At 37.5% G+C, this 72,089-nt stretch overlaps 2 protein-coding genes across 5 annotated transcripts; one reads left to right on the top strand and one right to left on the bottom strand.

Annotated features, from left to right (window-relative positions):
- The first annotated feature begins 15,259 nt into the window (after nucleotides 1–15,259).
- LOC107795862 (CBL-interacting serine/threonine-protein kinase 24) lies at nucleotides 15,260–26,450 on the top strand. 4 transcript variants are annotated; one of them, XM_016618567.2, is made up of 15 exons: nucleotides 15,260–15,420; nucleotides 16,193–16,414; nucleotides 17,243–17,305; nucleotides 17,427–17,498; nucleotides 18,536–18,643; nucleotides 18,725–18,799; nucleotides 18,917–18,970; nucleotides 20,284–20,409; nucleotides 21,453–21,542; nucleotides 23,827–23,949; nucleotides 24,126–24,245; nucleotides 24,748–24,864; nucleotides 25,650–25,706; nucleotides 25,778–25,852; nucleotides 26,039–26,450. In XM_016618567.2, exons 2-15 carry the CDS (start codon nucleotides 16,259–16,261, stop codon nucleotides 26,081–26,083), a joined length of 1,281 nt encoding a protein of 426 aa, XP_016474053.1. In that variant the 5' UTR covers nucleotides 15,260–15,420; nucleotides 16,193–16,258; the 3' UTR covers nucleotides 26,084–26,450. The 4 variants fall into 4 exon arrangements, with proteins under 4 accessions (XP_016474053.1, XP_016474051.1, XP_075097741.1 ...); XM_016618565.2 differs by having other exon boundaries at nucleotides 15,261–15,420; nucleotides 25,988–26,450; XM_075241640.1 differs by having other exon boundaries at nucleotides 15,290–15,420; nucleotides 16,216–16,414; nucleotides 25,988–26,450.
- Nucleotides 26,451–29,432: 2,982 nt separating this feature from the next.
- LOC107795861 (EIN3-binding F-box protein 2) lies at nucleotides 29,433–33,108 on the bottom strand. Its single transcript, XM_016618564.2, has 2 exons — nucleotides 32,796–33,108; nucleotides 29,433–32,012 (listed from the first exon to the last, which is right to left on the bottom strand). The coding sequence occupies exons 1-2, from the start codon at nucleotides 32,818–32,820 to the stop codon at nucleotides 30,124–30,126; spliced, it is 1,914 nt and encodes a 637-aa protein (XP_016474050.2). The 5' UTR covers nucleotides 32,821–33,108; the 3' UTR covers nucleotides 29,433–30,123.
- Nucleotides 33,109–72,089: the final 38,981 nt, after the last annotated feature.

Genomic DNA, 72,089 nt, shown 5'->3' with positions numbered 1-72,089 from the left:
TGAAACTGTTGTCCTAATCTCAGGCCGAACTGGGACAACTGGTTGCACTGGTATAACCTCTAGGGCATGGTCAACTTGGGCCCGTGGCTCTGGAGTACGGGCGGCGGGAGTCTATGCTCCTCCCCCGGCCTGAGATGTGGCAGGAGCAAGTGGAATTAGCCATGCCTGAGCTAGAGTGCCAAACATGCTCAAACACTGGGCAAGAGTCTCCTGAAGTGCAGGAGTAGTAACAGGCGTCTCAGGTGCCTTCTCTCCAACTGGAGTTACTGGTGGCTCTAGTGCAGCAGCTCGTGCAGGTGCTCTAGTTGCACCACATGGTCTTCCTCGGCCTCTTGCTCAACCTCTGCCCCAACCCCGGCCTCTTACGGCTCCAACAGGGGGCGCGAGTGTTTGATCATCAGATCACGTTGTGCGTGTCCTCACCATCTGTGAGAGAATAGAAAGACAATGGTTTAAAATTTTGAAGTCAACAAATACGCATGATAAGGAATCAAAGAAGTGAATATTTCCTAATAGTTTCATAGCCTCTCGAAGATAAGTACAGACGTCTCTGTATCGATCCGCAAGACTCTACTAAACCTGCTTGTGACTCATAACACCTATGAACCTAGAGCTCTGATACCAACTTCTCACGACCCCAAATTCCCTCCGTAGGATGTCGTGATGGAACTTAGTCTCAAAGACTAGGTAAGCCTATCAATGCGGAATAATAATAAATATCTGAAATAAATAAACTACAATTCAAACAATTTCAACTCCCAAAACTCGGTAGAAATAAGTCACAAGCTTCTAAGAATTTATTCCCTATGTCTCTATATATCAGAGTCTAAAGCAAATAAGGAAGACAACATAGTAAGATAGAAGGGGACTCCGGAGTCTGCAGACGCTGGTAGATATACCTCGAAGTCTCCTCGTACAACTAGTTTACTAATGCCTGGTCTGTAAGGTGTACCCGGATCTGCAAAGCCTAACCTCGCTAGAGTAGTGACGAGGTCAGGTCAGACCCTACTGGAAACTAATAATTGCATGGTAAAATGTTTAACAATATAATAAAATAAAATTACAATAAAAATGAATCAAGTAGCATGTCACCATTTAATTACACAAATTAATGGCAAATAATATCTCGTGGAATCAAAACAGAATTCCTTTCAACTTTAAGAAAATCACAACAAATAATCAAAGGCAATTGCGGCCATAAATCAATATCAAAAAGGAAACTCCCGAGGTACCGCCTCATAATCCCAAATCATAAATAAATTCACAATATCTCATTTTCTTATCTCACCGCGGGAGCCTTCACAATTTATTTTTAAAGAAAATATTTTTTCCGAAATAGCATCCCACGTCTTAGCCATCCTTATCACACCGCATGACTTCTAGTAGTTTTCCCTACTAGCCACGTGTATCAAGCCACCCTTATCTCACCACATGCATTTCAATACCCAGACCTTACACCACCGCATGTGTATCAATATCGCAATATATCACAATATGCACCTCAAGTGTTCAAATAATTAAACTTGCCAAAAATAATTTAACAACAATATTTTTCCACAATAAAGAGCTCACGGATCATGCAAAAATAAATCGTCAATAGTATTTTCCCACAATAAAGAGTTCACGGCTCCATCACAATGAGTACAAAAATCTTACAAAAATATTCAGGAATAAATAATTCAGCAAAATAATATTTCAAAGTCTTTATTACGTTGCTTCAATACCAAATATAAAAATATCAAATACTTTATATTAATAATATTTAATTTAAATAAAATAAACTTCAATTAATGCACAGAATAAAAAAAATCAAGTTCCAATTAAACAGGTAAAACAATTAGCAGGAAAAAGGTCAAGCAGATTTAAAGTATATAAATCAAATCAATGATGGATAATATAACAAGATTTAATAATTTAATTAATATGCAATAGTGATCTACACAATTTAAAAACATAATCCTTCATATTTAGCCCGTGTACACACTCGTCACCTCGTGTACACGACTTTTATCACATTACAATTAATACCAATCCTAGGGAAACTTTCCCCCACACAAGGTTAGATAAGTCACTTACCTCTACTTGCTCCAATTTAACCAAGTAGTATGTCTTTTCCTCAATTTTTAGACTCTGATCGACTCGTATCTAGTCATAATTAGTTCTATACAGTCAACAAAAACTATAGGAATCAATTTCATAAGAAAATACTATATTTTTCAATAAAATCCGAAATTAGCGAAACATTGCCCGCGGGGCCCACCTCTCGAAATCCGGCGAAACTTACAAAATCCGATAACCCATTCAATTACGAATCCAACCATACCACTTTCACTCAAATCTGACTCCGAATCGACACCGAAATCTCAAAAATTCATTTTTATGAGATTTCTAAAATTTTCCCAAATTTCCATCTCAATACACTAATTAAATGGTGAAAACAATGATATATTCGTGTATATTGACAAAATCCGAGTTAGAATCACTTACCCAAATGTTTCTCCTTAAAAATCTGCCAAAAATCGCTTCTGCTCAAGCTCAAGTTTGTTAAAAAAATGGTGAATGGGACGAATGCCCTCCTTTATAAATCTGCCCAGGCAGCCTTCGAAATTGGGCCTCGATCGTGGCTTTGATCATGGCCCTCGAGCCTAGGCCTCGATCGTGGCTTAGATCACAGGCTCGATCCTGGACTTCGATCATGGCATCGAGACTGGTCCTTCGATCATGGCCTAGATCCTGGCATCAAGCCTGGGCCTTCGATCATGACATCGAACATGGGCCTTCGATCATGGCCACGATCATGGCATCGAGCTTGGGCCTTCGATCATGGCCTCCATCATGGCATCGAGCTTGGGACTTTGATCATGGCCTCGTCTCTGGCTTCGACCCTGGCCGTCGACCCTGGGCTCGATCATCAAGCTGAAGAGAAAAATTGCAGCAACTTTTTAAGTCAAATGTTTTATCCGTTAACCATCCGAAACTCACCCGAGGCTTTTGGGACATCAATCAAATATACCAACAAGTCCTAAAACATCATATAAACTTATTTGAAACCTTAAGTCACATAAAACGACGCTAAAATCACGAATCATGCTCCAATTCAAGCTTAATGAAACTTAGAATTTTTAATTTCTACATTCGATGTCGGAACCCATCAAATCAAGGCCGATTGACTTCAAATTTTTCACACAGGTCATAAATGACATAACGGAGCTATAAAAATTTTCGGAACTGGATTCTGATTTCGATATAAAAAATTCAACTCCCCGGACAAACTTCCAAATATTAAATTCTTATTTTAGCAATTTCAAGCCTAATTTCACAACAGACTTCCAAATAAAATTTCGATCACGCTTTTAAGTCCAAAATCACCATACAGAGCTATTGGAATCATCAAAATTCTATTTCGGGGTCATTTACACATAATTCGATATCAGGTCACTATTTGACTTAAGCTTTTAAAACCTTTAATTTTTCATTAAAATTCCATATCTTGGGCTAGGGACCTCGGAATTTGATTCCGGGCATATGTCCAAGTCCCAAATCATGATATGGACTTACAGAAACTGTCAAAACACTGATCTGAATCTGTTTGCTCAAAATATTTACCAAAGTCAACTCAGTTGAGTTTTAAAACTCTAATTCACATTTTAATCCATTTTCACCTAAATACTTTCCGGAAATTTTTACGGACTGCGCACGCAAGTCGAGTAATGATAAATAGTTCTTTTCGAGGTCTTAGAACACTGAATTAATTATTAACTTTAAAGATGGCATTTTGGGTCATCACAAAAGGGATCAGACTCAAAAGGGGAACAAGATACCAAATAACAATCACAGACATCAACTTTAACCCAACTAGAAAACCAGAAGATCGATGAAGATGATGATCAAAGGATCCCTCGATCCTTCGCGATTCCCGATGATTTCGACGCTACCCAATCAACGATTGAGGAATTGGAGCAAGTCATACTAATCGAGCACTGGCCCGAACGAAAGGTATTCCTGGGAATGGGGTTAACCCACGAACTCAGGAAAAAACTTATTCAATTTCTTATCGATAACGTAGATTATTTTTCTTGGTCCCATAAAGATATAACAGGTATCTCACCGGATATAACGACGCATCGGCTAAGCTTGGACCCTAGGTTCAGACCGATGAAGCAAAAGAGAAGACCCCAGTCCGAGGTAAAGCACGCATTCATAAAGGATGAGGTAACCAAACTTCTCAAAATAGGGTCCATTCGGGAGGTGAAATATCCTGAATGGTTAGCAAATGTAGTTGTAGTGCCTAAAAAGGGAACAAACTTAGAATGTGTGTAGATTATAAAGATTTGAATAAAGCATTCCCCAAAGATTCCTTTCTGCGGCCCAACATCGATCGCATGATTGATGCCACGGCCGACCACAAGGTCCTTACTTTTTTCGATGCCTATTCCAGGTATAATCAAATCCAAATGAACCCGAAAGACCAGGAAAAGACTTCATTTGTCACCAAGTATGGAATATATTATTATAATGTGATGCCCTTCGGGCTAAAACCAACTCCTAGTAAATAAAATGTTCGAGGGACAAATAGGTAAATCAATAAAAGTTTATATTGATGACATGCTAGTTAAGTCCCTACGCACAGAGGACCATTTGACCCATTTGCAAGAAACATTTGAGATTTTAAGGAAATACAACATGAAGCTCAACCCCGAGAAATGTGCTTTCGGGGTCGGTTTGGGCAAGTTCCTCGGCTTCATGGTGTCAAATCGGGGGATCGAGATTAATCCCGATAAATCAAGGCCATCGAATACATCGCCATCGTGGACAGCGTGAAAGCCATGCAGAGGCTAACGGGACGGATTGCAGCCTTAGGCCGATTCATTTCAAGGTCGTCGGATCGAAGTCACAAATTTTTCTCTATACTCAAAAAGAAGAACGATTTTTCTTGGACCCCGGAATGCCAACATGTATTAGAGGAATTAAAACGATATCTATCGAGCCCACCACTACTTCATACTCAAAAAACAGACGAAAAACTTTGCTTGTACCTGGCAGTATCGGAAATCGCGGTAAGTGTGTCCTAGTTTCAAGAAGAGCAAGGTACGCAATTTCCCGTCTATTATGTAAGTCAAACCTCAGGAGAAGCAGAAACTAGATATCCACACTTAGAAAAATTGGCACTTGCACTGATAAGCGCTTCTAGAAAGTTAAGGCTGTACTTTCAATGTCACCCCATATGCGTATTGACCACTTACCCACTGCGTAATATTTTGTACAAGCTCGAACTATCAGGCTGATTGGCCAAATGGGTCGTCGAACTCAGTGGGTACGATACCGAATATCAATCCCGTACGACCATAAGTCTCAAATTTTAGAGGACTTTGTGGCCTATTTCACGCCGACCCTCGTATCCGAAGTTGAAAAAGAACTCTTATTGAAATCGGGTACGTCATCGGGGGTATGGACCCTTTTTACGGATGGGGCTTCGAACCTGAAGGGGTCCGGGCTAGGCATCGTTTTAAAGCCACCCACGGGTAACACTATTAGGCAATCTATCAAAACTACTAGGTTGACTAACAACAAAGCCGAGTATAAGGCCATGATTGCAGGTCTCGAGATAGTTAAAAGCTTGGGAGCATAAGTCATTGAAGCCAAGTGTGACTCTTTGCTGGTGGTAAATCAAGTAAACAAAACCTTCGAAGTTCGAGAAGATAGAACGCAAAGATATTTGGACAAATTGCAGGTCACTTTTCACCATTTCAAAGAATGAACTTTACAGCATGTTCCACGAGAGCAAAACAGTGAGGCCGATGCACTCGCAAATTTGGGATCATCGGTCGAGAAAGGCGAGATAAGCTCGGGGACTATCGTTCAACTCTCGAGATCCGTGATCGAAGAAGGTCATGCCGAGATAAATTCTACAAGCTTAACCTGGGATTGGAGGAATAAGTATATCGAATACTTAAAGAATGGAAAGCTCCCATCGGACCCTTAATGTTTGAGGGCTCTACGAACCAAGGCTGCTCGATTCACATTGACTGCAGATGGACCATTATACCGAAGGACATTCGATGGACTATTGGCAGTATGCTTAGGTCCAGGAGACACCGACTACATCTTACGTGAGATTCACGAGGGTACCTGTGGAAATCACTCTGGTGCCGATTCATTGGTCCAAAAAATAATCAGGGCAGGGTATTATTGGATCGATATGGACAAAGATGCAAAGGAGTTCGTTCGAAAATGTGACAAATGTCAAAGGTTTGCACCAATGATCCATCATCCCGGAGAGCAACTTCACTCAGTCCTATCTCCATGGCCATTCATGAAATGAGGAATGGATATCGCCGGCCCTCTGCCATCGGTCCCAAGTAAAGCTAAGTTTATTTTATTTATGACTGACTATTTTTATAAATGGGTTGAAGCACAGACGTTCGTGAAAATAAGAGAGAAAGAGGTTATATACTTTATCTGGGATCATATCGTATGTCGATTCGGGATACCCGCCAAAATAGTGTGTGACAATAGGAAACAGTTTATCGGAAGCAAAGTGACGAAATTCCTCAAAAACCACAAAATAAAAAGAATATTATCAACACCGTATCACCCTAGTGGGAACGGACAGGCCGAATCAACGAACAAAACTATAATTCAAAACCTAAAGAAAAGGTTGAACGACACTAAGGGAAAATGGAGAGAAATCATACCCGAAGTTTTTTGGGCATATCGAACCACATCAAAATCTAGTATGGGGGCAACCCCATTATCCTTAGTGTACGGTTCTGAAGCATTAATACCAGTCGGAGAACCGAGCGCAATGTTTCGACATGCATCAGAGGAATCAAACCACGAGTCAATGAGTACTAGCCTCGAATTATTAGATGAAAAACGAGAGGCGGCACGTATTCGAATGGCTGTGCAAAAGCAATGAATCGAAAGGTACTACAATAGAAGAACCAACCTCTGCCACTTCAGGATCGGGAACTTAGTCTTGAGGAAGGTCACCGCCAACACTCGAGATCCTAATTAAGGGAAGCTTGACCCAAATTGGGAAGGACCCTATCAAGTCCTCAATATAGTCGAAAAGGGGTCTTATAAACTCGGAACGATGAATGGCGAACCATTACCAAACAACTGGAACATATCACTTCTCAAACGATATTATTGTTAAGGTATGGTTTTCCCCCTTCTTTCGTCTATATATATATTCGGTGCTAATTCATTAAAGGAGTTCAACCAAAGGCATCGAGACCTCAGGGTTTAAAGTACGCATTGCACTCTTTTTCCCTTAGACCGGTTTTTATCCCAATCGGGTTTTTCCGGCAAGGTTTTTAACGAGACAACAACTACGTGCTACCTGAGGACAATTCAATAGTATCCAAGGCTTCTTTACAATCAACCTCGAATATTGGGGGGCTTTACCATCGAATAAATCGAGTTCGATACAAGAAAAGGTTCGATACAAGAAAGTTATTTCTTACCAAAGTCATGCCAAATAGGGTCCCGATAGGGAAAAGTGTAAGGGCCAAAAGGTCAAAACGAACCATGCTCGCATAGTTTTGCTTGAGCCCTGGAACAAAATGCGAACACATGTATAATGAGCTCTTTACTGAAAACTCATATTTTGAAAATTTTGTTCTGCTTCATGATTCAAATAGGCTTAAGAGCCAACCACTACTGAAGGAGTTTTGAAAAAACTTGCACTACTAAGCCTACGGGCTACATTACTTCGAGTTCGAATCATTCACTCGACTATTAAGCCTACGGGCTATACTTTGAGTTCGAATCACTCACTCGACTATTATACCTACGGGCTATATTACTTCGAGTTCGAATCACTCACTCGACTATTAAGCCTACGAGCTACATTACTTCGAGTTCGAAATCACTCACTCGACTATTAAGCCTATAGGCTACCTTACTTCGAGTTCGAATCACTCACTCGACTACTAAGCCTACGGGCTTCATTACTTCGAGTTCGAATCACTCGCTCGACTACTAAGCTACGGGCTTTATTACTTCGAGTTCGAAATCACTCACCCGACTACTAAGCCTACGGGCTACATTACTTCGAGTTCGAATCACTCACTCAACTATTAAGCCTGCTGGCTACATTACTTCGAGTTCGAATCACTCACTCGACTATTAAGCATACGGGCTACATTACTTCGAGTTCGAATCACTCATTCGACTACTAAGCCTACGGGCTACATTACTTCGAGTTCGAAATCACTCGCTCGACTATTAAGCCTATGGGATACATTACTTCGAGTTTGAATCACTCACTCGACTATTAAGTCTACGGGCTACATTACTTCGAGTTCGAAACCACTCACTCGACTATTAAGCCTACGGGCTACCTTACTTTGAGTTTGAGTAACTCACTCGACTACTAAGCCTACGGGCTTCATTACTTTGAGTTCAAATCACTAACTCGACTACTAAGTCTACGGGCTTCATTACTTCGAGTTCGAAATCACTCGCTCGACTACTAAGCCTACGGGCTATATTACTTCGAGTTCGAAATCACTCACTCGACTACTAAGCCTACGAGCTACATTACTTTGAGTTCGAATCACTCACTCGACTATTAAGCCTACTGGCTACATTACTACGGGCTCGAATCACTCACTCGACTGTTAATCCTACACGCTACATTACTTCGAGTTCGAATCACTCACTCGACTATTAAGCCTATGGGCTATACTTCGAGTTCGAATCACTCACTCGACTATTAAGCCAACGGGCTATATTACCTCGAGTTCGAATCACTCACTCGACTACTGAGCATACAGGTTACTCTTATTTCTAGTTCGAAGCAAAGCTCTCACTTGACCATTAAGCCTACGGGCTACGTTACTTCGAGTTCGAATCACTCACTCGACTAAATTGCCTAAAGCCTTACGAAAACCTTCATAAGGCGTAAATGAAACAAAATCTTCATAAGGCAGAAAATAAAGGCAAGTCGGGAAAAGAAAAGATATTTATATACACATACAAGATTGTTTACAACATCCAAAATGGAAACTAAGGGTTAAATTTCTTGGTTATCTCCGGGGGCGGTCTCTTCTCCATCGGGCTCCTCCCCACTCTGAGACTCGCTCTTGTTCCCATCACCGTCATCGTCATCATCATCATCGGAGGCCAAGGCCCCAGCATCGGCTTCAAGCTCTTTTGCCTTTATTATTTCTTCAGTAAGATCGAAGCCTCGAGTATGGATCTCCTCGAGGGTTTCCCTCTAAGACTGGAATTTGGCAAATTCAGCTATCCAATGTGCTCGAGTTCGAGCGGTCTCAGCTACTTCTCTCACATGTGACTGAGCGATCTCATCATCGGCCCGATAAACAACCACAAATGTGTCTGCATCAGCCTTTGTCTGTTCAGCATTGGCAAGTTCAGAAGCCAACCGAGACTCGAGCTCCTCTGTTTTCCTTGCTTGAACCAAGTTTTTTTATTTCACACTTTGAAGTTGATTTTAGGCCGATGATAATTGGGCTCGAGCAGCCTCTTTCTCAGCAGCAAAGCAGACCATATTACCTTTCCATTTCAATGACTCCGCCTTTATCACATCGACCTCCTCATAGAGCTTCTTGATCATCTCAAACTTCTGCTGCAGCTGTGAGACCGAAAGATTAGCCATCGTTCCAGTATCGAATCCATAGGCCTTTAATAGTGTCATCACCTACTCGGACAGATCGGTTTGATCTTGGTGAGCTTTGTCCAACTCAGCTCGGAGGTCCCTGATTTCTTTCCCCCTTTACCCTAAGAGGAGTTTAAGGGCCTTCCTCTCCTCTGTGGCCCATTGGAGATCGGCCTCGTATCGACGCAGCTCAGCTCTGGATCGAGAACATGCTTCTCGATGAGCTACCATGGCCTACGAAGAAAGAAGAAACAAAGTAAGAAAATAAAAACAGAATCGCCCCTGATTCAAAGAGATAATACCAACAAAATAATTTAAGGCTTACCTGATTCAAAGCCTGCTGCACTCCGTGAAAAAGATCTGATGCATCACTAGTACCGGCAGCATCCTCAACACCGGTAAACAGATCACTAAAAGGATCCTCTCCATCATGAGGCCCATCTAGTTTGAGGGCCCCCAAAGCTTGGACATCCCAAATCGCCCTTTAGGAAAAAGCAGGGAAGGTGGGCGAGTATTCGATTGCTACTGCCCCAAGTGAGTCACTTGGGGGATTCTCTTCGGTTCGAAGAGATTCGGGGAGAGCCCCTTCAGACATATCCCCCATCCGTTGGCTTCGATGGGAAACATCCTCGATTTTCAACAACTCAGGGACTCTGCCCGAATCTTTCTCCGATATATCCTCAGTTCGAGGCGGAGCCTTATAAACCACCATCGATCCAGCTGCATGTGGAGCGTCGGCGGTCTTCTTCGATCGGGCCACCAGTACGGACCCGTCGTCTTCCTCTTCCTCATCTCCATCCCTTAGACGCTAAACTGATTTTAAGGTCAAAGGGATGGATTCTTCCTCGACTTAAGAGTCGACCTTGCCTTCGGTTTTGGATTTTCGGAAGTAGAGGCCCATTTTCTCTTATTTCCATCCGTTGGTTTAGAAACCGGGTCCGAGGTTTCTTCCTCGTAGGGCTGGGGCCTAAAAAATGCATCTCTTCCCAGACCTAGAAAGAAACAAAGAGACAAGGCGATAGGGAATAAGCAGCAGAATTACACTTACGTTTCATATTCCATTCTTCGGGGAATGGCATCTTTTCGGTTGGGATTAGGTCTGAAGTCCTCACTCGAACAAACCTGCCCATCCAACCTCGATCATTGTCCTCGTTTATGCTCGAGAACAGTACCTTGGTAGCTCGGTGTTGAAGTTTTATTAATCCACCCCGAAAGAGGCGGGGACTATAAAATCTAATAAGATTATCGAGGTGAAAGGCATCCCCTCGATCTTGTTCGCAAAGAAACGGATGAGGATAACGATCCGCCAAAAGGAAGGATGAATCTGACCTAAAGTTATTCGGTATTGTCGACAAAAATCGATGATAACGTGGTCGAGAGGTCCTAACATAAAAGGGTAAGTATACACACTAAGGAACCCTTCCACGTGGGTGGTAATATCTTCATCGGAAGCCAGAATTACCACTTTTTTGCTATCCCAGTTGCAATCTGTCTTTAACTGAGCAAGTCACTTTTTGGTTATCTAGCACAAATACCTCGATACCGGCTCACACCGACCGGGAACCAACGAGCCCTTATTGACCTTAAAATCGGAGGTGAGAAGGCATGCTCCGGGAACAAACTTCTCAAGCCGTGGCTCCACCGGTGTTTTATCGGCGGCAGGATGTGAAGAAGAAGCCTCTTCTTTTTTAGGGACGACTTTTGATGTTTTCATCATATTTTGAATTTAGAAGAAAGAAATAAAGATGTGGTATTTCAAAGAAAGATTTTGCAGTAAAAACCACAGAAGGTAAAATTCGCACTTAATTAAGAAGGTATGAGAAAATGCTTGGAAAATTTTGAGATTAGAAGATGTAAAAGTGATTAATGGTGAAAGAAGGGGATATTTATAGGCTGAGCAGTGGCGGTCCAATATCAGTAATGGCCGACCACCGTCTGACACGCATTAAATGCCTAGGGAAACTGAACCGATGGGACAACTATCGCGTACGTCATGATCGGATTCGATGCACATGTCAGTATATATTTGATCGATCCATCGGTAAATCATGTCGTTTCTCGCTACATCATTCCCGAAAAACGAGGGGACTGTCTGTATACGGTAAAAACCGATTAGTCTTTCGTACGAATTGATCGAGATAGTAATGCGTTGGATCAAAGAAGAATCTTCATAATCAGGTTGAGACCCGGAGTCGGGTCACCAAGCTTCGAGCCCTAAGGGCCGATCAATGTCGAGCTCGATATCATTATCGAGCTCGAGTCCAAATCGAACTATGATGCAAAGTGAAGTTATCGAGCTTACGAGACAAAGACCAACCAACACTGACTCCGAATCAAGAGCTCGGCTCAAGATCGAGAGCTCGAGTCAAGATCGAGCTTATAGACAAGAGCCGTTACAATCCCACTAGAGGAGAGAATTTTGGCAGGAATTATGGAAAAACTGATTTATCATGGGTCTCCCATATGTATATTTAATTATATCTAAAGTAGAATCTCTCCACTATAAAGGGTATGGTTATTATTTCTGTAAGACACAAGTTTTTGCATACTTGGTAACTGAGATATCACACATTTCATATTGAAGAACTATCTTTTCTAGCTTCATATCTTTTATCCTCACACTCAAATATTAGATATTCTTATTTATCCATACAATTTGTGTTGAGTTATACCACATATCCTTAGAACTACGTACAAATTTAACTCTATCCGTTTTTCAGGTAAACACTTGTATTATTTGAAATTGTTCAATTTTTCCTTTCTTGGACGAATAATATTACTTTTAGTTATTAGTAATTGTCTTATATTTGTCGTTGCTATTAATGGAGCTCCAACATGAAATGAGTGGATACCACATGTATAAATTATTCGAGAAAAAAGGTCGAAATTTATCCTTCAACATGTATATTTGGTTTAAAATTGCCCTCGAGTTAGAGCTTCGTTAGGGATTAAGGGTAAAAGTAAAATTTCTTCCAAACTGTAGGGATAATAAACCATAAGTTTAACAAAGAGAAAATTACTCAATTCCGAATAATACAAGGACATATTTAACCATTTTTCGATCTTTTTATTAAAAGAAAATACTCAATATCATCACTGCGAAAGTAATACAATGCTTTCACCGTAAAAGGTCCCAACATGACAATATTAACACTAATAATACGTGAATTTAACTCGTCGTACAAACAATTATTTAAAATTCCTAGTGCTTAAGATTAGTTAGGAAACTCGCTATATGATGATTATTCATCTACCCCATTTTCATGCAAATAGGGTACAATCTATGATCTTTTTGAAAATATCAATAAAGATCTAAATCGAAAAGAAAAAGTATAGTATATATTTATAGTTGGAGGAAAGATAGTAATTCTGATCACAATAATATTAATTATTTATTCGACAAGCTTTACTTAAGAAATATAAAGAGAGCAAACAATTTTTCCACCTCTTTGTAGATTGAATATAAGCAAAATAAATAAATAAATAAATACAAGATTGATTTTTTTACACACTTGATCATTTTTTAACTATTATTTAAAAAATAGCATCATTTATTGTTTATTCCATAAAGAGCACTTTTGTTTTCATTATTAGCATATTACAAAAATTAAGCCCAACATTCATCTTCTTTACTCCATTTTTTAAAATTTGATGCATATGTGAATGACACATAAATTCAAGATGTATTGATTTATACGTCTTTTATACTTTGTATATCAAATATTACTTTAATTCAAAATGTATTTTTATGTATATAATTTTTGTATATTTATTTGTGAAGTGCCATCTTATTTTAAGATGTATTTTTAATGTATATTTCAAATATATTTTATATGTCAAGTGCCATTTTAATTCAGGATGTATTTTTTATATATATATTTTTTGTATATTTATATGCCATCTTAATTAAATTTAAGATATATTTTTTTATGTATATTTCACATGTCTAAGTGTCATCTTAATTGAAGATGTATTTTTTATGTATATTTTTTGTATATTTTATATGTGTTAATTAAATATATTATTTTTTATATACATTTTGTATAAATTAACGTATATTATTATCGAATTAAGATCTTTATGTTAAGAAGGAAGAAAGAAGGAAGAGAAAAACTTAAGAAAGATAATTAAAAAGAAAACGAATGGAACAAATTTAGAAAATATATTGGTTTCAACAGAAAATAAAATTAAGAAGATGAAAAAAAAAGAAGGAAAGCTAATAGATAAAGAGAAAAAAATGCATGATTTTTGTATAAAGAATTATTGAATTTCCATTCAAATTGCTTATGTTTAGAGATTAATAATTAATATTCCTATTTTAATGAAATTGTGTGCTACAAATATAAATATTTTTCTGCCACAACTGTAATATTAATTTTATGCTACAAATTTATTATATATTTTTTTAAATTGTGACAGTCATGTAAAATCCTACTACGAAGATTTACCGTAAAAAGAAGTGGGCCAAATGTTTCTAGAAAGGTCGACAAGAGAATATCTAAAGTAAGATTAGTCCAAGATTATAATTTTAGCCATTTTGTTTTATATATATCTATATTAATAATAATAAAACTTACATGTGATTTTAGTACGTGTAGCATTTGACTTGTGACTTGTTGATTACGTGTCCTCCATTATTAGATTGAGCTTCTTTTTTTTCATGGATCTAATTATAATGGTATTTGAATAAAACATTAATTTAGGACCAAATACTGTTGGCTACAAAAGAAAGATGAAAATAAAATGAACCTTTTATTAGTTCATTGGATGTATATGCACGATTTTACCAAGGGTTGAAATCAAATTGTAAAAATGCGATCACGTTTTTCTTAAATCAAATGAAACTTATAATGGTGGCGTTGCACATCTCGATTATTACTATATCATCCTCCAAGCAAAATTTAATTTAATTTTTTAACAAATAAATAAATAAAGTTCATTTGTATATTATATTAGTACTTCCTCTGTTACAATTAATGGGTCATATTTTTCTTTTAGTCTGTCTCAAATAAAATATTATACTTCATCAAAGCATAAGTAAATAGAAAGAAATTATAATACGAATAATTAATTTTATTTTTATATAAATAAGTAAGGTTAATTTATATATTTTGCTAGTTTTCTATTTGGCCCAATTTATATATCATATTTTCCTTTTAATCTATCTTAAGAAGAATGTTATATTTCATTACTCAGAAATAGATTAACTATAAACTTTCTATTATACCCGTAAGGATCGTTTGATTGGTGGAATAAGGAAAAATAATTTTAGTATAAAATGCGAGATTATACGGCATATGATTGCCTTTTCGAATCGGGATTAACAATCATGGAATTAGATTATACCATTATGGTATTCTCCTATCTCATATTGAGAATAGCATAATCCTGATATTATTTAATCACTATATTATAATTTTGAAAATAACTTATTCTCCAATTGAACGATCCCTTAATAAAATGATATATAGTAATATAAATATTTATAATTTACTTTAGATTTGTTTTCTTTCTATGCACATCAAATAACAATACGGAACGGAAGTAGTAGTAAATATTTTGCAGAAATGACAGAAACCAAACATTTGCAGAAAAGGCATTGAAAAGACATTTTCCTGTCAATTTAAAAGTTATTAGCCAATATAATAAATAGAATTTTGAGCGGTTAAAGTTAACCACTTGTTCTTCAGCTCATAACTCTCCAAATAATTTACCACAGCTCCCAATCGATCTGAATCTTTTGGTTTCTCCGTTTTCCGGCTACTTTTCTTTCGGAGCTTCTGCATTTTCCGGTAATAATTCCGCTTGCGAATTCGCCATTTCTCTCTTTTACTCCTCAAAATGTGTTTGTACAGATATGTGTACGTTTTTGTGTACAGAAATACGAATAATTAATATGAACACACACACACTGAATTCAGTTTGATAATTTTATTTCTCTCATCAAATCATCTTAAATATGAACTAAAGCGGAAATTGTTGTGGAGATTCAGCTTTCATCATTTTTTAATTCTAAAATTTTACAAAAAAAGAAAAGAAAAAAACTAAATCATGTGACTAGATTTATAAACATTTCTGTAAATTTGTAGTTTTTGTAAATAGTACTTTTGCGAGTTTTTGATCAGTTCAAAATTCTAATTTTGCCAGCTGTAATGTCAGATATTTTCTGTTGTATATATATATATATATATATATATATATATATATATATGAGAGAGAGAGAGAGAGAGAGAGAGAGAGAGAGAGAGAGAGAGAGAGAGTTTCTTCAATCATATGAGTATGTATATATTGGTTTGTAAGTTTTTTTTCCCTGTGAAAATTTGCCTATTTTTTTTTCTTCCTTATGACGGTAGTGTCATGGCCGGCTTACGCAACTATCCATTAGCACAAGTACGAGGTAACTCACTCCACCAAATGCTTAGGCAGATAGGAATAAAATACCTAGAATTTTTACATGTGAAAAATTGCTTATTTATTATGTGTGCATATAAACCATGTAATGAATGATCTACTTGACTTGTTTCTAGATTATTGATTAGCTTTTATTATGATTATGATTGATAGGTTTGTGATGAGCTAAGTTATAGGTATTTTCACTTTGTTAATTCTGTGGGAAATGAGTGTTGAAAGATGAAGAGGAAGCTTGGGAAGTATGAGCTTGGTAGAACTATTGGGGAAGGGACTTTTGCCAAAGTTAAGTTTGCACAAAACACCCAGACTGGGGAGAATGTTGCTGTTAAAATCTTGGCGAAAAGCACCATTCTTAAGCATAGAATGGTTGAGCAGGTACTTCCTTTCGTTTAAACTCTCGAATTTCTGCTTCATCTATCGTGCAAACTTTGTTTTTTGTTTTGATAAATGGTGCTGTTCATATATCCTGCATTTAAAGGTTTGGAGCTTCATAAGTTAGAAAAGTTATTTCAAATTGGAAAGTGATTATTCTTAAAACAAAGTTTGAGTTCACAAATCTCTTATGTCGAATTCATTAGTAGTGGCGGAGCCAGAAATTCCTCTGAGGGATTCAAAAAGAAAATACTAAAATGTCACACCTAGGATTTGAACGAATGACCTAAAGCAATTCTTGAGAACCCATGCACTAAAATAGAATGTTCCTTTTTCAAGGGGATTCAACAGTTCATATATAACCGAAAAGATTGTTTTGGCCTTATTCACGCAGTATAATTCCCTGGCGAAGGGAATTCAATTAAACCCCCTTGGCACAAGCTAGCTCTGCCCCTGTTCAGTAGGCTTTTCTGATCTGATGTGAAGCAAGAGTAACCATGACATTTTCTATGGTAATCTCTTGTCAAAATTGAACCTCTGTGAATGTGTTTGGTATCTGAGTTGAATCTCATTAATGAATATCAATATGTTCATCTATTGTTGAGTAACAATACAAACCTCAGTAAGCTGATCTGCTGATGGTTGACAACAGTTTAGCTGTGTAAAATAATTAAAGCTTCAATCATATTGGATTTTGAATATAAAAATGAGTTTTCTGTTAGGAGAGCATATTCTGGAGTCTGTGTGTGATTATTGTTACTGTCCTTGTTCTTCTTCATCTCTTGCATTTTTGGCTGGTTAATTTGTTGATTTCTTTGAGATGGTTTCCAGATCAAAAGAGAGATATCTATAATGAAGATTGTTAGACATCCTTGCATAGTTCGGCTTCACGAGGTAAAAAGAAAAAAGAACAAATTTATGCATATTACGAGTACTACTATGTCCAACTAAGTGTGGTTGTTTCTTCACTTTTTGCTGTTGCTGATGTTTATTGATTTTGTGTATTTCCTTATAGGTTTTAGCTAGCCAGACAAAAATATATATCATTCAGGAGTTTGTCACTGGAGGAGAGCTTTTTGATAAAATTGTAAGATTCCTTCAGAATTTTCAATAAGGTTATTACATCATTAAATCAATAACTCTTGTAGACTTGCTGTTAGATTTTCCTTGTATGTGATAATACCTTGATAGCTTTCTATTTGATAATGACTGGAAACGTATCTGTAATGAGAATAGAGGCACGACTGAGGCATTATTGCTACTGTGCGTGCCTATGACAAGCTTCTATGAATTGATACTCTTCATTTATTAGGAGAAGTTGTAGTTTTGGGCCATGATACTTTAATGGAGATTCTGGAAGTAGATAATGGAGTGGTCAGCTGATATCTTTGGTGCATCCTATTCAATATTCACAAAGCATTAGACTGGTGGAGTAATCTGTATAATGAGAAACATGACTGAGATATCTCTCTTTTTTATCTGGAAAATAGAGGCATGACTGATATATCAGAAAGAAAAAAAAGAACTTCTGTATTCGGATAAATAGTAGTATGGGCCACGTTTGTTACGAGGAGAGCTTGGAGTTAGGTTGCTTTGCACTGAAAGTAGTTGAAAGTGTGCTGAATTTCCTTCTAGTAAGTAAAAAATTCCATCTAGTCAAGCTGTTCCACTAGCTAGATCTTAGCAATCTTATTTTGAGCATGAGATTACGATTGGTAATGCTTGATTTGTTAGTGACAATTTAGCTTCAATTCAGTTATTCTCAGACAGTGAGGTACGGCATCCAGCAGGATTCTTTCATTATGCCTGAATAGTTAGTATGAAATGCACGGTCCAGCCTCGTTCTGATTTCTGAACTTTGTCCACAAGGATGGATAGGAAACCAACTACATTTATTCTTCATCAAATATATAAATTGTTGGGTTAATTAGGTATAAATTGGTTCATTGCCAGTAGTCCAGTTTCCATTTAGGCACTTCCATCTTTACTAATTTACTTAAGCTCATGGAACTTTGACCTTTGTGGTTTATTTTGTCCTTACTCCCTAAATGAATTTTCAAGGTGTGATTTTCAAGATCTAGTGATCCATCTGCCTCTTCAATAATATTGTTGCTCAATTTATAGGTTCATCAAGGTAGAATATCTGAGGATGAAGCGAGGCGGTACTTTCAACAACTCATAGATGCAGTTGCTCATTGTCACAGTAAGGGTGTTTACCACCGAGATCTGAAGGTTGGCAATTGCTGATTGGGAAATATGTTGTGAGAATTATCTATCCTAAGCATTTAACTGTTATTGTTCCTTGTTCTCCAGCCTGAAAATTTGCTTCTTGATTGCCAAGGGAACTTAAAAGTTTCTGACTTTGGGCTTAGTGCATTGCCTCAACAAGTAAGAAGCATCTCATTTTAGTTGCATTAGATGGTATAGCTATTTTTGTTTCTTTCCTTTGCCCTGTAACCTGTTAATTAGAGCTTCTAAAAGGGCATTAACTCCAATCTCTAACAGGGAGTCGAGCTCCTCCATACCACTTGTGGGACTCCAAATTATGTTGCACCTGAGGTATGATCCATATGTTGTTTGAATCATTCAGTGACTTCTTAACAGTTATTATCAGTGTTTGCCTCCTGTTTTATACATGCAATCCCTCACTCTTCATTTAATTGGCCTGCTATCCTCAAGAACCCTTTTTTCATCTTATACCTTAAATTGTGAACTAAAAGGAAAATGATGTACTTTTATGTTGCTGGTCCTGGTTTAGTAATTAGTTTTTTTATAAGAAATCTTCTTTTCTTTTTTGTAGTAAATGCATTCATATCATTTTCTAAGCCAGTAAGATATAACTTTTACCAGCTATGATTATTGTTTGGTTTTGCCTCTTCAAGATAAAGTCATATGGGCGATGAGGAGTGCGCCTTCATGTTGTGGTGCCTGCACTGGGTGCTGCCTAAGCGAGGCGAAGTGCTCTGATGGTATTGCACCTAGCTTCAGGGCTTAGTCGCCAAAGCGAGGCTCTGACAACACTATGCTAAAGTTTATAAGTGATGACTTTTATTGTGAAAAAAAAGAAAGCTGAGTTTGTTAGTTTTAGTGCTTGACAGTTCCACATTCTTTTTGGTCTTTTACTAAAGGGTTGTGAGTCTATTACCCCTTACCACTTAGGATTCCTCCCTAACATACTTCTTCCCTGCAATCATTATCACACTTAATTCTTCCTAAATGCTGCAGTGATAAGATACTTGAGGAATAAAAAGAAGGTTTATTATTTGAGAGCCGGCTTTGAAGAATTTCTGGACTTGGCAAGAATTGGTTCTTTGCAATGTGAGAAGTTCCAAAACCATGCTACAACTCAGCTCTGGAACCATGTTTTGCCTTGTCGAATATGAGCTCCTAATATCTTCTAAGAAAATGAAGTTCCTAAAAATGCTACCTCTGATCTTTCAGCTTGATTGACTAGAAAATTAGGCCCTCTCAGCTGTGGTCCCATTCCCTTATATATCTTCAGCGAAGTCCACAATAATAAGTACCATCCTTATTTGTTTTATCTGCAAGGAGCTTGAATCAGAAAGAAGCTAATCTGAGGGTTTGTTTTCTTCATTTTAATTCATTGCCAACCCTTTCACCTAGCATGATCAATTGGCTTTTTGATTAGTCATCAAACAAGAGAAAACAGAATGTATTTCCCTTTCATGAGCCCTGTAGTAATGTACCTTCAAATTATTGCAGTTGGAGTCAATACCCTTTCTTTGGGTAACATCATAACCTTGTGCGAATTGTGTAATATATCTCAATTTTCTTAAGATGTTTTTCTATATTAGAATGAGCTTGACCGCTTTCTGTTGTAGTTAGCTTATTACGCTTAGTTAATCCTTCAGGTGTTAAGTAACCGAGGTTATGATGGTGCCGCTGCTGATGTGTGGTCATGCGGTGTCGTTCTTTATGTTCTGATGGCAGGATATCTTCCATTTGATGAGGCAGACCTTCATACCTTGTATACAAAGGTTAGATGCAGTAATCACACATTTGTAATGTGTTAAATAGAATCTGTAAATGATTTTCTTTTGCTTATTATTCAGTTACAAGTGCTAATGATTTGTTATGGGTCATATGAGGGACAATGTTGGTTCTTTTCTATGATAGCAATATGATAACGTGTTTGTCTAAGAGACCAGCCCCATCTCATATGTATTGTATTCATTTCTATATGGGATTGAGGTGTAGTTAATTGATTGATATACTTTATTCAGTTTTCTGACCATTAAACACCACCTGCTAAGACAGCTTGAAGTTTGAAGGTAAGCTCTATTTCACTTGGCATCTACTGCCTGCTCTCATCAAGACACTTATGTATGTTGGCATTAAGAAGGGCCACTTGATCACTCTGTCTACTTTTAAAGTATACGACTTTCCGCTTGGGAATTATACAATCACCGAACCTTCTTTTGTTCCAACAGTGTGATGAAGATATAGATCCGAGAAAGAAACTTTCATTTCCAGTCTCTTATTTATATGTTTTATTTTTGTTGAATTTTAGATTATCTAAAAGGAAAATCTAAAAAGAAAAATAATAGATTATCTCTTTTTCTAACTGATAAAAGGTTCCATATTTCTAAATTTATCTTCATCTGCATGAGTTGCCTCCCTTTTTTTGTTATGTTGGTGGTGTCTGAGCCACCTCGCACGTACCTCGACTATTCCACCCGGTACTTGCTACCTCTCACTAGCAAGACATCGGGCAACTCTGCCCACCAAGGTTTGGGTAAATAGAAAGAAATCACCTAGTGTTTTTTGTCGGGCTAGGATTTGAACCTGAGACCTCATGGACAGAAATCAGCTTCCTTGTGTTTCTTTTTCTTTAATATTTGTTTCTTTCTTTGTTTGTTACTGTTTTTAGATTAATTGGAGTTTTATAAGTGACCTGACATTTCTTGTACACGGCTTACTATATGTTGAAGTTATTGTTTGTTCTTGCATGCAGCTTACTATTTGTTAAAGTTATTATTAGCTCTCCACAAATGTTTTATTGCTTTTAATACTGAAACAGATCAATGCTGCTGAATTTTCCTGTCCATTTTGGTTTTCTCCTGGTGCAACATCATTGATTCGAAAAATTATTGATCCAAATCCTCGAACAGTAAGTGCAGCGATATTTTTAACTCTGATATTATGGTGTCGCATTGTCTGTTTGTCACTTAATTTTTCAATCCATTATAACCAAATGACATTAAACTTGAACTAGAAGAGATCTGAAGATAGTAGGCTACCTAGAATGAGATTTCCCATCTGAATATAGAATATTCACAAGTGAAGTATCAGAATGAAAATTTTAAAAATATATAGGAGACCTCAATCAAGTATGAAATCTGAACAACACATGTGCTCTTTGGACAGGCTTTGTGTTTGATCTGGTCAGGCAAAGGAGTATGTGCTCATACTTTTTGGACAGAGTTAAAACATTTGGTAGATATTGTCCCAAAAAAAAAAAAAGATAGATGCTGGGAACCAAATTAATAGTTGGAAGATATTAATTTGAAAAAAAAAAAAGAATAGTCGGAAGATCCATTCTTGTGTCTACCATGATCCATGATTGAGTTGTATCACTTATGTAACTTGGTCCTGCTAAAGATTTCCACCGTGATAATCAATGTGAAAAAACTCGACCCAAAATTGTCAATCTGACCTCTTCTGCGGGATAAATTAGATACTTGCTTTGAGAGCGACTGATAGATCTTAGAAGAGTTGACCTATTAACAAAAAATTCTCATGTCTCAAGAATGTTATTCAATCTTCAGATAATATTCAAAAATCTTTTTAATTGAATGTTCTGTCACTGAAAAGTCTAGTCAATCAAACACAATTCTCAATCGTAGATGCCAAAAGTGAAGCTACTATTAGTTCCCCTATCATGCTAATTTGTGGTGGTTGGCCTTCTCTGCTGCTTCTTCTCTTTTCCTTTTTCCTTTTTTCAGTTCCACCTAAAGCTTAGTGTATTCCCCTACCAAAGAAATACCTAGTGCTTTAAATGATACTCACTTTATGCCCACTACATCTGCAATTAAAAAAAACTGCACCGAAAACTTCCTTACCTGAAGTATGTCTCCATGGCTTAGTTCAAGTGGCAAAGGTTGAGGGACTTGTGACTTAGGTCACAAGTTCGAACCCTGCGCCATGTAAACTAAGCTTGGTATTTAAGTGGAGAAGGATGGAGGAGCGGGCCCATTATCCCTGAGTTTCAAAGACTGCGGTTGGTCCCAAGGGTTGGCCCGAGATGGATTCCTCAGTCATTTTTAAAAAAACAAACCCTTCTTACCTGAAGTGAAGCAGAATGATTTTTGTATTTATAATTTTATCAAGAATAAAAGGTTTCTAGTTATTGGACATGGTTTATGAAACAGCTAGGATGGCTTTGGTGAATAAGAATGAGAAGCCACGATGAAAGAACTCCGCAGACTTGCAAGGCGTTGTTCTACAGTAATATATAAGAATTAAATACAATATTCTTAACTTCATCTAGATTTTTCAGTGGTTATGGCATGTCCCAAAATATTTGACACTAATACATTTTTATAACTTTTACAATATTCAGGAATCCGAATTCACTGAACTTTTCAAAATTGTTATACTATGACCAGGGGAGGATTTAGGGGGGCGGAAGGGGCCCGAAACCCCTTCGCCTGAAAATAACACTGTATATATAAGGCAAAATCCGGTTGTACCTCTATATATTATAATTTGAATCCCCTTGACACATCCCAAAAGCATAGCTCAATAGTCAAGGAGGTTCAAAATCTTTGTTAGGTCGCTCGTTCAATTCCCACTAGCCATAATCTCTTTGAATTTTTTAACCTTTTTCTTTTTTGAACCCCCTGCCTCTGCCACTGACTATGACTTGATGTGAAGTTTTCTCCGTCAAACTAACTTTTTGAACCCTTTTATATTTTCTTCTAAAATCAGAATATAATAACTAAGTTAAACTAACATCTTAAGATCTTTTTCCAATCGAATGTTATCAATGAAAGTATGAAACTAGGACAAAAATGTGATATTCCATCATGTAGGATTTTCCCTTCAAAATCCATAACCATATAGAATATTGTGACACATTGCTCCTTTGAGAGGTAAAGCTCTATTTCATTAGAACTGAAAACATGAATTTGTTGAGTTTGGTTGCTCAACATGGATAAACCCCTTCCAAATCTCTCAGATTGGTTGTAGAGATCCTTTTAAGGTCATTTTAAATGTGAGAAGTGCATTATGCTTGGCTTCTACTCATTCGCTGCTTTTGTTCAGTATAGAAAAAATGTTCCTTTCTCATCTTCTACGTTAATGTGACAAAGTTCAGCCTAACTGGTACAGAATCAAGAGTCCTTTTGGTGTTTTCGTAGTGATTTATGTTAATCAGAGCCATGTACATGCAGCGGATCAAGATTGAAGGGATAAGACGAGACCCTTGGTTCCGGAAAAACTACATGCCTGTTAGAGCTAAAGCAGATGAAGTAGTGAATCTTGATGATGTTCGTGCTGTCTTCGATGACATTGAGGTAGAATCCTTGAACACTTGTGCTTCTTAGCTAACTAGTATATCTGGACGATAAGGAGATGATCAACTTTAAGATAAATTGTATATTCTGGATATAGATCAACTCAGCATTTGGCCTCATACTGGATTATTCTCATCCATTTTAGGTTTTGATATACTCTATTTTCCATTGTGCAGGATGCATTTGTAAGTGAAAAATCTGAAAATAGTGACAGTGGCCCCTTTGTAATGAATGCATTTGAGATGATAACACTATCTCAGGGATTGAATCTATCAGCCTTGTTTGACAGGCGTCAGGTACAATGATTAATTTAGTTCATGGATAAAAAATAAACCAAATCAAAGTTCGTAAGATTTTATTTCATTTCCACTTCTTCTGTTTCTTCTCTTTCTTCTCTTTCTTTCTCTGCACTCTTCCTTTAAGCTTTTCATTTCTTGGATAAGGAAGGAATCTGTGGAGATTTAAGTTGTATCTTCCTTTAATTTTTTAGTTAGTGTGTTCTTTTAAAAGAAGCTAGAAGCTAATTTCTCTCCCTCTATTTTTTGGTATCTTTTTTTCTCCCTTTTCTTGTAGTCGGATCCAAGTCTACATAACGCCAACCTTTTCAAATCCAATTTTGGATCAAATACGTCCTTTTTTTTTGGTTATGGAACAAATAGCTTATAATTATAGGGAGTGAGCTGGCTAAGGTTTTTACAAACTTATAAATGCTGACATATATACTACATCATCTTTTTGTTAAAAAAGGTTCATAACTTCCTTGTTATAACTAGCGCAATTGACTTCTATTTCTTGCAGGATTACGTCAAGCGTCAAACTCGATTTGTTTCCCGCCAACCTGCTAAAGTCATCATTGCAACGATTGAAGCAGCCGCGGAGTCGTTGGGTCTTAAGGTCCACACACGCAATTACAAGGTAAATTTCTATTTTCTATATAATTCAGCGACAAGTGATTCTTTTATTCAAGCTATTGAATCAGTATGAAGCAATGTTGCAATTGAATATCCAGTTCTCCATCTGATTAACTATGATTGTCAGCGATCTTACACCTTCTTGGACTATCTTATCAGCAATAATTCCTTTCCTTCTATACAGTCCCGATTCCTGTGCAACCAACATCAAAGAAAATGGGAATTCATCTTTTTCATTTTTTTCCTGTTCTTTATCAGGAGGAAAATCATAATTGTGTCACATAAGATTTATTTGCATTCTGCTTAACTTGACGGAATGATCGTTGACAAAGTATCTGCCTTTACATCTGCCTTTGCGGTCAGGGTTGCTTAAGATGGAAACTACTTGGAACCCGCAGAAGATCTATGCAATTTTATTGTGATGGTGAATGTATTACAATATATGTCAAAGTTGCATTGTGAAAACCATATAGAGTACATCTTTTTCCTGTCATGGCTATGGCTCGTCTCTGTGTGCCCAGTGTACCAGCTTCTTTCACCCGTTCTTTAAAATATTGAAATTTCTCCATGGTAGTGTATTCATATTATGCTATGCTTAGAGAAAAAGTGCATTCATGTTATGTTATATTTTAGTATCATGATACTCGTAGGTAGACATTGCCATTGGTTGAGGAATTTTAAGGCGTTTGTGGTTCTAATATCATGTTTTTAAACCACAAAACATAGCCTTGAGTGAGTTTCCTTTTATTGATCGGGAATTTATTTGTTCAACCACTATGCTTATTGCAGACAAGAATTGAGGGGGTAACAGCAAATAAGGCTGGCCAATTTGCTGTTGTGATGGAGGTAAGTTTCAAGTTACAAGATTGCTGTTTCTTATTTTCATTTGACGACTTTTTCTTTTATTTTTTGTAAAGGTTTTCCAAGTAGTCCCCTCCCTTTTCATGGTTGATGTTAGAAAAGCTGCTGGGGACACTCTTGAATATCACAAGGTCTGCTTCTACATTCAACTTTTGCTAATTAGTTTTTCACTATAGCTTGCATTACAATTCTTATATTCAGCTTCTTTAAGGAACTCCATGAAGCTTGGAACTGCTTAAAGGGCCCTTATTACTGTGCTTTTGCAGTTCTATAAAACCTTCTGCGCGAAAATTGACGACATCATTTGGAAATCACAGGATGGCATGTCAAAAGCTGCTCTGCTTAGAACAATGACTCGCTGAACCGGGATTTCTGGAAATGAAGTGAATCAGTAAGCATTCTGATGTGTAATGAAGATGTTGGAATTTTGCTATCTGCCTTGTCTTGCACGCTACATTCATCATCGGGTTGGTAAAGTATCTGCATGGTTTTATGTGGTGAATTCCCCTACCTTATCCTCTGTAGTGTACCCTCTCTAAATCTTTGTAATTGCTTGTCTTACTGTTAAATCTCGGTCTTATTGCATAGAAATAAGCGTGAACTTCCGAGATATCTTACAGTAAGATAGCAACTACATATCTTTAGTGCTGTGCAATCTGTAAATCACGGGCTAGAAAGCAATGGTGTTGACAACTAATTATATGGTGTTAGTAAAAAGAGTAGCATTCATATATTGTTTGTTTTTCCAACCAAGGCATCACACCCTCAAATTTTCAGCAAAGAGAAAGATGCCTCATTGATAGTGGTGTGTGGAACTGAGTGTTTGTTTACCTCCCAGGAACCAATATTACTTCCCATAAACACTTTGTCAGCCCCTCAAAAGTCAAAGATGAGGAAATCAAAAGAAAATTTATCACATGACATTTTAAGGTTGAAAGTACCTAGTCTCACATCTACACTCCCACGAGAAGAGATAATAGCCTTTATCTTGTGTAGTTCCTGTTGAAAAAGACTAGTAAAAAGGATGAAGGTGTCTATACTCTTTTCAAAAACGACGAATCAAAGAGAACGAGTAGTATTGAAAAGAAGATAAAAATGGGTTCTCCTTTGGTTCTTGTTGCTATTGACAAGAGCAAAAGAGCATTAGCACAAGGGTGCACCGTAATGGTCAATAAAGTCGGTTGAAAATTATGAGATTTCAGGTTCAAATCTCAGTGAAAGTACAAATATTGAACAAAGTTATCCTATACTCATGTAGATCAGAGGTAACAGGTACTCGTGAAATTAGTCGAGGTACGTGCAAGCTGACCGTAAAGAACGTGAAATTAGTCGAGGTGCGTGCAAGCTGACCGTAAAGAAAGAAAGAGAATATACTATCATTACTGACAGCAAATGTTGGTCCATTTGGGTAGGCAATAATGGTTGAAACCACCATCCATTTGAGGCTATAGATTTTAGGTTGGTGAAGGATTAGGCATGAGGTGGCTCCAAATCTTTTGACATTTCAATTTTTCTTATTAGGTCATTTTTGTACCTTAATCCCATAATACCATACTGTGAATTGTTCAAAAAGCTAAAAGAACAACACTAATAGCAATATTAGTTTCCCCGTTACAATATATGTGACGAAATTTGAATAGGTACGATATAAGGGGAAGAAAAAAAAGTTTTTAAAATTTATGATCATAAATATGTCTTAATATTTATGTGATTATAAACCTTTTGAAGCTTGTAATCTTAAACATTTTATAATATTACGTGGTTATAAGAGCTTCTCATTAAGAAAAAAAATAAAAAAATTAAATTAAATTATTTCTAAATATAGAAAGTTAACATTCTTATTCTTTTTCCAAATAAGAACTTTTGACTTTACTACCAGCAAATGGAAGAGGTAAAGTTCACAAAACTTTAAAATTAAACATATCAACTGAAATCATTGTCTGCAATGGACCTACATGTCCAGTGCATTGAATCTGCATTATACGCAGATACGTTAAAATGAATACAAAAGTTTGACATTTCACAAATGATAAATTTCAAACATTGTGGCTGCCTGTTGCAGCTCTCTCATACATTCTCAAGTAATCATAACTTATATACGCCGTAAAGAATTTTTATATTATCAGTATATTTTAGCCAGTTCCAGCAAGTTATTCCCTTATTTCTCAAGTTACTAATCTTAGAGTCCGTTTGGATAAGTTGATTATAGATAGCTGATAAACTTGAAGTGCTGAAAAGCATTTTTAAGTATTGAAACTGATTTTTTTAAATAAACATTTACGTATTTGGATTAATGTGCTAAAACTAATAATAAGTAAATGATGTGTTTGGTAGAAAAATGCTAATAAGTTGTTATTTTGGTAAAATGACAAAAATATCCTTAAAAACTTTACAAAAGATTATAAATTAAAAAGTTTCTTTGTAAAGAAAAGGATGAACAACGAATCTGGAATGAAGGGAAAGTTAGAAAATTTATTTTGGGACAAATATTTTGTGAATTAAAAAATATTATTAAGGATAAACTAGTAAAAGCTTTGGTCAAACTAAAACTGCTTATAAGCTAAAAAGTCATAAGCTGGGGGTGACCAACTTATGACTTACGGCTGATTTTAGCTTATAAGCACTTTGGATATTTACCAAACGCGTAGATAAACTAAAATGTGCTTATAAGCTAGTTTGACCAGGCATAAACTTAGCCAAACACCCTTATTTGTCAAGTTACTTCATATCACTGGGGTGACCTAATTAGAGGCGGATAAAGCCTTTGGAGATTGGGTTCAACTGAAAATTACGAAAATTCAATAAGTATCAAATTCTGAACCTATAATTTCATAAGTACACTGGGTTAAGTTTAAAAAATTTAAAGGACGAGGAATTCATCAAATTTAATCCTAAATCTACCTCTAGACCGGATAATGTAAGAATTCTTTTACATTATTGACGTATATAGAAGATAAACTTTTTTTATCATTTGCTTGATTCATATGTTGAGTTCTATGGTTATATTGAAAAGAATTTCTCAAGGATATCACATGCACTTGGATACAGCTTCTGATCTAGACAGTTTAAAACTAAACAAAACCATCCTCCTAATTGTTTGAAGAAAACTTAGTCAAGAAACTAGTTTGGGGGTTTGACATATTTGATCTTCATCTTATAGAAACATTAGCACTTATGAGTAGTTCCATTCAATATATTAAGGACTCGTTTGTCCACAATTATTTTTCAAAAAAGCGTTTGTCGGTGAAATTTTGTAAGTTCTTGGAGAGTTTCTGAAAATGAGTTTTTCAAAAACTTCAAAATTTTCGGAAATTTTGTTTTCTCCACTCAGACAAGAGTGGGTTGCTCTAAAGGTGAACACCCTCCACTTCCAACTAAGAGGTTGTGAGTTCGAGTCACCCCAAGAGCAAGGTGGAGAGTTCTTGGAGGGAGAGAACTGAAGGTCTAACGAAAACAACACTAGTGGGATTATACTAGGTTGTTATTCTTGTTTGTTTTCTCCACTCACAAATCTGCAATAATTTTCAAGTAAAATGAATGATCAAACATAATTTCAAATTTCAAATATCAATTTTCAACTTTTAACTCCAAATATTACTTTTTTCAAAAATTACAATTTGTATGTCCAAACGCCTACTTAGTGTTGATAGAGCATCACATGGCTAATATTAAAGGACTGATGAAAAATGAACAACTGACAGACAAACACAATTCAAAACAAACTACCACTTTCATTATATAAAACATAGTTGCAGTGTACAAATCTGAAAATGTTGGAAACCTGCTAAAAATAGGACTGATAATCCTATCAAAAACTAGGACTTGGTAAGGAAAAAAACAACCTAGGTAGGTTGTAAGGCCAAGCCCCTGAATAACAGGCAACATACTACAGAATTGCACAAAGCAATTAAAGCCTAATACACAAAGTAGATACTTACAATGAACACTAAAAACTCTCTTAACATGATAGACTACGAAAACACTGTCTGATTCTGCAATGTAGAACATCAAGGAGGCAAAGGCATAACGAATCCGTCCACAGAAGTTTTAGCTGAATGGTTCAAGCCGCGTAGCTTTACAAGGAGCAACATGAGTGAAAATTTTGAAGTCAGTGCTCGGTGACTGTATTCTCAGGAAACCATGGCGCGATAGAGGCAGTCTCCATAAAATGTGAGACCAAAAACGTCGGAAACAGGCTTTACTTGATGAAGCCTGGAAAAAAGTGGTTTGCCATAGCCTCCCGGAAAACAACCGAGACACTGAAGTATCAGATGGCCGCGAATACACGGGCTGAAAAACAACACTCATGTGTGCTTCTGTCTCGCTAGAAGCTGAATGAACCAAATAGCTTCTGCTTCTTCTTCCAAACCCCTTTCGATGCATTTCCTTCTGCTCATTTGGTTTAGGAGAGAATATCACATCTCCACAAATCCTCCACAAGAAGCTCAACTGCGCTGCAACTAACGGAGCAATGTTGAAGATTCAAACCAAGTAGATTCTCCCCCAACTTCTTAAGATAAGGAACGCTCTTGTTTGACACCATCGAGCAACCTGATAAGGAAAGGACCTGCAAATTCACTTGCACTCCACAGGATAAACCAGCAACACCAGAATCAGTTATTGCACACGTAGAAACATCGAGATCATTAAGTAATGGGCAATTATCCGCAATTGCCATCAAACTTTCGTCGGTAACCTTCCTGCATCCATCAAGATTCAGCAATTCCAGGGTCTCACCATGTAGCCTAGCCAATGAGAGTACCACTTGATCTGTCAAGTTCAGGCAGTCGCTAAGATTCACTTTAACAAGTCCTGCTTCACAGCTCTCCAACAGCGGGAGAAGACCAGCATCCGTTATTCCACAAAGCCCACTGAGATCTAATTGATGCAGCTTGGGGCAGAGCTTACCGACCATAGCTAAGCTAGTACTCCCGAATCCTGGACAGCTTCGGATAGACAAGGACCGAAGAGATTCACATGGCAACCGCAAGGAAGTTTGTAGAGCTAGATCCTTGATTCCCATGCATTTCACTAGGGAAAGGGATTTTAATTTCCTGCAGTTTGAAACTGTATTAAGGATACCCGTTTGGGTAATCCTGTTGCATTCCTCCAAGTGTAAGCTCTCAAAAGATCCAGAAGCTTTGGCAAAAGCCACCAGTCCACCGTCAGAAACAAAGCAACACTTGCGAATGCACATATGCTTTAGATTTGGGCATCCCTTTCCTACTGCTTCAAGACCAACATCCGTGGCTCCCTTGCATAAGGTGATCGTCAAAGAAACCAGAGACTGGAGACCCTTAGCATTACCCATGACCCAAAATCCCTTCTGACTCACATTTCGGAGTGAACTAAGATTAAGATTGGCAATCATCTTGCCATAGTGACCAATAACAGCAAGCGAGAAATCCGTGATGTTTAGACCATGTAGTTTCACTTTTGTCAACATTGTAGCACCTGATGACAGAAGACTAGCGACTCCCTGATCCCCAACAAGAGGGCAGTCCTTAATGGTAAGAGACTGTAATTTGGTGCAACATCTTCCAATAGCTTGTAATCCCTCATTTCCGATACTCGCACAAGATTCAATTGTCAAAGAAGTCAAGCTCAGGCAATTCTCTGCTATTGCAACAAGTCCCTTGTTGGAAATTGAAGGGCATTGGCTTAGATCCAACTTTTCTAATGAATTGCATTCCCTTGCAATCTCAAAGAGACCTTCATCTCCAATAGAAGGAACATTCCACAACGATAGGACCCTAAGAGAAGGGCAACCATGTGCAATTGCGGATAGACCAACATTAGTAATACCACGAACTGAGTTACTCCCGCGGACAGAAAGCTTTCCTAGTCCCCCACGGCTAGAAGTTCCAACTGCAATCGCAGCAAGTCTAACATCAGTAGCTTTCTTCCCTTCCACACACCTAGTAAGGTATCCATCACATTCTACTTCAAGATCTTCATCTTTATAGATCATTGTCGTGTCATTTGAATCCCCATTTACTTCCTCTACACTTGACAGATTGTTCTGGCTCTTGCTCCTGCAAATTTCGGAGTTCCGCACGCTACTCAACAGCATAAGCCAACGCTTAGAAACACAAGCTGCTGCACTCCTTTCACGGCCTCCTGGCAATCGTCTGAGGATCTCAAATAGGCATTCATCAGGAAGAATTTCGAGAGATGGATCCTTTGACCGGTCTTCAACAACAAATGGGCCACTAATGCGCACCCTCTTCCTAGGAGGGCAGTAAACTTCAGCAGAACAAAATGGTCCACCAGAATAGAACTCATCATCACCTGAAATCCAAAGAGCAAAAAACATCATTAGCTGTATTTTCCCTCAAATCAACATGCTATAGCATACTAACATTTCTTTGTTTTATATGCAATATAGCTTACTAAAATTTCTCTAAAAAAAAAATTGGCAAATATGCAGTCAAATCCATTTTTTTGCAAACTTTCATTTAAATTTCAAGTACGACCAAGTTATGTTATTTGCAAAAAATGAACAGATAAACAATTATCACATGTGAATTGAAGCTGTAGATCTACCTAATAGGTACATATTTTCAGATCAGATAGTTAAAACAATTCTAGGTGCAAAGACTAAAACAGTACTAATGTTTATCCACAATTTTCTTAAGTAATTACCTATCTTTAAATATAGCTTCAGATTACAAGCCAAACAAAGAATTTTTTTTTTTTTTTTGTACTTTTTTCCTTTATTGTCTATTTCAGTAAATTAATGCTCATGTTCATCTCAACAATCATGCACCTATACAGATTTATAGACTCTATTCATTCTAAATAAATCATTGGTAAACCTAAAAGACCAAAACAGTTAGTATTTTGTTTTTTTTCAGTTTCTTCATTAAAATTACCATCTTTAAATATAGATTCAGTTTCCCTTTTTCGTCATTTACAGTAAATAAATGCTCATATTTATCTCAATAATCATGCACCTATACAGAATTATAGTCTCTATTCATAATAAATATTAAATCAGCCTTAACTAAGATACTGAATTAATTCAAAAAAATAAACAAATCAAGAACTTAAAAGCAGGAAAATGGAACTTACCACTGTAATTAACAAGAGTAGGCATAGCTGCTGCTGTTCTTCAGAATAAAAAAATCCACAAAATAGAGCAAAAAAGATCAGATTTTGAACCAAGAAAAACACAACCCAGATTTGATCTTTAGCCAATATTTGCATTCCAGTTGAAAAAATCCAAATTTTTCAAGAAAACTGCTAACCCCACCAAAAGTAGGGGAAAAAAGAGAGAATTTAAGGTCAGATAGTGAAGGAAAAAAAGGAAAGAATGGTTCTTGGTTTCATAATAGGTATGTGGGCACATTATATATATAAAATAAAATTTAGTAGTATATGATATGAATTTAGTTATTTTTTACAAATTAAATGTATTTGGTTAGTTCAATGAATCATTCCCTAAAACCGGTATTTCCGGTTATTCTTCAGAGCTAAGCCACTTGTGGTCGTACTGTGTACCTCAAACCAGCTAACTACCGTCCACTTACCGGTTACTTATTGCATCCGTCTTTTTATTTTATTTTAAATCATTTTTTTAGTTTCTCTCTACGAGTAAAAAAAAAAATTTAGAAAGAAGGTAAAGATGTATGTAGCTTTACCCCTCTTCCGGAAGGGTAGAGAGGTTATTTCATACCATAATAATAAATTCACTATAATTTTACAGGTAGAGTTTAGAGAGGGCAGTTTATACCAGGTCGTATCCCTACATTGTGAAGGTATAGAGGCTGTTTTCGATATATCCTCGGTTCATCGCAAGAAGAAAAAATGAAGCATAAACAATAAACAGTGACAACAACAAGATCAAATGATAAGAAAACTAAAGCAAAAGAATTAATTGGTAATACTAAAGGTATAAGTATAAGAAAATACTAGAATAGTATTGACACTACGGGAATAGAAAAGAGATACACTCAGACAACCTACTAACCTTCTACCCTAACCAGAAAGGATTGTGGTGGAGTGGTAAGTACTCCTTCATCCTTAACCAGAGGTCTCAGGTTCGAGTCCCTGGGTATGGAGTCGCCTTTGTTAGGGAGCGCTTTACCCCCAAATATGGGACTTTCCGGCGCGAATTTGGATTTAATCGGGCCCCAATGTGGGTACCGGACACCGTGTGGGAAACAAGAAAAAAAAAACTTCTACCCTGATTCTCGAGTCGAGAATCTCGACCTCCTACAGATTATGTTCTCGTAATTTTTTTTATGGTGTATATAATTTAAACTCATTCAGAAATTAGGTAATCAGATTAGACTATGGAAAGTGATAAATATAACTCAAATTTGGAAAAAAATAACTTGTGAATGTATTTAATTCGGAGAGTAGTTTAAAAGGGTACTTATTGTTAGATAACTTATCCATTTGGAGTGAAATCACTAATTTAACTGATGATTCGGTTATTATTTTCTTCTAATCATTTAATTCAAATAAATATGTTGATACAAACAATGTATGTTTGGATGATTGTTACCTATTATTATTTTAAATATAGTGTTTGTTTTGACTGTTACTTAAATTTTATTGTATCGTACTGTTAAATTTATCGTTATATAATGATGAAATATTTCATTTTATGTAACAATCGATTTGGTGTAGACACGTTTTTACCTTTTTTTTCTTCTTATTTTGTCCTTAATTATTATTTAATAATTATATTTTACCTTTTATCCTACCATTTTTATAATAACTCTACCTCGTATCATACTTTTCTTTATAATATTGTAAGCTTATCTTTTAACTTGATGGCATGTAACATTATGGAACGACAGAAAACGATATAATTTGTTTAAGCATTGTAGTTATCAAAATAATACAGTACAATATAATATAATACAATACGATACATAACAACCATCCAAATTACAAGTACTAAAATGCAAAAATTATTTACAAATGTATATAAAAAAATTTAAAACAACAAGTGTATACGTTAAATTCGTCTTTCCCTTGCAAGTTGCACAACAAATAATTGGAAGTACAACTCATAAAAAAAAAATGCAACGTGGATTGACAAGTAATATATTTGTCATTATGAAGTATTACATGCTTTTCAGTTTTTTACCAGTCTGAAAAAAACAGCTTGCATTTTGCAGTACAATGAACTTGTCCTTGAAATTCTAAAAAAGAAAAAAGAAAAAAAGACAGAAAGATAAGCAACTTGGCAAATGGGAACTTTTTAAAATTTGTCCTCTAATCATCTTTTTAAGTTTTAATTAACAAACCCTGGATTAATTAAGATTTGATCATGAGATGCCACTCACGTCTAGTACTCATTTTTCATTTTATGCTTTTAAATTCTTTATTAGTCACCAATTTTTGTTTGGAATTTTTTTTATCCTTTTGCTTTATCATCTGTTGAGCATAATAAAATAGAAACCATTTTGACTATGGAAAGCAAATAACACCATTAATGATGAGTAATTAATTCTATATTATTTACGTGTAGTTTAATTTCTTTTTTTGGTAAATTGTAGTTTTTCAATCCCACTAAAAGTTCTTTTGTATTTTACTTTTACCTCTCTTATTATTCATGTCCCAGAAAAAATAAATAAAAAAATACAGTGCATAAAGTATCATGCAGAGTCCGGGAAAGGGTTGTACCCTCAAGAAGTATGATGTAGATAGTCTAATCTAATGCAAATATTAGTGACTGCTTCCACGACTTGAATCCGTGACTTATAGGGCACAAAAAGATAACTTTACTATTACTTCAAGCCTCCCTTTCGTATCAAATAGAACAATGCCTTACTATATTCAGAATTAGTTTAACAAAACTTTTTATTTCACACATAGTGATATGTTTATGTGACCACAAAAATCTCATGACATGTTTACTATCACAAATATAAAAAATCTCTTTTGTTCTCTTAAATATTGTATCTTACTTTTCTTGCACTTAAGTAGTGTAAGATTTTCTTGCACCAATATATATTGTGTAATATTGTTTTTCATTTTAAACTTGTTTATTCTATTAAGAAAATTGAAATTACTAGTAATTATTTTTGTTGCAAACTTGTATTCCCTTTGGTCTACTTTAAGTATTTGTTTTTATCTGTAGCGGGAAAACTAAAAAACCTGAATTTTTATCCTTAAACTGGAATAGTAGAGATGAAGGTGCTTGAAATTGGTAGGATATAAGATGAGAGCTGAGTTGGGGCCTTCTGTCCAGCTCAGCAGACTGTTTTTTAATCTCTTGAGCTGTACATAGTTTATGCTTTGGTAATAAAATTGTTTAATTGATAAAAAAAAATTCTCTTTCCAAAGTTACCCTTAGAGAAAAGAGCCTAGGAATAATTTATTATATTTTCAATGAGCAAATTAAAGTTAATATGATCAATTTCATTGTTAATTAATGATTAAAGTTGAATCTATCTATCTATCTATATTATTATAAAAGCACGAATATTTTACACTAAATGTTGAATGACAAAAATATCCTTAAAATGTTAATCAACTTTTATACCCTTATATTTTGTCTAAAAGATAGTTCCATATTAGATAAAATAGTAATATCTAATACAAATTTGCCTAATATTTAGAAATCTGATACCAACTAATGATAGAACTTTTTAAAATTATAATCGAATGTAAAGTTCTAATACTATACTAATTGTACCTAGACAATTACACTGAACAATAGTAGAATCGCATATGCTTTGAGGTTCAAACCCATAACAATATCCCACTCATGAAACACATATTGCATCTATATAAATAATTTCATTGTATTCACGCTATTGCAACACAAAACATCTATACGCGGATCTTTTAGAGGTAATTTTCGTCTCTTTCAGTATCATATTTTATAGATTAGATTTTGGCTCTCTAACATAACCAAAAGAAAGCTACTGACAATTACGAAGTTGAATGTTTAATTTTATATATGTTGGCTGATAATTCATCCACATCTTTATAGGTTGTTAAGAAAGATTTTTGTTTGTCTGTTGGAAGGGATATTGATATAAAAATTAAATTAAGCCACACTCCAAAATAATGGGAATACGGTTTCTACATCCCAACCAAAGGAACTATATTATAATAGGAGGACACTTAAAGAGGAAGATGGGAATATATTAATTAACAGAGAAGGTTTAATTTACGGCATCAACCGATGAGAATGGATGAGGAAGTTAGAATGAATAATGAATGGTATGTTTTTAAACAACAAACTAATCCATTTTTATCGTACTTTAAATAATTTTGTTGTCTTAGATGAGAGTCATAATATTTAGATTTCTTTTTTACGTAAATACTCAAACGTATGCTTAACTCCGGCCTTCAGCTACATCTCCTACACAAAAATTCAGGTAAAGTAATTATACCAACAATCTACTTGATTATTCTTTTATTAAATAACCAAATATTAAAATTTTGATTTGGACAATGTCAATCAAACCATGTTTTATTGATTATTTCAGAACGTTCTCAATAGACGACAAGTACAGACATACCTATAAAGAATTCACATAGTACTATGTTTGGAATCCTTAACCGATAATATGAAATAGAAAAAAGATTTGTATTCGGTCTAATCGCTACATATCACATTTTTCCTACATCATGTGCACGAAAAACAATTCTTTCTTTTTTGTAATATGTTTCAAAAATTTAATTTGGAATTCTTTCATAATTTATTGACTTAAGAATCTTGTGCAATGCACGAACGTAGAAATTAGTACTATATTAAAAGCATGAAACCCCTTAACGGAATGTCATTCGTCTTTTTTACCCTTTAAAAATATATTTCACATTAGACAAAATAGTAATTTAACTATCCCTATTATTTAGAAATAGGTATTTAATTATTTTCCTAATATTTAGTACTTTGAAATCAACTAAATTTTATGTACTAAATCCCTCCTTACGTAAAATAGGTAAGACCACATATTTGTAGAAGGAACATCCGAAACAATTAAACTAGGAACTAAAGTTGCCACGAAAATTACAATAGAAGACCTATTTTAGAAGTGGCGAAATTCTATGAAAATTCCTATGAAGTACGTAAGAAACTTCTCAAAGAGATAAGTGAAAAGAAAATTAGGGCACAAAACAAACTATGAAAGACACTGCTATAATAATAAAAAAAATATTATTTCCATTTGTAAGAAATATTATTTGGGGGATAAAATCCCATTAATTTACACAAAAGTCCATAATATTGTCAATGTTTTCTTCTTCTTTTTTTTTCTTCTTCCGAAACTAGAAAGTTGATTTCTACTTTTCTTTGAAAATTTATGAGTAGATTGCCCCCACACCCCACCCCCCACACCCCCCAAAAAAAGAGAAAAAATAAAAAGTAAATAGAATTCAACGAACTTTTTAGTTTTCTTTAAGCTATTCGTTATCGGATACTTATTACTTCGATTAATTTGAATCATAGCGCGGACCTATTAAATAAAGAATTAAAATAGAAATATTATTTTAAGGGCAGTCCGGTGCACAAGTTATTCCGCATACATGTAGGGTCCGGAAAATGATCATATCTCAAGAAGTGTGATATATGTCGTCTATCCCAATACAATTATTAATGACTATTTTCACTGTTCGAACTCGTAACATATAAATTAAGTGGACGGAGGCATGACTAGTGGAGCCAAAGGGATAAGTTGCATGAATGAACGTAGAAATGATAAAAATACGTGTCTCAATTAAGTGAACCTTTTGGAAATTGCTTTAATTTGTTTGAATCTTTAGAACACAAGTAGTAATAACCAGCAGTAGTCAACCTTGGTTTATTCCAAAAACGTGTCTTTCTAAGTCCTCGGAATTTTGTTCCTTTGACATTTGGATACCTTTAAATAGCTTTCATCTTTTGGACTTTGTACATAGGGCACCAAAGAAAGACATTATTTCGATTTTGACCTAATTAAATCTGAATTGGTGTCAACAAATTCTATATTAAGAGTATTGTTCTCCAAAAAGTACTTTATACCTACGACTTAAACCCTGGACTTTAAAGTTAAAGGATGAAATAATATTTATCATTCCATCACAATTTTTATCGGTGACGTTATATCTCTATTCGTTATAAAGAAAAGATAAACATGACATTAATAATATTTAAATAATAAGTCTTGAGAATAAGAATATTTATAAATTTTTCTCTCTATATTATGAAATTCACCCTTAGTCGTTTTTTGATTAATATACTCTTATCTTTGGTCCTTATCGTTTAAAGATTAGTGGCTACCAAAATTTTGATTAAGTTGTAACCTGCATAAAATACAAATATCATGCAAAAAGAAAAGGGTCATAGGTGATAATCATGGAACTAACTGCTAACCTTTGGCTACTAGGTGAATGAGGTGACAAAAATTAATATGCACCAATAATTTAAAGAAATTTTACATTATTAGATCAAAAGTATTTACATGTAACCTTTTATAAACTAAAATAAAATAAAATTTATAATCTTAAAAATAAAACAGTTACATATTGTACAAAAGAGGCGATAAAAATTGAATAATTTTGTCTTCTTATCTCCAAATGTCAACTTGTTCGAGTCAATTAAAAAAAAAAAACAATGTATAGACTAAGGTTCTATATCACTCCTTCTCTCTTTTTTGAAAGCCATGCAATTAATTCTTTTTCAAAAAACAAAAGAATGGATACACAACTGAGATTGTTCTTGTGAAAATAGTTTGATAGCAAATTTTGTACGTTACGTTCCCCCCCCCCCCCTTTTATTTCTTAACTACGAACTTAAAAATCCAAATTCGTTAATGAACGTTGAACTTGTTTAAATCAGAGAATTATATATATATATATATATATATATATATATATATATATATATATATATATATATTAAAAAAATAAACTTCTCACTTAATCCTTAAGCAAAAAAAATGTTATTGGCAGAGAAATTTCCTTTTTGTTTTGTCTAGTACAACAAAAACATGATTGATGAATAATTTAAGACAATTTAATAGTATGTTATGCTAAAATGGGGCTCCTGAGGGACATATATTATTTTGCAATAATTTTATAAAAGTCACTTAGGTAAAGGGGTACGTAGTAACTCAACGTACAATGAATTTGCTTTTAACGAAATTTATTGGATAAATCCACTGCATGGGTCGAAACAAGTATATATTTTTTTTTTTGTGTGTATTAGTATATGCTGACTTTACAGAAGTTTTTTTGACAGGATCCGATTGACCTTCGTAGGAAACGACCTAATGACCGATACTCATTATTTTGTCATGACTTTTGGTGGTGTTTTGAGTTATGCAATACGAACTTATAATTATATTTATTTTTTCGTGTGTATAAGTATATGCTGATGTTGTAAAAACAAATTGGTGGATTAAATTAGAATTTAGAAAATTAAAGTTAATATGGTCAATTTTATTATTAATTATTAATAAAAAAATAAATTTATTAATATATATGAAAAGAACAAAAAAAAAAAAATAGATTAAAACGGATAGAAGAGAATTCTATCTTTGGGACAAACAGTTTAGACATGATAAAGGGAGCTGCCTCGAAAATTGAAATTAAACTATGATTTTTCTAGTTGCCACGAAAATTACAATAGGAAGACCTATTTTAGAAGTGGCGAAACTTTATGAAAATTCCTATGAAGTATGTAAGAAACTTATCTATATAGGGTGAAATATAATATCGCACGTGATCGTCTAAAGGAAGGACACGTGAAACTCAAGATAGGAATGATCGAACCGAATGCAGTTATTTCACTTATCACCAAAAATGATAGCGTTCATAAAAGTGTGTTAAATATTCTGCGCCCGATAACATCTAATAAGAAAACTCTATTAAAATTCCTATTAAGTACGTAAGAAACTTCTCGAAGAGGTAAGTGAAAAGAAAATTAGGGCACAAAACAAACTACGAAATATTATTGTTTGGGGGATAAATCCCATTAATTTACACAAAAGTCCATAATATTGTCAATGTTTTCTTCTTCTTCTTCTTCTTCTTTTTTCTTCCGAAACTAGAAGGTTGATTTCTAATTTTCTTTGAAAATTTATGAGTAGATTGCCAAAAAATAGAATTCAAAGAACTTTTTAGTTTTCTTTAATGTATTTGTTATTGGATATGTCACGATCCAAAATTCACTATAGGCCGTGATGGCGCCTAACGCCGCCGTCAGGCAAGCCAACTGTGATTTATCAATTTAATTACTCAATTTATTACTTTCGAAATCATAAATTTTGATAAGAAAAGGAAATTTACACTTTTAAATCCACGAAAATGTACAAAGTTATAGTTTATGAGAGAAATGAAAGGCGATGATCATATATAGAACCGTAAGCATCAACTAGTATACTCCAAAATCCAATGTCACAAGTGCATGAGTATTTATTAAGGAGTACAATAATAATACAACATCTGTCTGGAATGCAAATAAGACAGGATAAAATAAATAGTACAATGGAGACTCTGTGGGCTGCAATGCGTAGCCTGGGATGCAGCTCACACGAAGTCTCCTCAACAGTTGCGCCTACGCACCAAAATGATCATCGAATGAACCTGTCAGATCCTGCACCATTTAGTGCAGAAGTGCAGCATGAGTACATAAATCATCACGTACCCAGTAAGTATCTAACCTAACCCCGGAGAAGTAGTGACGAGGGGTCGACATTGATACTTACTAGAGGTCTAACAAAGCAATATAATAAAATAATAAGCAAACGTGAAGCACACAACTATAATGGGGTAGATCTGTAAGTTATCTAATCATCCAAATATTTCTTTTAAGGTATGAATTTCCTCAGTCTTGTATTCTACTTCACCAGCTCAGATGTATCAAGTATTAGTAATAAACGGATCAGAAGTACCATATAAAATATCGGGCATCAGTGGAAAAATAATCTCGTAAATGTTCGGACTACCAGCGATACAATGCACGATTTGTGCCGAGGTCATTCGGCCCGATCCAGAATAATGTATACACTGTTGAGGGTCGAGCGGCACAAACCATAGATGCATCTATTGTACTGTCGAGGCGTTCGACCCGCTCCACAAAAAAGAAAAGAAGTTACCGAATTACGAGACACGTGCGTACAATACAGTACATGAGCACAAAATAAATATAATCTTTATAGTTTCTCAAATAACTCGCCAACAACTCAAGGTGATAAGGCTCAACCTAATATCTTTATATGTTTCTAAATCAATTTCAGTTAAAAAATTTCAATTAATTAAGCTAGCAAAATGAGTCCAAACAATTCAAATATCACATGATAAAGTCCTAAGTCAACCCGGACATAAACATGCGTTAGCTACGTACGGACTCTCATCACCTCGTGAGTACGTAGCACCCACAACTAGTTGCATATAACAATAAATATCACCTAGGGGTAGTTTTCCCCCTCACAAGGTTAGACATGAGACTTAACTTGCTCCGAAATTTCATAACCGGCTCCAACACCACTCTAACTCTCAACTCCAAGCCAAACGTTCCGAAACTAGTCAAACAACGCGCAATAAAATCAAAATATACCATAATGCTTACAATTTAACAATTTATAACAATTCTCAACTCCGCTCGAAAAGTCAATAAAATCAACCCTCGAGCCTACGCGTCCGGATTCTAAAAATGTTTGAAGATAAACATTACCCATAACATTACGAACTCAAATATATAATTTGTTCCTAATTCCATTTCCAAAATTATCAATTCTAGGGTTTTCTTCTTAAAATCCCACAATTTCCATAAATTTCCATGTAAAAATCCGTATATAATCCAAGTAGTTTACTTGTAATAGGTGAGAATTACTTACCTCGTGTTGCTCAATGAAACCCCCCTCAAAATAGCTCCTCAACTTCGGCCAACCCAAGAGAAAATGAGAGAAATGAGAGTTAGGTCTCGATTAAAAAGTACCACTACCCAGCGATCATTGCACCTGCGACCACTTGGCCGCATCTGCGGTCCCCTAGGTGCGGTCCAACCATCGCATCTGCGAACACCCCACTGCCTCCAGTGCTTCACTTTTGCGGATAAGGTTCCGCTTTTGCGAGTCCGTTTTTGCGGCTTTTTCTCCGCTTCTGCGCTCCACTGCCCACACTCGCGAGCTCGCAGGTGAGGTAAATTCTCCGCACCTGCGGATCCAGCCAACCTCACTCCCCTCCGTTTCTGCGACCCTTTTGGCTGCTTCTGCAAACTCGCACCTGCGGCCCTTTCTACGCAGGTGTGATTGCACCAGATCTCAGCTGCCCCAACCATCCTTCCAAGTCCAAACTTGAGCCATTTCCAATCCGATTTGCACCGGAGGCCACCACGATCCCATCCAATCATACCAACACATCCCAAAACACGATGCGGACTTAGTCGAAGCCTAAACCATACCAAACAATATCAAAATTACGAATTGACAATCGAAACCTTTCTTTAAACTTTCAAACATTTCAAACTTCAACGAACGCGTCCGAATCATACCAAAATATTCCGGAATGATGCCAAACTTTGCGTACAAGTCACAAATCACAATACGAACCGATTCCAAGGCTCGGAACCTCAAACAGACATCAATAACACCAAAGTCCACTTCAAATCAAATTTAAGAAATTCTTAAACTTTCAAAATGTTAGCTTTCCATAATAAGAGCTGAAATGCTCTCGGGTGGTCCGATACTCAACCCGAACATACGCCCAAGTCCAAAATTATCATACGAACATATTGGAAATTTCAAATCCCTATTCTGAGGTCGTTTACTCAAAAGTCAAACCTTAGTCAATTCTTCCAACTTAAAGCTTCCGAAATTAGAATTTTCTTTCCAAATCAATTCTGAACTTCCCGAAATTTAATTTCGACCACACGTACAAGTCATAATACATGAAGTGAATCTACCCAAGGCCTCATACCGCCGAACAACGTACTAGAGCTCAAAACGACCGGTCGGGTCGTTACATTCTCCCTCTCTTAAACATACGTTCGTCCTCGAACGTGCCAAGAACTGCTCCAGAGTTGTCCAAAATCACTATTTAACACCATCTGCACCTGCCCGTGCCACCACAACCCAATTAAACACATTAACTCGAGTCAGACTTAAGATCCTCCCTTTTATTTAGTCAATAATCCTTAGAACCAAATTCCAACCTCCGAATTTCTCTATAAGACCTGATTCTAACATACGAACATCGTATAAATCTCCACATGCTGAACCCACAAATGATCATGCACCCATGTTGACATCACGCAATCCACCACATACTCACTTGACCAAGGCAGCCTCCTCAGGGCACAACAACTGCAAATTCACCGATCCGACGCCCGTAGTATACCCCATAACACATATAAGGCTGATTTGAATCCTTATAATACTACAACGATGAAAGAGATGCACAGGAACTCGTATCCACCCGCCAAATCAATAACTCATGGGAATCCTCCACTCGACAAGAACATATTACCTTATTATGAACTGAATAGTGATACTTTTTCTTTCATAGACCTTACACAAATCCGATCGTACCGATTTAAGATCCAATAATCTCGTCTCACCCAGTACACGCTACTCGGGCAATAAGCCACCTCACTCACCGTCTAAAATCTCATACAGCTCCATCGAAGCGCCAACAAGCTACAACCCGAATATGACACATAAGGAAGAACGAACTCTGGAATAGAACTACCCAGCCCGCGTAACGAATAAAACAACTGAAAAGATGCTATAAACCTTTCTGAGGGAATGAGAAACAAAATGCACAAGAATAGATATAGGGAACCGTACTCAACATCTCGTTGTTGCGGCGTGTAACCCGATCCACACATGATACTGTTGCGGCGTGCAACCCGATCCAAACAACATAATACCGTTACGGCATGCAACCCGATCCAAACAACATACCCGTGGCGGCGTGCTACCCGATCCACACATAACAGTAAATAAGGGAATACCCATCCAGCCATAATACACATACCTACAAAATATCCGAATATCGACCACAAGCACGCCAAGTGCAAAAATACAACCCTGGGGAGACGGATAGTTCCATACGCTACAAAACCCAAGCACGACTAAGGTGAAATAAATGACTTGTATCTCGAGAGCTATCCTGCTCACATAATACCACAAGCTACACGAGATCACAACACATGTGCGAATAATCAAGTCGTCTCACAATCCACATGGAATAATAGAGTTTTACATGGAACAACTGACGATGGGAATAACATCCAATGCCCGAAGTCTTCCCCATAAGCAATGCTAATTCCGAATAAACACACCTGACCTGATGTAGAGCACACATTCACATTAGACCCACCAACGGACCTCAAGCCGATTCTGATCATACCATATTGGGATAATAACCTTTCTAGGGTCCACAATGGCCCTATTCATGGCACATAAGAACGACCGTCAAATCCAGAACAAACTCACACAATCCACAGCCCAAGGAATAGAACGCCTCCCCGGTATAAACTCTCACATTAACGCCAGTTCAGAATCTCCATACTTGGTTCCAATTATAACCATCACGTGACTAACAGTCACACTTATACAAATTTACCAGTGGGATACGCTCCCACAACACTCCGCCCCAGGTGACAAAGTCTGCACATCCATACCACCAACCAGACTAATCTGTAAAGCAATTCAAGAACCCGCAAATTAATACACAATGCTCCTTCCACAGAACACCATTCCCAGGCGACACTAGGATAATGTCAGCTTACTCTGAACATCTAAATTCTTCACGGATCACCCGAGCTCGTGACATTCTTGTCAACACCGAACCGCAACCTTGATCCTCAACTTTCAAATTAAATTCCCATGCCGCTCACTGCACCTATCATGCCGCTACGCGAGAATACAAGAATTCATCATAACCCGTGAACTACTAGTAGAATAAATATTTTATTGGCTAGAAACCTTTCACTTAGCTCATTTCAGAAGAACCAATGCAACACGCAACTGAATTCCCAAACCACAGAAAATACAAATATCAAGTCGTGATCTAAACCGCCATGACTCTTCCGGAATCCATTTAAACAACAAGGACATCCCAAATCAATCAAGTTATGGTGGCTGTCAAGCCCGTACGTACAACCACAAACCACATGTATAACTTCACACACCGAAGGAATTGATCATTACCACAATCATGCTGATTCAACCATTACTAACCGACCCAACTTCTTTCAATTTACTCTGGACTTGCCTTAGAAATAATAATAACTCCATTCAAAACATAACGAACTCGATCCGCACTCATCCCGAGTGACCCGAATCGCGAGTCCACATTGTCTCAATACCCATGAACCATCCCATATCCTTCTCAAGCGCACAATAGCATCTCCAACTGTTATACCCATTCTGCAAGTCCTTCCGGGAATCCGAAACGTTTTCTCCCTTTCCTTCTAATAATGCACCGCAGACTCGATGATACCATGGAACACTCCGAGCCCCTTTCATAATCCACTACAATAGCTCGATCCTTACCCATACAACGAACCCGAAATCTTTAGGCATTGCACTATAATTCTTGAACCCACTGAGAGTGTTGTTGAGAGTCACCCACTCTGACCTAATCCCGAATATAATCAAACTCTAATGCTCTGCGAGCATATGAACACCCTCTCAAAGAAGCAACTGACTGGATTCTTTTCCTTGTCCATAAGAATCATAAACTATGAGTCTTTCCAAAACGAGCACATAAATCAATAAGGCAGAATATAGCACACATTTATCAATTGTTTTGCTCGAATTACCCCTGATGTTTTCTTCCCTTAGTCATAATAACGCACCAATACACAGATAATCAAGAACCTCACAAGCAGACAACCACGTGATCCAATCGTAGACGGTGGGGCTCCCCCACTTAGCTTTAAACTACCATTACATAAACCTAGAACCCACGAGGATTCCTTCTTCTCAATTACCACGATCTCGCATCTTTAACCCGCCAAATTTCTCAAAATCTTTTGTTAAATGTCTCGTGAACATTCCGAATTATCCACCACAATCGCATATTCGACCTTCTGTCGGGTAGTAAGTAGAACTCTTTGCAGAAACTTCATCAAAATCATGCAACCGTTAATCTTCACACAGAAGATCACCCACCTGTGGAATTCCTTACCGAGATCTTCCAACGACGCTACACTTGGTACAACTACCACGAAATCAGTAAACACTCCTGAGCCCATGCTTTCCCACCAACCGTACAAGTCTGTTCATTCCTCATTGACATCAACTAAAAGTCCAACAATACATTCCAAACTCGAAGTCACGTTTCACACCTCTTCATTTCCAGCAAACTCCCCTCTGCCATAATCAAGCTTCCTTCGTCCAGTAGCCCCCATCCCAAATGAAATGCATATGCTTAGTCATTATCCACCATGATTCCCAAATCGCTCTAAACTTTCTTCAAGGCAAGTGGCTTCCTACCACAGAATCCATATGCTACTCTATCACTCCCACTTCGGTTAAACTACCTCCTTTAATCAACTTATCGACCTCCGCTCTTCATACTTGACATGCTAGTAATTTGACCACCGTGAGATGCCTCCCGCCATGTCCTTCCTCATCCTTCGCTGCCCAAATGTTGCCTCAAATCAAAATCCTTCTCTGTAGCACCTGAACTAAAAAATTGCTACCAACTCTAAGCCTCCTCGAAGATCATATTTCCCGAGCCATCAACATTAGAAACACCTATTCGATTCTGAAACTGCTACACACCGCCATCTCTGACAACCGTTTCTTAGACACTATTTCACCACACTGTGCCCCGAAGGCAAATAAAAAAAAACATAACATCGACGAACCTTAATGCGTTCAAACAAGGACGACGACACCGCATCAAAATGATAATTCCACCTTGCTAAAAAATATCAAGTCTCTTTACTCCATCAACTAAAGTCTGAACATCCATAGCCCGATTGCCTTTCCTCTGCTGGAATTAAATGTTAAACTTCTAAATCATACACTGAGAAATCCTCCTTTCAAGTCATTCACTGCCTCAGCAGATAAACAAACACCCTACCATTACACAAATACCGTGTAATAACAACGCATGAACATCATAGCAATCGTGAGACCTAAGTTAACCTAACGCTCTGATACCAAGCTGTCACAACCCAAAATCTATTATAGGTCGTGATGGCGCCTAACGTCGTCATCAGGCAATCCAACTGTGATTTAACAATTTAATTACTTAATTTAATACTTTCAAAATCACAATTTTTATAAGAAAAGGAAATTTACACTTTTAAATCCACGGAAATGTATAAAGTTATAGTTTATGAGAGAAATAAAAGGCGATGATCATATACAAAACTGTAAGCATCAACTAGTATACCCCAAAACCCGGTGTCACAACTGCATGAGCATTTATTGAGGAGTAAAATAATAATACAACATCTGTCAGGAATGTAAATAATATAACATCTGCCACTTGACTGCATTTATGGTCCCGCACGTGTGGTCCAACCATCGCATCTGCGAACACCCCACTGCCTCCAGCGCTTCGCTTTTGCAGACAAGGTTCCGCTTCTGCTAGTCCGCTTTCGCGGATTTTTCTCTGCTTCTGCTCGTCTTAATCCTAAGCCCCATTCCGCTTTTGCGCTCCACTTCCCGCACTTGCGAGCTCGCAGGTGCGGTAAATTCCTCGTACCTGCGGATCTAACCAACCTCACTCCTCTCCACTTCTGCGAACCTTTTGGCCGCTTCTGCAAACTCGCACCTACGACCCTTTCTACGCAGGTGCGATTTCACAAGATCTCAGCTGCCTCAACCATCCTTCCAAGTCCAAACTCGATTCGTTTCCAATCCGATTCGCACCCGAGCCTCCCGGGACCCCATCTAATCATACCACTACATCCCAAAACATGATGCGGACTTAGTCGTAGCCTCAAACCATGCTAAAAAATATCAAAATTATGAATTGACGATCGAAACCTTTCTTTAAACTTTTAAACATTCCAAACTTCGACGAACGCGTCCGAATCTTACCAAAACATTCCGGAATGACGCCAAATTTTACGTACAAATCACAAATCACGATACGAACCTATTCAAAGGCTCGAAACCTCAAACGGACATCGATAACACCAAAGTCCACTTCAAATCAAACTTAAGAAATTCTTAAACTTTCAAAATGTTAGCTTTCCATAATAAGCGCCGAAATGCTCTCGGGTGGTCCGATACTCAACCCGAACATACGCCCAAGTCCGAAATCATCATATGAATATATTAAAAATTTAAAATACCGATTCCGAGGCCGTTTACTCAAAAGTCAAACCTTAGTCAATTCTTCCAACTTAAAGCTTTTGAAATTAGAATTTGCTTTCCAAATCAACTCCGAATTTTTTGAAATTTAATTCCGACCACACGTATAAATCATAATACTTGAAGTGAAGCTGTCCAAGGCCTCAAACCGCCGAACGACGTGCTAGAGCTCAAAATGACCGATCGGGTCGTTACAAGATACTTACTATTTCGATTAATATGAATCATAGCACGTAGGACCTATTAAATAAAGAATACCCTTTATGTCAAAAAATTTATTTTAAAGATTAAAATCCGAAACCTACAATTTAAAATAAAAAGATTGTTTTAAGGGCAGTTCGTATACATACAGGGTCTAGAAAAGAATCACATCTCAAGAAGTGTGATGTAAGCAGTTTATCCCAATGCAAATATTAATGACTACTTTTACGGCTCGAACTCGTATCCTATAAGTCACATGGACGGAGGCCTCTAGCGGAGCCTAAAGGGATATGTTGCATGAATGAACGTAGAAATGATAAATACGTGTCTCACTTAAGTGAACCTTTTGGAAATTGCTTTAATTTGTTTGAATCTTTAGAACACAAGTAGAAATAACCAGCAGCAGTCAACCTTGGTTTATTCCAAAAAATGCGTCTTTCAAGTCCTCAGAATTTTGTTTTTGACATTTGGATACCTTTAATAGCTTTCATCTTTTGGACTTTGCACATAGGGCACCAAAGAAAGACACAATGTCTCTATTTTTTTTTGTTTCCTATTCGATTTCGATTGGGACCTAATTAAATTTGAATTGGTGTTAAAAAATTCCATATTAAGAGTATTGTTCTCTAAAAAGGTGATTTTATATCTGTTTACCCGAAAAACAGATAGAGTTAAATTTGTACGTAATTCTAAGGATATGTGGTATAACTTAATACAAACCGTAGGGATAAATAGAAATATCAAATATAGATTGCAAAGAGTACAAAGTAAACACGGTTGTAAAGAAAATAATTTTTAGGACTGAACATATTGAACCAATTTATGAAACTTAGAAGAACAACTCTTATGTGTAGGAGAATATGGTGCTTGAATTACAATGTAAACAAAAACTTGCCCTTTACAGAAATAATAACCATTCCCTTTATAGTAGAGATATCTTACTTTAGATATAATTAAAAATACTTAGTGAGAGACCCATGATAAATTAACTTTTCCATAATTCCTGCCAGGATTCTCTCCTCTAGTGGGATTGCAACGGCTCTTGTCTGTGAGCTCGATACTGACTCGAGTTTTCGGTCTTCGACTCGAGCTCTCGATCTTGACTTGAGCTCGATTTTGATTCGGATCCTTGCATTGATTCGGGGTCAGTATTGGTCGGTCTCTGAATCATAAGCTCGATAACTTTACTTTGCATCATAGTTTGATTTGGATTCGAACTTGATAATAATATCGAGCTCGACATTGATTGGTCCCTCGGGCTCGAAGGTTGTTTGTACCATCTTCGGAACCCATTTCGAAGACTTACTCCGATCTATTACGTTTTGACCTCGATTGATCGTACGAAGGCCGAATTCTATTTCGATCGTATACAGATAGTCCCCTCGTTTCTCGAGAAGAATGTGGTGAGAAACGATATGATGTTTCAATGGCTCGATTGGATTATAAGCTGACGTTTACATTGGGTTCGACCATGACGCATGTGATAGATGTATCGTCGATTTAGTCTTTCAAGGCATTTAATGCATGTCAGACGGTGGTCGGCCACCACTGACACTGAACCGCCATTGCTTTAATATATAAATAGCCCTTCCTTTTATCATTTACCACTTTTACATCTTCAATCTTCCAAATTTTCCAAGTTCTTTTTCGTTCTCTCTGAGTTTATTCGCAAATCTGTGATTCTTCTTTGCAAAATTCTTCTTCTAAAGCACCAAATCTTTGTTACCTTCTTTAAATCTAAAATGGTGAAGACATCAAAAATTGTCCCCCAAAAAGAAAAAGCTTCTTCTTCCCGATCCGCCGCAGACAAAACACCGGTGGATCCACTGCCTGAGGAGTGCGTTCCGATGGCGTGTGTTCTTACCTTCAATTTCAAACTCGATAAAGGTTCGCCGGTTACTGGCCGATGTGAGCCCGTATCTAGATATAATTGTTCGATAACCCGGGAGCATATCGAGCGGATAAAAAAAGATTATAACTGGGAAAACAAAGAAGTGGTAGTGCCGTCTCCCGAAGAGGATATTACTACTCACGTGAGAGGGTTTTTGAACGTATATACTTACCCTTTCACGTTAGGCCCCCTCAACCCCGTTATCATAGATTTTTCTCGTAAATACCTAATAACACTTGGCCAGATACATCCTTCCTTTTGGCGGATCGTTATTTTGATCCGATATTTTGTGAGTAAAATCGAGGGGATGTCTTTCACCCTCGATCACCTTGTCTGATTATACCGTCCTCGCCTTTTTCGAGGAGGGTTAATAAAACTCCAACGTCGAGCTACCAAGGCTATGTTCTCAAGTATAGATGAGGATAATGATCGAGGCTGGATGGGCATATTCGTTCGAGTAAGGACTTCAAATCTGATTCCGATCAAAAAGATGCCCTTTTCCCGAGGAGTGGAACATGAAGCGTACGTGTAATTCTGCTGTTATCTACTACTATTTTATCCTTTAATTTTCTTCACCAATATTCTTCTTTTGTGATGCAGCGGTTCCCTAGATGCCCGGCGCAGTTCCCGATCTCAAGAACTGGGTACGTGACCTGGTTTCGACCTTCTCCTACGCCGAGCGCTCATGGCGCAACTTGTCGAAGGGCCGATGGGAGGCCAAAAATCACGGTAAGCACCTTACTCGTACCTTTTGATAATTTGAATAAAATGCTTTTCACATACTTTAATAAAATTTTCTGTGTGTAGGTGTGAGCAAAGATGCGGTTTTGAGGCCCTCATCCATCGAGGAAGAGGCTTCAGCCTCTGTCCCAAAGCCAGTGAAAGATAATAAGAGGAAAAGAGCCCCCGTCCTTGAATATCAAAAACCGAAGAAAAGGACGGCTCGTAAGCCGAACAAGAATATCGTTCCTTTGACCGTAGAATCGGTTCTGCGTCTGAGGGATGAAGAAGAAGAAGAGAACGATGGGTCTGCACTGGCGGCCCGAACGAAGAAGACCACCAACGTTCCACAGGAAACTGGATCGATGGTGGTTCATAAGGCTCCACCTCGAACTGAGGGTATATCGGAGAAAGATTCGGGCAGTGTCCTCGAGTTGTTGGAGATCGAAGACGCTTCCCATCAAAGCGAACCGATTGGGGATATGTATGAAGGGACTCTTCTCGAATCTTTTCGAACCGAGGAGAATTCCCCAGGTGATTCACTTGGGGCAGTAGCAATCGAAGACTCGCCTACCTTTCCTGCTTTTTCCGCAGGGGCGATTCAGGAGGCCCAAGCTTTGAGGGACCTCGAATGGAGAGGATCCTTTTTGTGACATGTTTATTGGTGTCGAGGACACTACCGGTACAAGTGACGCATCCGATCTTTTTTACGGAGTGCAGCAGGCTTTGAATTAGGTAAGCCTTAAATTATATGGAGTTACCTTTAAGTTTGCTTTTCTTTTCTAACTTCGTTTCTTCTTTCTTTGCAGGCCGTGACAGTTTATCGAGAATTATGTTCTCGGTCCCGAACCGAGCTTCGTCGATACGAGTCCGAGCTTCAACGGGTTATGAAGGAGAGGAACTCCCTAAAACTCTTCTTAGGCCAAAGGGGGGAAGAAATAAAAGACCTCTAAGCTGAGTTGGCCAATGCTCACCAAGATCAGATCGATCTGTCCGAGCAGGTAATAATACTTTTAAAAGCCTATAGGCTCGATACCGGAACGATGGCTAATTTTTCGGTCTCATAGCTGCAGCAGAAAATTGAGATGATCGAAAAACTCCGTGAAGAAGTCGTTGTGATAAAAGTGGAGTCTTTGAAGTGGAAAGAAGGAATGGACCGCTTTGCTGCAGAGAAAGAAACTGCTCGAGCCCAATTGTCATCGGCCGAAAACCAACTTCAAAAAATGAAGGAGAAAGGCTCGGTCCAAGCGAGAAGAATAGAGGAGCTCAAGGCTCGGTTGGCCTCTGAACTTGCAAAGGCCGAATCTGATGCCGAAAAGGCAAAGGCCGATGCGGATGCACTCGTGGCTGTCTATCGGGACGATGCTGAAGCTGCCCATGTCCAAGCAAGAGAGGCAGCCGAGACCGCCGATACTCGAGCACATTGGGTCGCTGAACTTGCTAAGTGTCGATCCCAAAGGGAGACCCTCGAGGAGATCCAAGCTCGAGGTTTTGACCTCGCTGAAGAGATTGAAAGAGCCAAAGAACTCAAAGCCGATGCTGAAGCCTTGGTTTTCGATGACGATGATGATGATGATGGGAGTAAGAGCAGGTCCGAGAATGGGTGGGAGCCCGATAGAGAAGAAACCGCTCCTGGGGATAACCAAGAAGCTTAGTCCTCATTTTTTATGTTGTAATCAATTTTGTAAACAATCTTGTATATAAAAATATCCCTTTTTGCCGACTTGCTTCAATTCTGTTTCCTGTCTTGTGAATATTTTATTCACACCTTATGAATATTTTCACAAGGATTTAGGCAACTTGATCAAATTTGGACTTCGTAGCCTTTATAACCAAGCAAGCGCTTACTCAAACTTGAAGTGATGTAGCCCTTAGGCTTAGTAGTCGAGTGAATGATTCGAACTCAAAATAAAAGTAGCCCGTAGGCGTAATGGTCGAGTGAGTGCTTGATCGAACTCGAAATAAAAGTAGCCCGTAGGCGTAATGGTCGAGTTAATGATTCGAACTTGAAGTAATATAGCCTGTAGGCGTAATGGTCGAGTGAGTGATTCGAACTCGAAGTAATGTAGCTCGTAGGCGTAATGTTTGAGTGGGTGATTCGAACTCGAAGTAATGTAGTCCGTAGGTGTAATGGTCGAGTGAATGATTCGAACTTGAAGTAATGTAGCCCGTAGGTGTAATGGTCGAGTGAGTGCTTGCTCGAACTCGAAATAAATAGCCCGTAGGCATAATGGCCGAGTGAATGATTCAAACTCAAAATAATGTAGCCCGTAGGCGTAATGGTCGAGTGAGCGATTCAAACTCGAAGTAATGGCGTAATGGTTGAGTGAGTGATTTGAACTCGAAGTAACCATAGGCGTAATGGTCGAGTGAATGATTCGAACTCGAAGTAATGTAGCCCGTAGGCGTAATGGTCGAGTGAGCGATTCAAACTCGAAGTAATGTAGCCCGTAGGCGTAATGGTCGAGTGAGTGATTCGAACTCGAAGTAATATAACCCGTAGGCGTAATGGTCGAGTGAGTGATTCGAACTCGAAGTAATGTAGCTCGTAGGTATAATGGTCGAGTGAGTGATTCGAGCTCGAAGTAATATAGCCCGTAGGTGTAATGGTCGAGTGAATGATTCGAACTCGAAGTAATGTATCCCGTAGGCATAATGGTCGAGTGAATGATTCGAACTCAAAATAATGTAGCCCGTAGGCATAATGGTCGAGTGAGCAATTCAAATTCGAAGTAATGTAGCCCGTAGGCGTAATGGTCGAGTGAGTGATTCGAACTCGAAGTAATGTAGCCCGTAGGCGTAATGGTCGAGCGAATGATTCAAACTCGAAGTAATGTAACCCGTAGGCGTAATGGTCGAGTGATCGATTCGAACTCAAAGTAATGTAGCCCATAGGTGTAATGGTCGAGTGAGTGATTCGAACTCGAAGTAATGTAGCCCGTAGGCGTAATGGTCGAATGAATGATTCGAACTCAATCTTGTTTGCATAATAAATCTCGAAATAGAGGAGTTTTTCTTGGATATAAGATATCGGTATAGAAGAGAACTTTTCTTTGCAAGTCATTATACACGTGTTCCTGTTTTGTGTCAGGGCTTGGGCCAACTACATGTGCATGATTTGTTTTGACCATTTGGTTCTTACAACTTTTCCTATTGGGACCATGTTGTTACGAAATATCTTTCTTGCATCAGAACTTAATATATTTGTAGGCTAATCCCCCCCCCCTCTCAATATTCGAGGTTGATTATGAAGAAGCCTCAGATACTGTTGAATTTCCCTCAGGTAGCACATGGTTGTTGCCTCGTTAAAAATCTCACCGAGAAAACCCATTTGGGATAAAAGCCGATCTAAGGGGAAAAAGAGTGTAATGCGTACTTTAAAACCTAAGGTCTCGACGTCTTTGATCGAACTCCTGTGATGGGTTAGCTTCGAATATCTATATATGGGCGAAAGAAAAAAGAGAATCATACCTTACCAATAATATCATTTGAGGAGTGATATGTTCTAGTTGCTCGATAATGGTTTTCCATCCACCGTTCCGAGTTTATAAGATCCCTTTCCGACTATATCGAGGACCTGATAGGGTCCTTCCCAATTTGGGCCGAGCGTCCCTTCATTAGGATCTCGACTATTAATGGTGACCTTCCTTAGGACTAAGTTCTTGATCCTGAAGTGACAGAGGTTGGTTCTTCTATTGTAGTACCTTTCGATTCGTTGTTTTTGTGCAGCCATTCAAATGAGTGTCCCTTCTCGTTTTTCATCTAATAATTCGAGGCTAGTGTTCATTGCCTCATGGTTTGATTCCACCGATGCATGTCGAAACCTTGCGCTGGGTTCTCCGACTGGAATTAAGGCTTCAGAGCCATACACTAAGGAAAATGGAGGTGCTCCTGTACTGGACTTCGATGTTGTTCGATATGCCCATAGGACTTTGGGTAGAATTTCTCTCCATTTCCCTTTCGCTTCGTTCAACCTTTTCTTCAAGTTTTGGATGATAGTCTTGTTTATTGATTCGGCTTGTCCGTTCCCGCTGGGATGATACGGTGTCGATAATATCCTTTTTATTTTATGATCTTCGAGAAATTTTGTTACTTTACTGCCTATAAATTGCTTATCATTATCACATGTTATTTCTGCGGGTATCCCGAATCGACACACGATGTGATCCCAGATGAAATCTATAATCTCTTTTTCTCTTACTTTCTCGAACGCCTGTGCTTCATCCCATTTAGAGAAATAGTCAGTCATAAATAAAATAAATTTAGCCTTACCTGGGGCCGATGATAGGGGGCCGACGATATCCTTCCCCCATTTCATGAATGGCCATGGGGATAGGATTGAATGAAGTTGCTCCCTGGGTTGATGGATCATCGGTGCAAACCTTTGACATTTATCACATCTTCGAAAAAACTCCTTAGTGTCTGTTGCCATGCTATCCCAGTAATATCCTATTTTGATGATTTTATGAATCAGTGATTCGGCGTCGGAGTGGTTCCCACAAGTGCCTTCATGGACCTCTCGTAAAACATAATTGGTGTCTCCTGGTCCCAAGCATACTGCCATTGGTCTATTGAATGTCCTTCTGCACAATGTTCCATCTTCAACCAACGTGAATCGAGCAACTTTGGTTCGTAGGGCCCTTGACTCTTTAGGGTTCGGTGGGAGTTTTCCGTTTCCCAAATATTCAATATACTTATTCCTGCAATCCCAGGTTAAGCTTGTGGAGATTATCTCAGCATGCCCCTCCTCGATTACGGACCTCGAAAGTTAAACGACAGTCCCCGAATAGATCTCATCTTCCTCGACCGATGACCCCAAATTTGCGTGTGCATCGGCCTCGCCGTTTTGTTCTCGAGGCACATGTTGCAAAGTCCATTCCTTTAAACGGTGCCAAATTACCTGTAATTTGTCCAAATACTGCTGTATTCTGCCTTCTTGAACCTCGAAGGTTTTGTTTACTTAGTTTACTACCAGTAAAGAGTCACATTTAGCTTCAATCATTTCTACTCCCAGGCTTTTGGCCAGCTCGAGACCTGTAATCATGGCCTCGTACTCGGCCTCATTGTTAGTCAACCTAGAAGTTTTGATAGACTGCCTAATGATGCCACCCGTGGGGGGTTTCAACATGATGCCAAGCCTGGACCCCTTCACATTCGAAGCACCATCTGTGAAGAGGGTCCAAACCCCCAATGATGTACCCTATTTTAACAAGAGTTCTTTTTTAACTTCAGGTACGAGGGCTGGCGTGAAATCGGCCACGAAGTCTGCTAAAATTTGAGACTTGATGGCCGTACGGGGTTGATATTTGATATCGTGCCCACTGAGCTCGACGGCCCATTTGGCCAATCGGCCCGATAATTCGAGCTTGTGTAAAATATTACGTAGTGGGTAAGTCGTCAACACGCATATGGGGTGACATTGAAAGTATGGTCTTAATTTCTGATACGGCCAAGTATAAGTAAAGTCTTTCATCTGCCTTCAGAGTATGAAGCAGTGGCAGGCTCGACAGGTATTGCTTCAGTTGTTCTAAAGCTTGTTGGCATTCCGTGGTCCAAGCGAAATCGTTCTTCTTTTTGAGTAGAGAGAAGAATCTGTGGCTTCGATCCGATGACCTCGAAATAAATCGGCCTAGGGCAGCTATCCGTCCGATTAGCTTTTGCACTTCTTTCACACTATCCACGATGGTGGTGTCTTCTATGGCCTTGATTTTATCGGGGTTGATCTCGATTCCCCGATTTGATACCATGAAGCCAAAAAATTTGCCGGAGCCAACCCCGTAAGCACATTTCTCGGGGTTGAGCTTCATGTTGTATTTCCTTAAAATCTCGAACGTCTCTTGCAAATGAGTTATGTCCTCTGCGCGCAGGGACTTGACTAGCATGTCATCAATATAAACTTTCATCGACTCACCTATTTGTTTTTCGAACATTTTATTCACTAGGCGTTGATAAGTAGCTCCTGCGTTTTTTAGCCCGAAGGGCATTACATTGTAATAATATGTTCCATACTTGGTGATAAACGAAGTGTTTTCTTGGTCCCCCCGGGTTCATTTGAATTTGATTGTACCCGGAATAGGCATCAAGAAAAGTAAGGATCTCGTGGCCGGTTGTGGCATCGATCATCCGATCGATGTTAGGCAGTGGAAAAGAATCTTTGGGGCATGCTTTATTTAGATCTTTATAGTCTACACACATTCTGAGTTTGTTCCCTTTTTTAGGGACTACAACTACATTAGCTAACCATTCGGGATATTTTACTTCCTGAATCGACCCTATTTTGAGAAGTTTACTTACCTCGTCCTTCATGAATGCGTGCTTTAACTCGGACTGAGATCTTCTTTTTTGATTCACCGGTCTGAAACTAGGGCAACTATTGAATTTAAATTATAGTGGCTCGTGGTTGAACTGTCTTTTCCTATTCAAAGGTTTACTTTAAAAAAGTGTTAAAGTCTCCACAAATTCTGATTATCTTTCTTCTTCCCTATAGTTAATGTTATTAAACTGCATTAATTGGTACACAACTTTAAATACAGGTAAAATATTCATCAACACCATAAAACTGATATGGCAGTTATGATGAAAGTCGAAAACATTCGAAACACACAAGAAATAAACATATTCCAATCAACAGGAAGACACTACCTAATTAAGCTTTGGCTTTAGCTTTCAGTGGGGAATAAAAATCACGCCTTTGTTCTTCCAAAAATAAGAGGTTTCTGAATTTGGCTCAAAGGTATTTGGAGTTTATTGGGTCATAGCCACATAAAGATTTTAGGCATTCATGTGTGTACGTTCTCTAATGGTGTTTTATTATTAATGTATTTTTTATGCCAATATGCTAATTGCAACAATGAATTATTATTAATGTATTTTTCTTGAGTTAGAAAGTTGTTGAAATCATATTACAAGTCTAAAATAATAAGGAGAACGGTTTTTTGTGTAAGCTTTAATACCATCGTTATATATGTTTTCTTTGGTGCTTTTGGCTATTAGTTTGTTTTCTTTGAATGTTAGATATGCATAATTTTGTTATGCCTAAGTTGCAATATTTTGTTAGCACCAAATACGTCCCGCTTCTCCTTCCATTTCTTATTTGTTGAAGAAGTATAGAATGATAAACATGGTGTCTTAATAGACTTCATCATCGTCTTATTTTGAATTTCAGTGGTAAATTTGACATTACTTGATCTTTCGAGGTACAATAACTGTCAAAATTTTAGATTGAAAGAGGTAACTAAACATTTTGGTTGTTTCGTCTGGCTTTATTTTATATTTAATGTGTTGTCTTTCAGTTTTTGGTGTGTCTTACGCCTCTTCATTTTCATTAGTATGTTTTCTGTCCATTCTAATTCCTTTTGATTTCTTCATTATTTTCATTTTTGTGTGCATCTTGATGGAATTTTGACGGCGTCAAAAGGTATTGAATTTCGTGGAATAAACTTTGCATTGTATTCACATTAGGAGTATATTATTTATCAATATGAATGTCGAATTTTCTTATATGTTCTTGAATATTCATTTTGGTATCAGCCAATGTCATGTTTAGTTGGAATTAGTGTAACCAAAGTATCTGATAAAGTTGCATCTGATGAATGGTACAATAACCAAAGCATTGACGCTATGCTCAACATGAAATTGGTTCTTTCATATCATACTACTATAATCCCTTTTGAGTAAAACATTAGTATATTGCAACTGAATCTAATTTAAAAGCTAAGGGATAAATCTTTGGCCTGTAATAACATTTATTGGGCACCACAATGCTCCACATGAACTTATTTTTGCCAAGTTAATTTTGTGATTGGATATGAGGATACAAAACTTGTGATAGAGGCTGAGAATAGTGACATTATATTAGCCAAAGCGAAAGAAGCGCCACCAATAGCAACATAAACACCAAATGCTTGATATGATAGTAAACAACGGATAAATCTGTTTAGTTTGGGATACTCTTTATATGTAAAACTTTTTCTTATGACCCTCTCTCTTTTAATTCCATTATCCTATTTTGTTTTAAGAAGACAAAAACGAAATTTATTATTCTTAGTTTTAAATTGTTACAAAGTATACTTTCATTTCTTAAATAGTTCTATAATAACATGGAGGATTCACTTCATTTAAATGGAAATTGAGGTATTATATCTGAAGTTACAGCTTTCATTTTCAAGTGAGTACAAATGGAATTTTAATTTTTGTTCGTGTAAAAGACTTTTAACGTAAATGTACTTTTATCAATTTTAACATGTCGTTTATCCATTGTAATATTCATAGTAGAATCACGACAAAATTTTTAATTAGTAAAAATTAATTTTCTTTTATATGCCGTTACTTATTTAGCCATATTTTAGTTTTTAATTTTTATAATTGCGCGAAACGCGAACAAATTTACTAGTTTTACATAAAAATAGTACTAAATAAAGAGTAAAAACCTCATATAAATGCGTGTGTGCGTAATTGTTCCTTTTTGGAGCGTGACTCTGTTGGGAAAGATAGGAAAGGGGGTTGAAAGGGAAGGAAAAAAAGGATTAATGAGAAAGGAGAAAGAAGAAAATAGTACCAGTTCAGCATCATCTAATTAACACACTAATTAATTAAAAAAAGAAAAAGACAAAAGAGCTTGGACGGTATTTTATGCATTTAATAATTTGCTAAAAGTTGTTTTAATTCTCAGGCAATCGAAAATAAACGAGATTAACTACACGGCTTTGGTTTAGTGATAAGAGTGTTACACATAATGGGTGAGTTATACGCGCAACAGAATTGGCTGAGTGATAAAATCGTGAAAACGCTTGTTTCTTTCGTATTTTGGACCTTAGCTCCATGGAAGAATATGTTACTGCTGAAACACAGAAGAATTGACTATTAATCAACAATCCGAAGTGCTTTTCTTGCGTATTCTTGATAAACCAGCATTTATATATAGATTTTCGAACATTACCGCAAATAAAAGTTCATGGAAAAGGATTGAAGGCGGGATGAATCCATTATTATCTACCAAATTTCTAGTTGTGCATCACTGTCCCGCAAAAATTTCTCCATTACAAAATTGATGGAAATTAATGAGTCAAAACAGGCATTGAACCACACGGTTATGCATTTGTTTAATGCAAATAGTTACTTATAATACTCATCATTAAGCTCAATTTAATATTACCAAGTATTAATATAAGAATCGTGAAGATGATGGAATAAAATAAAGTATATAGAACAAAATGTTGATAGGAAAAACAATTAATTGGGGGAAAAAACAGGGATAAGTGATCTGGTCCAATGGGGTGGTTGAATTAAGACATTTGCAAGACCAGATTCACTGTAATCTTAATCAATTTGTTTAAGAAAAATGCGGTTTGTTTTTTTAAAGATTAGATGGTATGAGAAAATAATATATTATGTTTGTCTAGTGTGATTATTTTATTAGCTATAATAAATAATATTTTCTCATCACCATATGGTACGGGAGTTAGTGTGCAATATATACGGGATTACTTCACTTGTCTGCTTTTTAAGCAAACCAATTGAGACCGTCTATATAAATTATTAAACCTTTATTGACGGAGTCTGTACCGTAAGAAATCGTCATAAATTTGCTTGTTTTATATTAATTATTACAATTCTTATTTTTTATTCGGGTTTAGAACCGATAATATGAGTAAGCTCACATATGCAAAGTTCTTTTAACCAAATACTAAAGAATGTTTTTCGAATTTACAAAAAACGGAAAAACTACTCAGAACTAGTTTTTTTTTCTTAAACATGCGTTTTAAGTTTTTAACTCCTAAATAGGAAGAGAAAAAAAAGAAGAAGAAAAAAAGAGAACAACCGAGTAAGACGTTAAATAACTCCAAGGTGGGCCGGGCTGCTCTTTGTAGTTTTCAAGCCCACAAATTTTGGAACTTGATTTTGAAGAAATGACAGTCATTCTAAAGGACTGCTATTTAGGAATTAACCAATGCGTCATGAATTTTAGTTTTTTGGGACAAAAATATTCTGAAGTTAAGATTTTTAGTTTAAAATTTTAGGACAAAATAAGTATTGGCTAATCTCTAAGTAGCATCCTTGAAAATGACTATTTGTGCACTTGCCCACTTGATTTTCCATACATCAATATATGATCAAGAACTAGGATGTTGGAAGAGTCCATTTGGAACATCAACTTGTCCTTGTATAATAAGTAATGTTGGAATTAATCCCATGAATGTGAAACGAATATTCTCTTTGTTGTTTGTATATGTTTGCCAGCAACTTATAATTGTATGTGTTATTTTAGCATATTTTAGCATTAATAGTTTTTCAAGTTAAGTTACTCCATTTCTGTTTCTTTCCATCTAAACCCATAGATATGAAAAACAAATCTGAAAGTTAGGAGCTCTGACATTTATGCAACTAATCGCCCGTTTGGCCAAGCTTATTTTGGGCCAAAAGTTTCTTTTTTGTTTTGGCCAAAAATATTTTTTTCTAAATATTGAGGTGTTTGGCCAAACTTTTGGAAGGTGAAGGATTGAAATAACTTGAAAAATAATTTAGGCACAAGCAACAAATTCAACAAAGGCTATATAGAAGAAATTTATCAAATTAGGGAGAGAACGTGGCAAAAGGCTTTTTCACAATTCATAAACTCATAAATCTCTCTACATCATAGCTACCTCTCCAAAACTCAATATGATTTTTAAAAAGAAGATTTGATTGCAAGAGACAATCATTAAAAAAAGGTTGGTGTTTCACAAGAAACATGATTATACATGTTGAAGATGCAATCAATTTCATGGAGAGGTAGCTATGACGAAGAGAGATTCATGAGTTTATGAATTGTGAAAAAGCCTCCTGCCACGTTCTCTCCCTAGTTTGATAAATTTCTTCTATATAGCCTTTGTTGAATTTGTTGCTTGTGCCTAAATTATTCTTGGAGTATTTTAATACTTTAAATTGGTATCAGATCTTGTGTGAGATTCTGTCAGAGCCTGTGTGAGATCCAACAAAAAAATATAAAAACTCTATTACCTAATTGTCCCGTTTTTGTGTTTGATGGCAAAAGTAATTTTGAAACTTGATATCAATAGATGAAGAATTTTTTTAAGGCTATTGGATTATGGTCCACCATTGATGAAGGATTTGAGGAACCCCCGAAAGGTACAATGTTGACTGGTGATATAACTACGAAATTGGAGAAGAAGAGACATTTAGATTATAAGGTACGCCCCTTTCGCGTTCGCATGCCTATCTTAGCGAACGCGAAGAGTAAAACTCACGGCTTAAAATTTTCTCTTCGTTATCGTAGGAATAGCTTCGCGATCGCAAAGCACAATACACCAGAAGCTCAAAACCCAGATTTTCTAAGTTCATAATCATCTCGTAGCTTATGCGAAACTCACCCGAGCCCTCGGGGCTCCAAACCAAACATGAACCCAAGTTCTAAAACATCATACGAACTTGCTCGCACGCTCAAATCGCCAAAATAATACCTAGAACTACGAATCAGACATCAAATCAAAGAAAGTTTTCAAGAAAATTTTAAAACTTAGATTTTCACAACCGGACGTCCGAATCACGTCAAATCAACTCCGATTCTCACCAAATTCGGCATACAAGTCATAACTATTATAGTGGACCTATACCGGGCTCCGGAACCAAAACACGGACCCGGGGTTATTAAATCCAACACCAGTAATTTCTTAAAAATTATTAAGCTTTCAAGCTTTTAATTTTTATTCAAAATTCCATATCTCGGACTAGGAACCTCGGAATTCGATTCCAGGCATACGCCCAAGTCCCAAATCACGATGCGGACCTACCAAAATTGTCATAACACTAATCCGGGTACGTTTGCTCAAAATGTTGACCAAAGTCAACTCAATTGAGTTTTAAAGCTCTATTTCATATTTTAATCAATTTTTCACATAAATGTTTTTTGGAAAATTGTACTGACTACGCATGCAAGTCGAGGAATGATAAATGGTGGTTTTAGAGGTCTTAGAATACATAATTACTTATTAAATTCAAAGATGACATTTTAGGTCATCACATTCTCCACCTCTGAAACAAACGTTCATCTTCGAACGGAGTTAGAAAAAGTACCTGAGCTGGTGAATAAGTGTGGATATTTACTCCTTATGTCTGACTCGGACTCCCAAGTAGATGCCTCTACCGGCTGACCTCTCCATTGCACCCGAACTGAAGGATAACTCTTACACCTCAACTGTCGGACCTGCCAGGCTAGAATAGCCATCGGCTCCTCCTCGTAAGTCAAATCTTTGTCCAATTGGACTGAGCTGAAATCTAACATTTGGGACGGATCACCATGATAATTTCGGAGCATAGACACATAGAACACCGGATGAACCACTGATAAACTAGGTGGTAATGCAAGCCTGTAGGCTACTTCACCCACCCTTTCAAGAATTTCAAAGGGTCCGATATACCTAGGGCTCAACTTGCCCTTCTTTCCGAACCTCATTACACCTTTCATAGGTGAAACTTGGAGCAATGTTCTTTCTCCAACCATGAATGCAATATCACGAACTTTACGGTCGGCATAACTCTTTTTCCTAGACTGAGCTGTGCGAAGTCGATCCTCAATAATCTTGACCTTATCCAAGGCATCTTGTACCAAATCGGTACCCAATAACCGAGCCTCTCCCAGTTCAAACCAGCTAACTGGCGAACGGCATCGCCTTCCATATAATGCCTTATATGGAGCCATCTGAATGCTCAACTTGTATCTATTATTATAAGCAAACTCCGCAAGTGGAAAGAAAGGATCCCAAGAACCTCCAAAGTCTATAACACAAGCGCGAAACATATTTTCCAATATCTGAATAGTGCGCTCTGACTGTCCGTCTATCTGTGGATGAAATACTATACTCAACTCCACCCACGTGCCTAACTCACGCTATACAGCCCTCCAGAAATGTGAGGTAAACTACGTACCTCGATCTGAAATAATAGACACGGGCACACCGTGAAGGCGGACAATCTCATGAATATAAATTTCAGTTAACCTTTCTGAAGAATAGGTAACTGCCACTTGAATGAAATGTGCTGATTTGGTTAACCTGTCCACAATGACCCAAACTACATTAAATTTTCTCTAAGTCCGTGGGAGTCTAACAACAAAATCCATAGTGATATGCTCCCATTTCCATTCAGGAATTTCTAACTTCTGAAGCAAACCACCAGGTCTCTGATGCTCGTACTTAACTTGATGACAATTCAGACACTGAGCTACATATGCAACTATATCCTTTTTCATTCTCCTCCACCAATAATGTTGCCGCAAATCTTGATACATTTTGGCGGTACCTGGATGAATAGAGTACCTGGAACTGTGTGCATATTCAAGAATTAATTCACGAAGCCCATCCACATTAGGCACACAAATACGATACTGCATTCGCAGAACTCCATCTCTCCCCACATCAACCTGTTTAGCATCACCGTGCCGCACCATATCCTTAAGGACAAGTAAATGAGGATCATCATACTGCCTTTCTCTGATGTACTCATATAAAGAAGACCGAGCGACTGTGCAAGCTAGAACCCGATTGGGTTCTAAAACATCTAACCTCATGAGCTGATTAGCAAAGTCTGAACATCTGCGGCTAATGGCCTCTCACCAACCGGAATATACACAAGACTGCCTATACTCACAGCCTTTCTACTCAAAACATCGGCCACCACATTGGCCTTTCCGGGGTGATACAAAATGGTAATATCATAGTCTTTCAACAACTCCAACCATCTTCTCTGCCTCGAATTAAGATCTTTTTGTTTGAACATGTACTGAAGGCTACGATGATCAGTAAATACCTCACATGAGACACCGTAGAGGTAATGCCTCCAAATCTTCAGCGCATGAACAATGGCTGCCAGTTCTAAGTCATGAACATGATAATTCTTCTCGTGAACCTTCAACTGCCGTGACACATATGCAATCACCCTTCCATCTTGCATTTATACTGCACCAAGCAAAATGTGAGATGCATCACAATATACTGTATACGATCCTGAACCTGTGGGTAATATCAGCACTGGCGTCATAGTCAAAGCAGTCTTGAGTTTTTGAAATCTCAACTCACACTCGTCTGACCATCTGAATAGGACACCTTTCCGGGTCAGTGTGGTTAGTGGGCTTTCTATAGTTGAAAACCCTTCCGCAAACCGACGATAATAACCTGCCAAACCCAGGAAACTCCGGATCTCTGTAACTGAAGTAGGTCTAGGCCAATTCTGAATAGCCTCTATCTTCTTAGGATCCACCTTTATGCCTTATGCCGATACAACATGCCCCAAAAGGCAACTGAGTCTAACCAAAACTCACATTTTGGAAACTTGGCATATAACTGATTATTCTTCAAAGTGTGAAGCACACTTCGAAGATGCTGCTCATGCTCCTCTCGAATGCTGGAGTAAATCAAGATATCATCAATGAATACAACCACAAAAGAATCCAAATAAGGCTTGAACACCCGATTCAACAAATCCATAAATGCTACTGGGGCATTTGTCAACCCAAATGACATCACTAGAAACTCGTAATGCTCACACCGAGTCCGAAAAGCTATTTTAGGGACATCAAATGCCATAATCTTCAACTGATGGTAACTAGACCTCAAATCGATCTTCGAGAATACCTTGGCACCCTGAAGCTGATTAAATAAGTCATCAATTCTTGGCAGTGGATATTTGTTTTTTATAGTGGCCTTGTTCAACTACCGATAATCTATACACATCCGCATAGAGCCATCTGTTTTCTTTACAAATAATACTAGTGCATCCTAGGGCAATACACTAGGTCTAATGAATCTCTGTTCAAGCAAGTCTTGTAAGTGATCCTTCAAATCTTTCAACTCCGGCGGGGCCGTAAGGTATGGTGGAATAGAAAAGTGGTTGAGTGCCCGGAGTCAAATCAATACAGAAGTCAATATCTCTATCGGGTGGCATCCCCGAAAAAATATACAGGAAATACTTCTGGAAATTCACGAACAAATGGTACTGAGTCCATAGAAGGAACATCCGCACTAGGATCGCGAATATAAGCCAAATAGGCTAGATACCCTTTCTCTACCATACACCAAGCTTTCATATAAGAAATAACCCAGCTGGTAGAATGACCAGGAGTTCCTTTCCACTCTAACCGAGGAAACCTTGGCATAGCTAGCTAGGGTCACTGTATTGGCATGGCAATCCAATATAGCATGATAATGGGACAGCCAATCCATACCCAAGATGACATCAAAATCTACCATAACAAGAAGTAGAAGATCCACACTAGTCTCAAGATTACCAATAGTAACCACAGAGTCTCCCATCGGTGTAGAAACACACACAGAAGCACTCAGAGAATCACAAGGCACAACCAAATATGAAGAAAAATAGGAGGACACATAGGAATAAGTAGATCCTGGATCAAATAGAAATGAAGCATCTCTATGGAAAACTGGAATAATATATGTGATCACAACATCAGATGACTCGGCCTCAGGCCTAATTGGAAAAGCATAAAATCGGGGCTGGGCCCCACCATTCTAAATTGCGTCCCTGGGACGACCTCTAACTGGCTGGCCTCCACCTCTGACGGTCTGACCTCCACCTCTAATGGCCTGAACTCCACCTCTAATGGCTTGACCTCCATCTCTAGCTGCCTGACCCCTACCTCTAGCTGGCTGAGCAGGCGGTGAAGCAACCAGTGCCGGTATGATGGCACGAGAATCTGGCCGAGATCTGTTACTCGCCAATCTAGGGCAATACCTCCTGATGTGACCAATGTTCCCACACTCATAACACCCATCCTGATGCAGTGGCTGCTGAAACTGAAGCTGACCCAAATGGGCCGGATAACCGATGTAGTAACTCTGTAGTGGTGAAGCACTGATAGGAGCTGAATGTGAACTGAATACTAGCTGCCCAGAGTAAGGCATAATAGGACCGTGACTCCCTGAAGCACTGGGAGATGCATGAAGTGTTGAATGAAATGGTCTAGGAGTATGACCCTTACCAAAATTACCCCTGCCTCCAGACGAGGCACCACTGAACTGACGAGGCCTCTTATCGGACCTCTGCCCTCTCTCCTGTGCAAGAACCATCTTGATCCTCCTTGCGACATCAGAAGTTCATCTGGTGTTTCGTGTGTCTATGCTCCTGAAATATTATGGTGATCCGTCTCATGTTTTAGATTTCAGCTCAGTCCAATTGGACAAGGATTTGACTTATGAAGAGGAGCCGGTAGCTATTCTAGCCCAGCAAGTCCGACAGTTGAGGTCTAAGAGTTATCCATCAGTTCGGGTGCAATGGAGAGGTCAGTCGATTGAGGCAGCTACCTGGGAGTCCGAGTCGGACATGCATAGTAAATATCCAAACCTTTTCACCAGCTCAGGTACTTTTCTAATTCCGTTTGAGGAGGAACGTTTGTTTTAGAGGTGGAGTATGTGATGATGCAAAAGATCATCTTTAAATTTAATAATTAATTCTATATTTTTAAACCTCTAAAAGCACTAATTATTATTCCTCGAATTGCGTGTGTGGTCTGTATAATATTTTTTGAAAAGTTTTTATTTGAAAAATTGATTAAAATATGAATTAGAGCTTTAAAACTCAACTGAGTTGACTTTGGTCAATATTTTGAGCAAATGGATCCGGATCAGAATTTTGACAGTTCTAGTAGGTTCATATTGTGATTTGGGACTTGTATGCCCGGAATCGAATTCTGAGGTCCCTAGCTCAAGTTATGGACATTTAACGGAAACTAAAAATTTAAAGGCTAAAGATTTCCAAAGTTTGACCATGGATTTCACCATGAATAGCTCCGTTATGTCATTTATGACTTGTGTGCCAAATTTGAAGTCATTTTGAATTCATTTAACATGTTTCAGCACAAGTTTTGTGAATTGAAAAGTGTGAAACTCAAACTTTCGAATCGAGGTGTGATTTGAAATTTTGATGTTATTTGATGTGATTTTAGACCCCGAGTAAGTCCGTATTGTGTTACGTGACTTGTTGGGAGATTTGGACGAGGTCCTAAGTGGCTCGGGTGAGTTTCGGATGTATTTCAGATCATTTTTGTAAAAGTATGCAGGCCTAGTTCTGGTGTTTCGCATCTGCAAAGAAGGAGCCGCAGGTGCGCAGACGCTTCTGCGACCTGGGAACTGGCCAGCTCCTTCGCTTCTACAAAGAAATGAAGCGCAGATGTGCGACCGCTTCTGCAAAGTTCCAAGCACTTCTGCGGAAGAGACCGCTTCTGCGGTGTTTTTGGTCACTTTTGAGATGTTGCAGGTGCGAAATTTTGTCCGGCAGCCCCATTTTGCAAATGCGGGCTTGCAGGTGCGAATATTATGTCCGTAGATGCGAAAGTGCTGGGCAGAACACATAAAAATCGGGAGTTAGCCATTTTTACTCATTTTTAAATTTTGAGTCTCGGATTTAGGCGATTGAAAAGGGATTTTTCACGACTTTGAATTGGGTAAGTGTTCTATAACCAAGAGTGATTATATTTCATAAATGCACGTCTATATTCATCATTTAGATGGAAGAAATTGAAATTTTTGTAAAACTTTCCAAAAACGGAAATTTAAGATTTGAAGGTCCATTTGACTTCGGAATTTGATAATTTTTGTATGGCTGGACTCGTCTCGGAACGGGTGTTCGGATTTCGTGAGTTTTTTCGAGATTCGATACGTGGGATCCATTGTGGATTTAGAGATGAATTTTAGATTTAATTTGGAAAATTAGTAAATTCATATGGAAAATTATTCCTATGATTCGTATTGAGTATATTGAATTGTTTATGACTAGATTTGAGGATTAAGGACACGAATTTGCAAGGCAAAGGTTTATTGAAATCTTGAATTTGGTTGCCAAGCGAGGTAAGTATCGTGATTAACCTTGACTTGAGCGAGTATGATTTAATTGTTTATTTGCTAAGTGATTTAATGTGCGGGTACAACGTATATGTGAGGTGACAAGTACTTATGCGTTGTGGTTGAGTCAAAGCATGCTGGAGGATTTTATTTAATTTTAAATAATTGCTTATTTAATTAAAATATTCCTGTTTAAATTATTTATTGATTATTTGATCATTATTCATAAAATTTTATTGATTTAATTATTGTTGAACATGGTGAGAAAGAGTGTAAAAGCACGAAGGGTAATGCCATGCTATTTTTATTATTTATTCTATCATTATCATGGTGAGAAAGAGTGTAAAAGCATGACAGGTGTTGCCGTGTCATTTTTGAGAGTAAAAGCACGAAGGGTAGTGCCGTGCCATTTTCATATTATCATTTGTTCATTTTATTGTTGATGAATTAATTGGCTGCTAAGTGATACTTCTCCTGCTGAAATTATTATAACATTCCCCTTCGCATGTTCCCTCCCAAATTTATAAAGTGTTAATTATTGTTTTATTATTGCTTCGTATTTGTATATACTTGTACAGGTTGTTTACGTATGTGTCATGTCATAGCCTCGTCACTACTTCGTCGAGGTTAGGCTCAACACTTACGGAGTACATATGGTCGGTTGTACTCATACTACACTCTGCACTTCTTGTGTAGATTTTTGAGTTGGTCCTAGTGGCGTACCATAGACGTGCTCAGATTCCGCTACTCAGAGTAGACTTGAGGTATAACAGCACAACGTTCGTAGTTCTGAAGTCCCCTCCTATCTGATCTTAGCTGTGTATTATCTTTCAAACAGCTAAAATTTTATTCAGACCTTTATTTGTATTATTCTAGTAGCTCGTGCACTTATGACACCAGATTCGAGGATGTATTGTTATGGTTCGGCAGTTATGGTCTTCCGCACTTTATTTCAATAATTAACTTCCATTTAATTTAAACTGCTTAAAATAGTTAAGATTATTTTAATGTTGCCTTGCCTAGCAAGTAAAATGTTAGGTGCCATCACGGTCCTAAAGGTGGGAATTTCGGGTCGTGACTAGATTGCACCGTGCGAAGTCGCTCCTGAATCAATTTAACCTTTTCCAAAGCATCCTGAACCAAGTCAGTACCCAACATCCTAGTCTCACCTAGCTCAAACCAACCCACCGGAGACCAACACAGTCTCCCATATAAAGCCTCATATAGAGCCATCTAAATGCTCGATTGGTAGATGTTATTATAAGCAAACTCTGCGAGTGGCAGCAACTAATCCCAAGAACCCCTAAAATATATAACACAAGCGCGTATCATATCTTTCAATATCTAAATAGTGCGCTCGGACTGTCCGTCCGTCTGAGGGTGAAATGTTGTACTCAACTGAACCTGTGTGCCCAATTTTTGCTGCACTGCTCTCCAAAACTGTGATGTAAACTGCGTACCACGATCTGAAATGATGGACATTGGCACACCGTGTAGGCGAACATTCTCACGGATATAAATTTCAGCCAACCGCTCCAAAGAATAATTAGTACCAACTGGAATAAAATGCACGGATTTGGTCAACCGATTTACAATCACCCAAACAACATCAAACTTCTTCAAAGTCCGTGGAAGCCCAACTAAGAAGTCCATGGTAATACGCTCCCACTTTCACTCCGGAATTTCAAGTCTCTAAAGTAATCCACCCAGTCTCTGATGCTCGTACCTCACATGTTGACAATTTAAACATAGAGTTACAAACCCAACTATATCTTTCTTCATGCGCCTCCACCAGTAGTGATGCCTCAAATCCTAATACATCTTCGCGGCACCTGGATGAATGGAGTACCACGAATTGTGAGCCTCTTGGAGAATCAACTCACGCAAACCATCTGCATTAGTCACACATAGCATGCCTTGCATCTGTAATACGTCGTCATCCCCAATAGTGACTTTCTTGGCATCACCGTGCTGAACCGTATCCTTAAGGACAAGCAGATGGGGGTCATCATACTGACGTTCTCTGATGCGATCATAAAGAGAAGGTTGAGAAACCACACAATCCAAAACTCAGCTCGGCTAAGAAATATCCAATCTAACGAACAGGTTGGTCAAGGCCTGAATATCCAAGTCTAAAGGCCTCTCTGCTACCGGTAAGTATGCTAAGCTGCCCAAACACTCCGCCTTAGGACTCAAGGCATCGGCTACCACATTGGCCTTTCCGGGATGATAGAGAATGGTAATATCATAATCCTTAAGCAAGTCCAACCACCTCCGATGTTGCAAATTTAGATCCTTCTGTTTAAACAAATGTTGTAGACTCCGTTGATCGGTATAAACCTCACAATGGACACCGTACAAATAATGCCACAAAATCTTCAAGGCATAAACAATAGCTGCTAACTCAAGGTCATGGACCGAATAATTCTTCTCATGTACCTTTAACTGTCTAGACACATAGGCAATCACC

This window comes from Nicotiana tabacum, chromosome 21, assembly GCF_000715075.1.
Source record: "Nicotiana tabacum cultivar K326 chromosome 21, ASM71507v2, whole genome shotgun sequence".
NCBI lineage: Eukaryota > Viridiplantae > Streptophyta > Magnoliopsida > Solanales > Solanaceae > Nicotiana > Nicotiana tabacum.
The sequence above is the reverse complement of the archived record's forward strand: the minus strand, read 5'-3'. Positions and strand labels throughout refer to the sequence as shown.

Coding starts and splice junctions, on each gene's coding strand:
- LOC107795862 (XM_016618565.2), top strand. CDS start 16,259: ATGAAGAGGAAGCTTGGGAAGTATGAGCTTGGTAGAACTATTGGGGAA. Junction 24,865..25,649: donor TCCACACACGCAATTACAAG/GTAAATTTCTAT, acceptor TGCTTATTGCAG/ACAAGAATTGAGGGGGTAAC. Junction 25,853..25,987: donor ACACTCTTGAATATCACAAG/GTCTGCTTCTAC, acceptor GTGCTTTTGCAG/TTCTATAAAACCTTCTGCGC.
- LOC107795861 (XM_016618564.2), bottom strand. CDS start 32,820: ATGCCTACTCTTGTTAATTACAGTG. Junction 32,013..32,795: donor TACTCTTGTTAATTACAGTG/GTAAGTTCCATT, acceptor TTTGGATTTCAG/GTGATGATGAGTTCTATTCT.